Consider the following 71,926-nt stretch of genomic DNA (forward strand, 5'->3'; position numbering starts at 1 on the left):
CCAAAGGAGCTGGGGACCTCTTGAGGGCAATGACCACTCAAGACAGTGGTATTTTGAAGACAATGCCTCTGGGGTGGTCTTCTATATACATTTCCCTTGAGCTTGGTGTTGATGTTTGTGGGTTTTTTTATGTTGTTTTGGTTCTTCTGTTGGACGATTTGTAAGGATATAAGCATACGAAATTGCTTAGTAATGTTTTGTGTGCACCACTGTTGAAGGCAGTAGAAGCTGCTGTCTGTCCTCAACCAAAATGGTTGAAACAGTAAAGGCCTCAAGGAGAACCAATTTTCTAGGGATATCTGTGGTTGGTTAGAGCAGAAAGGCTCTGTCAGTTTTGACAGATGGAAGGGGTGTGGTGTGAACATGCATGTTACCAGGCAGCAGAGGATGAGCATGCTTGGAGAAGCTGTACTGCACAGACCAGCTACCTGCTGCACTTGCCTGGCAGCCCACAGCCCTGCGAGCTCAGATGCTGTTATTCCCAGTGCTATTAGAAATATGTGGTCGTTTTACTAAGGCTGCACCTTTGTTGTCACTTTGCTCTAAGAAATGCTTGTCCTGCTGTCCATCCCACTCCTGTTTTCCCAGTCCCAGCCCAGTCATTGTGACAGCACCAGTATGGACAATGTGGAGCAATTGAGTGATTCACTGTATCCAAAACTGGATTTTTTGTGGCCAGTTTAGTTTGTAGCTTTATCAGGTCCTTGATCTAGTCCCTGAGGCAGTTGTGGCAGTGTTGGTACAGGCCCAAAGGGTGAACAGAAGTCTCTATGAGGGGTGGGGCTGGAAGGCTTTGGTACATTTAGCTGACCGTGACACTGAACCCTGGGGCTCCAGGTTAGCTCTTTGTTTGTTGTGCAGTTGCCCCATCATTCTTTTCTCCTCCCACTTTGGTTGAACCACTGTGAGTTATTATGAAAGTTGCCCTGCATCTTCGTTGCAAGCCTTTTGGGTGAACAGCAGCAGCTTTGCACTTGTGATTTTTACTTCTGTTCCTCCTAACCATATTCTAATTTGGAGTTTCTCATCTTTCTGTTTAACAGGAAAGATGCCTGCTCTAAAAATATAGAATATGGCTCCAGATCCCTGTTCTGAGAACAGCTGGTCACGTTCAAAATGAATGCCTAAAAGAAAATAGCAAATTTGAAAAGAAATGTGAATTTCTGCTTTCTGGCAAGCGAGAGGCCGGCCTGAGGTAAACCAGCCAATTCCTGGATGACTCCAGCACCGGCGCCAGTGCTTTTGCCTTCCTTCTTTCACTGCAGAGCTGGTGCTAAGGTTTCAGCTTCGTGTAAACCGTTCCCCAAATGGTTAGCTCTGGAAATAACAGCCCAGTTCCAACGATGACACAGGTGACATTTTCAAAATCAAAAAACTGGGACAGTTCTGGAGTGACATTTTTAGGGTCTCAAAATATCCCTGCAAAAGACGAACGTATACTTAAAAAAAAACATGCTGATGTCACTGCTGCCAGTGTCGGCTTCAACAGCCATACATACATCCTTCCCCCAGTGCAAGGTTTTTTCCAGTTGCTTTAATTTGAAGTAAATTGTGTCATGAAACACCAAAAGTGCTGCTAACGTTCATTCTGCTCTCATCTGAATCATGAGGCTGAACCAATTTAACTTAAATGAGTTCAGTAGAATCATAGAAATGTTAGGGTTGGAAGGGACCTCAAGGATCATCTAGTTCCAACCCCCCTGCCATAGGCAGGGACACCTCATACTAGATCAGGCTGCCCAGAGCCATCCAGCTTGGCCTTGAAAACCTCCAGGGATGGGGCTTCCACCACCTCCCTGGGCAACCTGTTCCAGAGTCTCACCATCCTCATGGGGAAGAATTTCTTCCTAACATCCAATCTGAATCTACCCACTTCTAGTTTTGCTCCATTCCCCCTAGTCCTATCACTACCTGACAGCCTAAAAAGTCCCTCACCAGCTTTCTTGTAGGCCTCCTTCAGATACTGGAAGCCCACAATAAGGTCTCCTTGGAGCCTTCTCTTCAGACTGAACAACCCTAACTCTCTCAGTCTGTCTTCACAGGAGAGGAGCTCCAGCCCTCTGATCATCCTTGTGGCCCTTCTCTGGACACATTCCAGCATCTCCAGATCCTTCCTGTAACAGGGGCTCCAGAACTGGATGCAGTACTCCAGGTGTGGTGTCACCAGAGTGGATTAGAGGGGGAGAATCACCTCCCTTGTCCAGCTGGCTATGCTTCTCTTGATGCAGCCCAGGATGTGATTGGCTTTCTGGGCTGCAAGCGTACACTGGTGGCACATGTTGAGCTTCTCATCCGCCAGCACCCCCAAGTCCTTTTCTTCAGGGCTGCTCTCAAGCCAGTCACTTGCCCAGCCTGTATCGATGCCTGTATTGGTAAACCAGTGGTATAAGGATGTGTTGCTCAGGGAAGGCCTCCTTGTTCTCTACAACTACCTGAAAGAAGGTTGGGGTGAGGTGGGTGTTGGTCTTTTCTCCCTAGTAACAACTGATGGAATGAGAGGAAATGGCCTCAGGTTGCACCAATTGGATATTAGAAGAAACTTCTTCACTGAAAGGGTTCTGGAGTGTGAGGAACGAACTCACTGCTGAAATTTATAACCAGTTTATTATAAAATAAAGGCAACACAGCGCTGGGCGCATAGCGAGTTTGCTAGAGGCACACCCTAACAACACGAGTTGAACTTATCTAGACGGCAAACATACATATTAATAAATTAAAACGTACATATTCATATATTCCCCAGCACACTCCCACCCCTCTCCATCAGGACTGAGACAAAACCCGCACTTTTAACCTGGCCAGTCTTTAGGCCTGTTGGCGCCTCCCAATGCCCCACACAATACAGACCATCACCAAGCAATCAGCCCAACAACCGAACCCCACGGTCCCCAGTAATTCCCCTTGCGAAAGCCAAATATTAAAAACAATTTCTCACATGGAGCAAGCTCCCCCAGGATAGGTGGAGAAATATGTGGTGCTGAGGGACATGGTTTAGCATCAGATTTGGCAGGGTTAGAGAGTGGTTGGACTAAAGTGTCTTAACGGTCTTTTCCAAGCCAAACAAGTCTCTGATTCTATGTGAGGTCTCTGGGATTTTTTGAAGTTGCTATCTTTCAGCCCATGCATTTGATTTGATAAGGCTGAATTAATGAGGCAAGAATTATAAAAATATAGTTTTCTTTATTTTTCCCAAAACTCCACCCCAAAATTAGGTATCGCACTTATTTGATTATTTACCGGTTCTATTCAGTCGTGAATTCTACCAGGATGCTCATGGGCAACTTTAGTACAATTTAGAGAATTCAGAAAATGGAAAAAGCTAAGCCACAAAATAGCTTCACCCCACTTATAATCAGAGGCAAGCCAGGAACCTTAGGGAAAGCCGATGAGAACACCAGGTTGTACTCAGGAGGATGGAGCAGTAATTTGGCGACAGCCCCAAGGTCTCTCCTCGGTGGCAGGCTCCAGGAACTGCAGTTTTTATAATCCAATTTGTAGATAATGCAGCACGATCCAAGGGAAAGGACCCACCAGAATCAAAGTGTCTGTAGACACAGCTGCCACAAGGCAAACTCATGAGAAGCAGCACTGCAACAAAGATGTAGGTTTCATGGCAGGCAGGGTCGTTCCACAGCAAGCAGGGAGCAGGACCTTGAGCAGGCAGGGTGTGGGAAGAAGCCAGATCCAACGGAAGGAACCTTTGCCCCGGTGGGAAGAATGGGCACTAATTACCTGTCCCCAGGCAAAGGGGAAGGCAATTTCTCACCTTGGAAGGCCATTTTGTGCCTTTGTCTTTCCCCAGTCAAACGTGCACTGATGGAGATGGGGGAAAAGGGATTTGGAACACACCGTAACAACGTTTGGTCAGTGTACAGCAGCTGGCTTCATGTCAGGTTTTAAATATCATGCAAATGCTTGGGCCCAAGACTGCCTGGGTATGAAACCACACAATGGTCAAGACGCCCTGAGTGTGTGAGCACTCATCATGTTGTGATGGGAGCCATGCCGGGGGCTGCCTTGTCCAGGCTGCACTTGCATCTTTGTTCTCTGCAAACACATAGTAGCTTCTACTCCTTGGTGGAAAGTCTTGATCATGTGCTTTGCAGCTAGGAAGAAATTCACTGTTTTCCAGCTTAGATTGAAAGTGGAACAGCTGCAGTGCTGCCAGAAGCTCCTGGGCTGACACAGAGTCACAATTCCCACTGATTAGGCGTGGAGCTTTCCTGTCTGTCATCAAAACAGAGTAAATCCTGGAGGTTGTGAGGCAGACAGTGTTTGGGACAACATGTTGGAGAGAAGATCTCTTTGCTAATGAAGTACAGGACTGCAAGGTGCTCTGTCAGCAGGGATAATTGAATCCTTTCTGAAAAGGATGGGTTTGCCTCACTGTGCAGATAACCCCTGGGCTCAGGGGTTTTGATGTGAATTTCCCAGTGTGGCATGAGGAGTGTGGGGAGGACGGCAGCCAGCTTCACCACCCTGCCAATGTTTTCTTCTTCCTTCCTTGGTGGGGCTGAACACACAGCAGTGCCGGGGTGTGAGCACGTGAGGAGGAGCCCATGCTGCTGAGCAGTGTGCTGGGAGGAGCTGCAGGGCCCCAGGCAAACTCAAAGGTACCTAGCTCCTTTGTCCAGACCCCTTAGCTTAAGGACAGCTGCTTAAAGTGCTTCACAGTGTGAAGTGTACACAGCAAAAGGTGACGGGTACACAGAAGTAAATTGTAGGTGTTTTGAACAATACCAGCTCTACCCCTCTTAACAAAATGGCTTTTCTGCTGATGGGTATTTCCTTCACTGTTTGTCAAACAGTAGGTTCATGGCTTAGTCAGGGACAAAGTTATTAAGGACATAAAACGCCATCTGGATGATGCTAATAAACATAAAACCTAACCTTCAGATACACTGCTGCAGTGACCAGACTGTGCCAGACCAGATTACCCTTTGTTTGTGTTAAAATTTGAGCCCTCTACTAACCCCCTTGACTGCCCAACCTCATATATTTTACTCTGAGAACCTAAAATGTGGTTATTGCAGTGAGACAACCAAGTGACCTGTCCCTGGCATCTTACTGGAACACTGTCTTAAAAGGGCTGATTTCCTCCTAGAGTTTCTTTTTTTGGTTCCTAAACAGTTGGTGGTTGGTTTTAAACTTTTATTTAGGATTTCTGCTTCTCAGTTTAGTTGGCAGTTCATGTGCCGAGGGGAAAAAAAGTAAAATTAAAACCCTCTTGCAAGCTGAAAACACCCAAACCTGTCCTATAAATGCATTTTGGACACAGAAGGAAATGATGGGATTTTCCATTCAAAATCTGTACTGTAGGAATGACCTAGTTATTGCTTCACTCCCTTTATATCCTGCGAGGTATATTGCTGTAAGGAAGAGGCAAGGCTTGTGCAGGCCTAACTCTAAGCTCTCTAAAGGATGATTGTCCTCTGCAGGAAGGGTTTTATTTTCTTTATACACCAGAACAACCTATGCATCAGTATAGGCTGGGGACTGACCTGATGGAGTGCAGTGAAGGGGAAAAGGACCTGGGAGTCCTAGTGGATGGAAGGTTGACCATGAGCCAGTAATGTGCTGTTGTGGCCAACAAGGCCAATGCCACCCTGGGGTGGATTAGAAAGGCTGTGGTTAGTAGGTTAGTAGGTCCTCTACTCTGCCCTGGTGAGGCTGCATCTGGAAAATTGTGTCCAGTTCTGGGTCCCTCAGTTCAAGAAGGACTTCAGGGAACTCCTTGAAAGAGTTCAGCACAGCCCCACAACTATCACGAAGTGGAACATCTTCCTTATGAGGAGAGTCTGAGGGAGCTGGGGCTCTTTAGCTTGGAGAGGGGTGACCTCATTCATGTTTATAAAGATGTGAAGGACAGTGTCAGGAGGATGGAGGAAACAGCCTCAAGTTGCATCAGGAGAAGTTTAGGTTGCTTATTAGAAGAAACTTCTTGACTGAAAGGGTTCTCAGACTGGAACAGGCTCCTTATGGAGGTGGTTGAATCCCCATCCATGGAGGTGTTTAAAAGAGGCAGAGATGTGGTGCTGAGGGACATGGTTTAGCACCAGCCTTGGCAGACTTACATAATGGTTGGACTTGATGATCTTCAAGGTCTTTTCTAACAGGAATGATGCTAAGATTCTATGACTTGCACCAGAGCTTGCATTTGGATACTGCAAACCCTGCACCAGCCCATCAGGATCTCACCCCTCTTGGCAGCAGGTAAATAAATATCTGCCTCTCCACCCGCCCAGGCTGAACTGAGCAGACCTCTAGACAAATGCAGCTTCATGTGTTATTCAGTGCTATGAGACTGTGGGGAAGATGCACACATTAAGGTGTCCAAATCTGATGCCAGAACTAGTCAGATGCTTCCCAAATGAGCATGCACATGTGTGAGAATGGAAATGTAACACTTAAAAAGGACAGAAAGTGAAGTTTGCTGTTTAATCAGACACTTCTCCATGCTGTCAGGCTGATCTGCAGCTTTGTGTACTGCATGTTAAATCAGGCAGGACAATTGTAAGGTGTATACAAGCCCAGCCTAAGCTTCTGACGCAAACCAGCAGCAGAGTGCTTAAACAGGTTTGCCACTGTCGCTTGGTCCTTGTCAAACAGTGTCATTTTTGGAAAGGAAAATAAAGAGTGGGAGAGTTTTAAGCAGGCAGGGTGAGGGAAAGTTGATGCTCTAGTGCAGGGTTTCCACCTGGGTATATGTTCTTGGCTCCTTTCCACCGCTCAGCGTGAGCTGGGCTCTTTGGTGCCATGCCACAGCTTGGGACAGGGCCTCCCATCCCAGTGCAGTGTGGAGAGCACTTGGTTTCTCACCTCCATACCCCACTTCTCTGTGCCCAACAGTCTGAATTTGGGATGTGGGAAATGTTTTTTTGCCTATTTCTGGTCAGAAATAGGAGGTGTAAATGAAATGAAAATAGTCAGTAGCAGGTGCTCAACTAAACCAGTTTCTACTTGTGAACTTTTAATACTGGTAAGCTATTTGGTGAAAACCTCCGTTTGTCTGAAGACATTATGGATGTGTGACTCTCTAACAAAAGTACCATTTCTGGTTTTCATCCCATGTACGCCTTGGCTTAGATCTTACATTCTTTTTCAGGAATATATTGCCTCTAGTTGTCTCCATGTGTAGTGGCTTTAGCTTCAGGTGGAAGAAAGTAGCAGTTTTTGCAAACAAAACCAGAACAAAACAAAAATTCCATCCTTGTGAAAATTGGTTGCAGTTGAATAATTCATAGAGTAATATTCAGAACAAGAAGCATTAGAATGGAACTTAACTAAATATTCATAGTTTGGGAATATCCATGTTTACTTGCTAATGCTTTTTTTTGCAGAATATGAGCCCAAATCTAGGAAATCTGTGCTATTATTCATTACAATTAAATGGGCTTTGGTTCTCAGAGGCTCCTGCTAAAATCTGCACTCTGTTGAACAAGTCTGTACTAGATTATTTAGTGTCTGCTATTAATAAATATTTCATTGTGGTGGTGGGAAAATATTTCTTTGGATTTGTGTTGCAAGCCCAGTTTTTGCATCCTGAAGAATATTTATGGCCCTTTTTCCCTGGGATAGGACTTTTGTGCTCAGGCAGCTGCTAGTCTGGTTTAGGGTCTTGTATTTGGGTTAGTTGATTGGGTAGTAGGCTGGAGAAGGCAAATGGAAGATGGGCTAAGGAGCCCAGGTCATTCATGGGAAGTTGTTCCCTCCTTCAGATGGGGCTCCTGATATTAAACCAGGATGTCAAAGAGTCTGTCTTTCCAGTCAATGGTCTTCTTTTTTAAGGCCAGTGGAAAACAAGTGAGTTTTCCAAAAGCCAGTCTTCAATGGAAATGTTCCTCTGCCAGAGTAATCACTTCCTTCCACCAGAACGAGACTCTATTGTGTGTCAGAAGTGAGGCAAAGGAGGAAACCTGGCCAAAATGTCTTTGTTTCACCATACAGCCTTGGCAAACCAAAGACTTTTCTGACAAAACCATTTTTTTTCCCTTTTTACTTCTTCCCCCTCTCTTTTTTTTTTTTATCCTCCAGAGGAATATTAAAAGGGCATGACGGGAGACTTTGGAAAAGAAGGGGCACACAGCTTCTTTGGCTGTAAGACCAGAGGACTCTCTGTCCTGCAGGACTTGCTGACTTTCTGTTTTCTTGGTTGATGAATCCAGTGGGCCTCAGCAGTCCTGCAGACCCAGGGATTCTTCCTGTGCCTCCAGCATCAGTGCACATCCTGAGGTATTGTGCATGGTTTTCTCTGGTCTAGGCTCCTCAGGAAGGTTCCTCTGACTGCAGTCCCCTCTGTTGATATCTTTATATAGGGGCTGTGCACTGGATGGTGTTAATGTAACGTGGGACAGATTCATCTCTGGATCATCTCATCAAAACTGTCAGATATTTTATCTTATCCTCCATAAGAGCCAGAGCAAGCCCACCCTGGTCAGCTGGCTGAGATTTTCCACCTTCTTTGGCTGTCCTTAGAGTCACTGATTTTCAGGTGGAGTTTGTTTGGGTGTTTTAGAAAGCTCAGTGATAGTCAGGGGGCAGCTGCCAGGTAGCAGTGCTCAGGGCATTGTGAAAGTGTGTGTGCAAGTTCTGCACATCCTATGCCTGCCTGGAGGGCTGGAGGTGAGTCAGCTCCTTGCTGTGAGCCCCGTGACCAGGCACTATTACAACTCTGACAGAAGATACGGAGGAGGAAAGCACAGATGCAGGGAAACAAAATGCCTCCTCCTGCTTCTCACAGCAGAGCTGGCCAAAGCAACATCGCCTCTTGCTTCCTGGTCCTTTCTCTGCCTTGGGCTGTGTTGCTTCTTCAGTGGTAGAGCCTCCAGCACAGACTGAGACTTGTATTTTTCTGTGCACATCGTGCAGTGTGTATCTCTGTGGCAGAGGTCTGCATTGAGGGGTTACAGGCACTTCAGTCAGTGCAGGGTCTGTGGAAGTGATGGTGCTAGTCAACGCCATCTACCCCGTTGCTTTTTGGGCAATAGCGGAGTGGGAGTTTTCTGACATCCAAGTCTTAAAAGCTCCTTAGGAATTAAAGAAGTGACAGTTGACAGTGTTTTCTGATTCCTCATTACTTCAGACTACTGATTCCATTTTGTAGCTGAAGAAGTTGACTTTTTGTGTTGACTGACCCATGTGCAAATGTCCTTTCATTATTTACATTCATTAAGGAGCAATTCCCGCTCCTGCCCTACTGCCTCCCCTTTGCCCATCACGTAGTGACCCTGGTGTCCTCACAGCCAAATCACACACCCTGAACTGTTTCTAATAATTTGTGTGTGGTGTGGCTGGCTGGTCTGCCTGGCTGGACTGCCTGGCTGGCTGGCAGAAGTTTCCAAGGCTATTAAAAATAAAAAAAAATAGTGTTGGCTCCTGTCAATGAGAGCAGGGAAGATTTTTCAAGGTCAAATCCTGCAGCAAATGGCTTGCTTTCACAAATGTGAGAGACTGGTGAGGACCCTATTCACGTGATAAATATTTATGATTGGGGAGGAGAAATTCAAGAGTGAGCGAAATCTTCTGACGTTAACTATCGTGGGAATTTTGGGGGGAGAAGGACAGCAATGAAATTAGGGGGGGAAAGCTTCAGCAATTTTAATCACTTCAATAGCATTTTCTCAGCAATTTGCTTTTCATTTGGGAAAAATCCTTTTCTACTGGAAATGGTGAATTGGAGGGGAATTTTTTTCCTTCCAAGCCTGAGTTCCTTATATTAAGTTTGTAAATCCAAAGTGAGACTCTCTCAGTGCAAAGTAACTCTTGCACTAATGGATTTGTTGGCATCCCTCAAAGCTGAGGGACTGGAGTTTGCCAGTGTATGGATCTGCTTTCCTTCATTCCAAGCTTCTCAGCTGACTTGCACTTACACTGTGTGGAAGTCATATATGTTTTCTTGGAGTAAGCTGAGATTTTTACCCAAGGGAGGAGGAATAAATTCTTATTCCTTTTTTTCTTTTCTTTTTTTTTTTTTTTTCCTTTCTTCATGTAGAAGCCTAGGGAGATGGAGACCACTCTGTTTAAACTTGAACATGTTTCTTTGCTGACAGCATTATTGGTACAGTTTTAAGACTGACATCTTAATTGTAAACAAGTTTTTTTTCCAGAGGATTCAAGTCTTGGGGATGGACAGCCTTAAGAGGCTGGAGACAGAGCAATGCTAGATAAATGTGTCTCATCCCATTGGACTGCTGAATATCTTATATTTTGCAGCACAAACTTGTTTCTCTCACTGAGCAGCTTCTTGCTTGTTGCTGGCTCCTCTGTCTCTGCATCTGACCTTGCATGTTGCCTGACTAATCTTGTTTGGGCTAAGGTACAGCAGGGGTAGAGATAGCTGGCTGGCTATACATAGCCCTCTGGACCTTTTGTGTCCAGAGCCGGGGGAGAGAGCTGAATTGCTGTACAAGGGGAGTATTGTGCTGTTGTTGAACTGTTCATTTTTCTAAATACATTTTTGTATATGTTTATTGCTTTTATACTTTTATATTCAGTCTACTTTTGTAAACATCATTTTATTTTGTTTCCAAAATACTGAGTGTGGTGAATTTGCTCCTTGGGGTAAAGTCCCAAATTATTGGAGGGTCCAATCCTAACCCATAACAATTTTCTTGGTTTAAGGGATGAAGTTCAGTGAATAAATATCCCTTACCCATTATTGGAGGGTTGAAACCCTGTGTATCCTAGAAGATAGTGGCCAGATCTTCTCCTTATGAGCTGGACATTTCTAGGAAAGTCTGGAAGCACAAGTCAGCATGATTCCTCTGCAGTCTGTGTTAGCTGTGGCATTCTCACTTGTCTTTTTCCCCATTAAAACTGTTTCTGCTCTTTCTAGTGGGTCCTTGTGTAACTTGGACCTTTCCTTAAGAAATGAAACTCAATAAAATTTTAAAATCTGACTGTTTGGAAGATTTGAGTAGAAAATATTGTCCCCCTCACAGAGACATTCCCCTGGGGATGCTGAAGCATCCACTCAGCCATGCCTGACGGAAACAGATGGGGAAATTTCATATTCCCAAATAGTAACATTTTCATGCTAGCTCAGTTTGACTTTATGCTCTATTTGTGCATAACCCAAACACACTCCTGCATGGACTCAGGTTGTTATTCTGGCTACATCCTCCAAGCTACCCCTTTTGTGATGCTTTCTGTGGGGTTTAGCATTTACAACAGTGAGCACAGGTATTTGGACTCCTGGAGCTTGTTTTCCACAGACCTGAAAGCTGGACCAGAGTAGAAGACAGCAAAATGCCCAGGACAAGAGACCACTTGTGTTCAGCCTCACCCCTTCCAGTTTTTTAACCCTGTCATGTAAAACCAAAGCTTTCTGAGTGGTGCTCTCAAAATAGGAGAAAATCTCCTATGCTGAGCATTCAGAGGGTTCATCTGTGCATGGAGCTCCAGGGTGCCACTGCTGATGACTTCCATCCCAGGGAAAACATAAACCACAGCTTATTTGTGTCTGAACTGCAGCAAATAATTCACCTTGCCAAAAACCTAAAGGAGAAATTATATCTTCTACTTACTTTATTTAATGATTTGTAAACAAATCAGCTGCTTTGCTGGTAATAATAGCTTCAAACCTGAGAAGCTCAGGATAAAAGGTTTGAAATAGGACCTGCAGTCTATCCTGGTGGCAGTTACAGCTCCTCACCTCTTGACACTGACTGAGAAAACTTCATAAGCCTTGGTGTGAGTCCTCTGAGTTTTATAGGTTACAATTCATGTTTGGCAACACTGAGGTAGGTGCAGTTCAGCTTTGAGTGGAGAGATCTGTGCAGTGGCAAGGTCGATGATGTTAATTTGCATTATCATTCACTTATTGCCATTTACTTGATCAATGCTTGCTCCCTGCATCCTGGGTGGAAGAGGCACAGGAAGAACCTGCCAGTGAGAGGTAAATGCCAAGGGAGACAATGAGGAGAGGTGTGCTGATGCACTGCTCTTTTACTCTGCTCTGCTCCCAAGAGGGCCTCATTGCTGTCTACAACTACCTGAAAGGACATTGTAGAGAGGCTGGTGCTAGTCTCTTCTCACAGACAATTAGTGATAGAACAAGAGGGAATGGCCTCAAGCTGCACCAGGGTAAGTTTAGACTGGACAGTAGGAAAAAAATTTTCATGGAAAGAGTGGTCAAGCATTGAAATGTGCTGCCCAGGGAGGTGGTTGAGTTACCAACTCTGGATGTGTTTAAGGGTTGTTTAGATGTAGTGCTTGGGGATATGGTTTAAGGGTGAACCTTGTAGAGCAGGGTTATCAGTTGGACTTGGTGATCCTGAGGGTCACCTGAATGTTTCTGTGATTCTGTGAGGAGATGGCTTCAGATGTGTCACCTTCTCCTGGCTTCTTGTAGCCCACCAGCACAAGAGGAGGAAGTGCATGGTGCAGCATTTCCCAAAGAAATAAAAGAAGACTCAGGGGAATGGTTTGTGAATCAGACACACATTCTCAAATTGTGATAATTAGTTATTTCTCAGGAATATATTTTTAAAACTTTTTAAACTTTTATAGAGATTTTCTTTCTTCTTTTAGGTCTGAGGAGAGGCACACTCAAAGATGGCAAAAATTTCACAGTGCTATTTTCTAGCTGTTCAGTAGGGGAAATCACAGCTATAAATCAGTGTGCTGCAATTGCTCTTGAAGTGGCTCTTTTTCTCATTCTCTCATTTATTGCAGAAAAAAATAAGTCAGAAAAATAACTTTAACTGAAATAGGTTAGTATTCCCTACAAACAGCAGCCATGCTGCATGCTCCACTGCATGTTTGCACTGCCAGACAATGGTAAGGACATGGGTGAAGTGGGACCACAGGCTGCCTGGACTAGGGGCAGCTGGCAGCACCCCGCTGAGCTGTGCACTTCAGGACTCTCCCTGTGGAAATGCTCCCGGTTGTGTGCACAAGGCCCAAACACCAAGCAGGGCAAAGGAATAGGAGGGGAACTGCATTGCACCACACAGACCTGACTGCCTTGAGTCACTGGCTTGATACAGACCTGCCAGCACCTTCCTACTGCTCCCAGCATCATCTCAGCTTTGCTTTCAGCTCTTCAGGGCATGTCCCAAATGGGCAGCAGGGGATGGGAGTACCTCCCATCTGCCTGTGGTGGAGCTCTCATTGAAGCTACAGGATACTGCACTGAGGGCTTTGTTTCAGTGCTTAGGGACCCATGTAATCTAGCATCAACTGAGTTTGTTCCGAGATAGGTGGAAAGCCTCTTTCAGTCCTACTCTCAGAACAGTTTTCCTGTAGCTCTGTTTCAGCTTGATGTAAGCCCTAGAGATGAAGCCTTCAGCCTGAGGGCAAAGTCTGCTCTTGGGTTGGCAGTGCTGCAGGAAGGTGTCACAGCCACACCACAGCCCAGTCATCCTGGTGTCACCTACCTTCAGGTCCACGGTTAGAAAGGCTTTGTGCCTTTCACAGCTCACATTGGTTGGGTGATTATTTGCATGTGAGGTGATTAACCTGGCAGTGCTGGGGGCTGCCTGACATCAAGCAGAACCAACATGTGGGATGCTCGTGATGCTTAGCTGAGCTCACAGTTCACAGAAGTTAAAAGCTCTCACTTTGCAAAGGACATTTTCCTAGTAATTTGTGTATGACACTGAAATAAAAATAACCTTTTCCATTTTCTATTCCTTCTGAGGGAAACTGTGCTAATAATTAAGCTGTGTGCCAGGACATTTAAGGAAGAGCAGATACTGAGCTGAATTCTAAACAAAAGTGTAACGAAAGCAAAACTGTGTTTTCTCTCTAATTTTCTCAGATGTTAGGGCCTATTTATGATCTCCCTCATGCCTCAGAAACCTCTCTGAAATCAACACATATGTGCTGTCATGCAACCTGGTTAAATTTAGCAGGGGATGAATTTTCATTTAGGACAAGTTTTTGCTCAAAGCTGATATTGTTTCAGTTTGAGGAGCTCTGGGTGTAGTTGTTACTAGCCTCCTGCCTGGAGGGCCGCAGGATCACCTGAAGAATGTGTTCTGTTGATGCTCTGTATGCACTGGCACAGGGGGCTCCTGCTGCCCCATAGCTGTTCCATCAGGGGCCAGAACTTCAGCTGGGGTGTCCAGGCTGACCCCTCCCCAGAGGTGATGTAGCTGTGCCAGTTTGCACCAGCTCAGCATATGAGCCTGCCTGCAACAGGATCAGTAAGTTGAACTGAGAAGTTACTAATTCTACTTCTAAGTGGTCAGACCATAGGGTGTTAAGATGGCCATGGTGTGGCTGGGAGCAGCAGGCTTTTCAGGCTAACCTCCCCACCACTGTGGGAGTCCCTGTTCCCTAGAGAACAGGAGAAGTTCAGTGTCTCCTCTTGCAAGGTCTGTAAGTTCAATAGCCTTGAACCTTCCTCTTCAGGGCTCAAGAAGAGCTAAGTGAGCGTTGCTGAACATAGGCGCATGGCTGCTCTCACCTCTAGCATTGATGCTGCAGCTCTGGATCTCTTCTCTGTGCCAACAGCTTTTCCTTGCTGCCAATTCCTCTGCTGCATGCCTTCAATTCTGAGATCTTTTTCTAAAGAGACCAGCCAAAGGGGCAGACATGAGGGAATAGTTACAGGGCTGTACTGGTGCCCAGACCAAAGCCCCCAGCCTGTTGTTTCTCTTGTTTTGCATGAGGCAGTACTGATTTCACAGCTTTCCTCTTTGTTGGAAAACAGTAGTTAATAAGCTGGCTGTTAGCTGGGCAGCCCTAGCAGCACCACCTCCTGATGAGTATTGCTGTTTGGGGGTGTGTGGATGCATACACACGCTGGAGAGCACAGAAATAGCTGGGAACAGCTGGAATGTAATTTAATAAATGAAAATAGAAAATGCAGGGCTGACTAGTGAGGTGAGTTATTGGCTCTTTCATCACCAAGATCATAAGCCACATCCAATCCAGACCAGAGAAAGAAGAAAAACAACCCTTTTGATTAAATGTAAAGGAAATCTGAGTACCCAGGGGTCAGTTCTGTCTCACAGTTGCCATGCAGGGGCTGCTGGAGGTCCAGGCTCTGTTGCCAGCTGCTGGTGACACATCAGGGACCTGTGGCAATAGACTAACAACTGGACCCCACCTGTCCCAGGACACTCTATTAGAAACCAAAATCTGAGAAAACCTTCTTGAGAACTTTTCCTCACTCTAACTTATTTAGCAGTAGCTCCAGGAAACTGGGGGTTAGGGTGGGAGGGACTTGTGGGGGTTTTGGGGTTTGGTTGTTTTTTCAGAATCTGAAGTGTCAGCAGACTCCTAACCAAGGGGATTGGTTTTTTGTAAGTTTGAACTGAAATGGAGGTGGCAGTTTGGACATACAAAGGAATTTTTTTAAGGAAGGGCATTTTCATTGTTTGCCATCACTGCTTTCCCCTCGGAGAGGATGGTGTTACCACGTGTGAGAACCACTTGGTCTCGGAATCTTGCAGCTGTTTTATCTGCTTGTTCTTGCTGTGAACTAGTGTGTTTGATTAAAGTTTTTAAGCTGTGTGCTTACTGTTGGAGCTCTTCTGTTTGAAGTGTTAGGAGTCCAAAAACTTCATTGGCTGCTTTAAATCTTCTGTACTTAAACTCTGCAAGGGAGTTATTTTGGTTGGCCATTTCTCAAGCGCCAGCAATGTGCTTGGTGATGTGTGAAATGCTAATATCAGGAAACTTTCTTTCTCAAATAATTTACACTGGAGAAGGAACAGATTCAGCCAGACAGGGTGAAGCCCCCAGGCCCCTGCCACAAAGTCAACTAGAGATGTTTTCTTCCTCCTTAACCCAGGGTAGGTTTTTATTTTGTATTAAGCCACGTTGGGAGGAGTGAGCTTCCAAAACATCAGGCTTGTGTTTGAATGTCTCTGTGGAGGGAAGGGAGAGCATCTCACAGGCAACTGAGTGTCTGGCTCAGGGCAGCCTGGGGGCTCAGAGGGCCAAAGCCTGGATAGCCCTTGCACAGCATTGCCCTTGTGCTGGGTGGGTGCTGAGCACAGGCCCTGCAGCGAGGCAGCGTTTGCGCTAACTCTGCAGTGGCGTCTGCAGCTACTCACAGCACAGATGACAGGTTAGATCTACTTCAAGTGTCCCAGAAGTCCCTGGACTTGTCATTTCTCCAAGTTTAAAGATATACTTGAGAATTCTAAAAATATTGGCGTCTTCCCACAAAAAAAAAAAAAAAAAAAAAAAAAAAAAAAAAAAAAAAAAAAGGCAATAAACTGAAAACTTTGAAGATGTGTTAAGGGCACTTGCCCTGACCATGCCTAGAATGAAGGGAGTGTCCACTGCAGGAGTACATCTCCTTCCTATTTGAACCCACTCAAATCACACTTAGAACTTCCCCTGACAGACACTGCCTCTATAAATAAGTCCCCGTCACCTCCCCCGGGTACAATAACACAGTAACTAGAGGTGTCAAACATACGGCCCATAGGCCAGATCAGCCCACATATGTACTCAGAACTGACAGAATCTAATCTTTCAGCTGAAAAGATGAAGTCTCTAGACCTCAGAGTTTAAATAAAAAAAATAAAGGCTTCGGCAAGGAGTTGAAACCAAGGAGCTCAGTAACATCTGCTTGACTCTGTAGGCAGCCAGGCACAGGGATGGAGGACAGGAGTTTGTTGTTGCTTTCAGCAGGATGTCAGTGCTTTGGGAGGCTTATCAAGCCTCACATTTTTTTCTCTGAGAGCCCATAGTTCAATTTAACACCCTGAAGAAAACATTAATATTCATTTAGGGCTGGTTAATGGCTTGTTATGTATCTTTTGCCAATGCAATTACAGAAAAGAGTTTCCCTCTGTGCTGTTTAGTCCTCTTTTTTTTTTTTTTTTTTGCACTAGCATGAATCTGCAGCCACTGTCATAGTCCACTTCTGGCTTGATTTTGCTGTGCTACACTGGCCAGGATCGCTGGGCTCTGTGCCTCCCTGGTCACTCCAACAGCCATTCTTGCTACCTGTTTCATCCTGACTGAACATGGGTGACACTAAAAGTTTGCCAGACTCCTGGTGATGTCTCCTGGGCTTGAACAGGGCTGTTACTGCTGCCATGGCAGACTGCTTTTCTCAAGGCCAGCTACTGCTGGTGACTCATGTCCAGTACCCTCAGGTCCTTCTCATTCTCTCTCATTCTCAGCTGGTGAGCTTTCAGGGCACAGCAGCTCCCACTCCTTACAGCTTACAGTCAGGCATGTTATGCTATTGAGTCCCACCCCATTTCTATTACTCTGTCATCCAGCTCTTCCAGTTCTTCTTCTCTGGACCAGAACTATCCCTTCTGTGCACCAACTTTTTCTCTACTCTTTTTGTGTTGCTCCATCCATCTAAACCATTAAAAAGAACAAGAACACTTATTAGTAAAGGAATGTTTAGGATATTTTTGCACCACGGTTTTAAATACAAGGGGGTTTGACTTATTTCATTGTGTAATAACCCCCCACCCCCAACAACAGTGGAAAATAGGATAGTTTTCTCTTGCAAAATAATTTGGGGGTTGTTGTTTTGAAGGATTGCTGTTCTGACCTGGAAAACTTTGGATATTTTGGTAAAATGCAATGGGTGTCCCAGATAAGTTGGGACAAATCCCTTTACCTGAGGCCTGAGATGCCACTGAGATGTCCACTGCTTCAAAGCACACTCACCTGAAGTGGCAGCAGTACCAAAAAGACAGAGTATTAAGTTGTACTTCTGGCCCGAATCCAGACTGTGTTTCTAAGTCACAGGGAATTTGGTTAAGTATAAATAATGCAGTCCTCTTGAGAATGGTTTTGGCTTTGGGTGATTCAGGGCTTTACCTCTAATGTTGTGAAAGCACTATGATATCTTCTCATGCATGAGATATATGTTAGACTGTAAAAATTGATAGTCTTTTTCTTGACCAGGTCTCAAAGCCAGTTAAAGGGACTCCTGTATTCTTTCCTTTATGTACAAAATAGTTTTAGCTGGTGACTGCTCTCAGTTCCATCATGCTATGCTCCATCAGCTATTGTGAAGGGCTTTTGTGGCATTTGAGCACTTCTTCTGTGCTTTATGTAAGCAGAATCTTCCCAGGCACAGCCATTTAGGGCACATACAACCTTTTTGGCCATAAACCAGGACAATCCTATTGAGGTGAAACTGGAAACCATCACACCTACACTGAAAACAGTGTCACAAAGTATTGCCAGGAAAGTGAAGGTTGAGGATCTTGCTGTTCATTCTCATTGAGGGGACAGAGGCAGTCAGCATTGCCTCACTCAAAGCCTCACTGGGGGAGAAATCATCAGGACAGATCTGTTTACAACCACAATACTCAAGCGGGGTTCTTTAAGTCAGGTTATTCCTACAATGAGGCTTTTGCATGAGGCGTAGGGCACAGGCCAATATACCATCAGGGCTGGGAAAACCAAAATTACTTTCTTTTAGACCCTTGAAGGTTTCTGATATCTCCATTTGGTTTGGATTTTTCCAATCTCCAACATGATGCTGTAGCTGAGTAGAGCATATGGTCCTAATAGATATTCAGTCCAGATGTTAGCTGTCTAATATGTATCCTGAACGGCTGTGCTGAGCAGCGTATAAGAAAAACTGGTGGAGCAGTTAAATAAGGAACATGCACATTCCAGTATTCTCACCAGTTTACCAAAGTTAAGAGTTCCAGATTGCAATACCTCCGGTTCTGTCACTTTGAATTTCTGGGAAATGTTAAGAGCATGAAGCTTGTTGTACATGCTAAAAGCAGCGAGGGACTGGCCCACCTGAAACCCGAGCAGGAACGTGGAGCTGGGGCTTGCAGCATGCCCTGGCTGTGTGGGCAGTGAGCACTGCCCTCTGCTCCATGCTGGGTGTGGGAAGCGCTCAGGTGGATGTGGTTTACTGGTGCAACTTATGGGTTTAAGAACCACAGAGTCTGGTCCTCCAGGAGGAACAGATAGCCCAGGAGGTGGGCGCCAGAAAAGTGTGATCTTTGCTATTCCATTCCCATAATTCTGCATCTACTGCCCTGTGTAAAGGGGCATAACTGCACTTGCTGCCCTTTCCTCTCTCTGCTCCCTTCCTGGTACAGGCTCCCTTTTCTCTGGTTTGGGGGACAGATGGGCCCTTGAGCCAGCAAGCTAAATTTTACTGCATCATTTGGGCCTGGGCAGTGGGGCATAGAGGGCATTGGAGGCCTTGGAGGCTTTGAGGCCTAGCTGAGGGGAAGGTTTTGGAAGGTGATGGCCTAGGGAAGTTTTGGAGAAGCCAAGACTGGAGAGCTGGGCTGAATATCTTCTTGCATGGTTTTGTACTGTTTATATTTGGTTGTGAGTAGTACTTCCATTTAAACTTCCAATTCTTTCCAGTCCTGTGTGGAATGTTTTCTTTCACTCCTTTGGGAAGGGGAAAAGAGCATCTGTCTCGCTCCCTATAAACCCAAGACACAACTAAAGGATGCTCTTGGAAGGGGGGGGTTAGCTTAAGAGAAAACTTCCCCCTGCACCTTCTGAGCTCAGGGACTGGTTTCCACTAAACCTGAGCACCAGTTATGAGCGGTAATGATTCAAATTGTGGCAGACTACACAAAACTGGTGATGGACCAAGAGGAAGGGCGTTAACCCTGCTGCTGTGTGAAGGGCTGCTCTCTGAGCAGCAGCCTGAGTGCCCCTCACTAGTGGGAAGAGCTCACATACTGCTCGGCACAAGAAAATCCCACCACAAATTACAAAGCCAAGGAAGCCTTCATGTTTTCCCTGCTGCTCGGAGAGCTATTTATATTTCAGTGTTTGACACAGCACGTAAGCTGAGAACAGGCCTGCTTTTCTTCTCCTGTACTGTGTCCTCTTCGTGCTGAGGTGATGCTGGGGCTTCTGGGGAGTCCCATGCTGCTGGTTACTGGTGTAAGTGAGCAGGGCTTGTGCATGGCTGAGTACAGCCAGACTGGTTCACAGCCACGCAAAGTAGTCTGAGACATCTGGCATGTCCTTTATTCCCTTTTCTTTGGCTAGAGCTGAAGAATGATAAATCTGTGTGATGCTTAACTGTTCTTTAATTCTCTGGGTTAGCTTTCAATTCAAGAATAGGGACAGGACTACATCTACTGGGTTGCTTAAGAGGGTCAAAACCTCAACCCTTCTCCTTATCCTTTCTATTGGTCGGGGAGATACACTCCCTGTAACAGCCCCTCATAAACTGTGACCAGATGAGGGTCCTGACCTTACTCCATGAGTGCTCTCAGCCCCAGCGTTGTTCTGATTTCTGTAGAAGTGGGACTTCCTGTCAGAAGACAAAGCAAATTGCTTTAACTTCTTTAAAGTTTTAACCTGCAAGTTTTAACCTAGCAAGGAAATTAGCAGCCTCAAACATGTGTGCAGGTACACACAAACACTCTTATTACTCAAGGAAACCTGAAAGTAGTTTCAGAGCTACAAGTTTATTGACTGGGAAGTCAATAAAAAGGATTAGCTTTTAAGATTAACAGTAAAACTTGATTGCTGCATTCAGCAGCTAACCTAATAATTTCAGGAACAGAGACTCTGGGAGCTGTAGATCACAGACAAAAACTTGGTGAGCATCTTTGAAAAGGAATGTGTTTTTTCACCCATGGATGGAAATAATTTAAGCCACATAAAGCAGTCTAGATATGCTCTGCTATGTGTGGTTTTTCTCCTTGTCAATTAGAGAAAAGAAGGCTTTGACCTTTTTAGGAACAAAAGGAGAGGGTTGTTTTGTTTTGTTTTTATGAGAAGTACTCTTCAGTGGTTAAGTACAAGTGTCTCATTGTGTTAATTTTCAAGGTCTGTGCTTATTAATGTTCAATTGTTGATTAAAGGCATTGTCTGCAATTAATGCCTGCCACTGATGTTTACCAGTGATGGTGATACTCCATCAGAAAAGGTAACACTGTCAGTAAGTTACAGCCTTGAGAAATAAACAGAGGCTAAGTGCCACACAGGGGCCAGTGACCACACACATGCTGTTGGGTACCTGGGCTCTTGCATCTCATTCCTGTGCTTGCTCACAGAGCTGCTTTTCTGCTTCAGCCACCTCTTCCTACCTGCAATGGGCAGCCCTGTCTTTTCACCTCACTTCAGCAGTGTCTCTGCGCTCTCTTATTTGACTCATGTTATTTCATAGAATCATAGAATGGTCCAGTACAAAAGGGATCTTCAAAGGTCATTTAGTCAGACCTCCCCAACCGGATCAGGTTGCCCAGGGCCTTGTCGAGCCTCATCTGCAATATCTCCAGGGAAGGGGCCTCAACCACCTCCCTGGGCATCCTGTTCCACCGTTCCACCACACTCATAGAATCATAGAATCATATCGGTATCATATCATATCATATCATATCATATCATATCATAATCTTTCTTAAATTGAGGGGTCCAAAACTGGACACTGTACTCAAGGTGTGGCCTAACCAGTGCTGAGTACAGAATGACCTCCCCATTCCTGCTGGCCACACTATTTCTGATGCAGGCCAGGATGCCATTGGCCTTCTTAGCCACCTAGGCACACTGCTGGCTTATATTCAGTCAGCTGTCAACCAGTACCCCCAGGTCCCTTTCTGCCTGGCTGCTGTCCAGCCACGCTGACCCCAGTCTGTAGCACTGCACAAGGTTGTTGTGCCCAAAGTGCAGCACCTGGCACTTGGACTTGTTAAATGCCATCATGTTGGCCTCTGCCCATCTGTCCAGCCTGTTGAGGTCCCTCTGGAGAGCCCTTCCACCCTCTAACAGACCAACACCTGCCCCCAGCTTGGTGTCATCTGCAAACTTACTGATGATGGACTCAATCCCCTCATCTAGATCATCAATAAAGATATTGAATAGGATTGGGCCCAACACTGATCCGTTGGAGACACCACTAGTGACTGGCTGCCTGCTGGCAGTGGCACCATTCACTTCCACTCTCTGGGCTCGGCCCTCCAGCCAGTTCCTGACTCATCACAGAGTGCTGTTGTCCAAGCCATGGGCTGACAGCTTGGCCAGGAGTTTGCTGTGGGGGATGGTGTCAAAAGCCTTCCTGAAGTCCAGGTAGACTACATCCACAGTCTTCTCCACATCCAGTAAAGAAACTTACAGTGTTCTGGGTTCAGTCAGGTCTCTAGTTTATTGGTGAGAAGAAGCTTTTTGGAGGCCTCATCTGCAGCTCAGCTCTTTCAGTGATAGGGCCCTTGTTCACTTCAGTAGAGATGCTGGATGAGATCTTTTGCTCCATTATCTCTGGCGTCTACTGCATAGGGAGCACAGCTTGCAGGCATTCCAGAGCTTCTGAATTTGCCCAGCATCTGCATTCCAGATAACCAAGATGCTTACTTCTGAAAAAAAACAAAATCCCACACCCAAAAACCCCCCAACCCAGTTGCCTATAAACTATCCTGGAAGTTTACAGCACATCAAAGTTCAGAAGAATGAGTAACTACTTCATTCTGCTTCCAGTCTTTTGTGCACAGTTCTAGGTTATCCTTTCTATTTTAGGAAAAACCTGTAAACATGATTTGGGGTGACATAAAACAACCTTGCTGACAGTGTGATGGAGATAGTCTGCCCCTCCAGAAAAAAATCCTGGTGACTATTTAAGTATTAGGCTTCATCTCATTAATGAAAAATGTGTCTCACACAGCATTTGGATTTTTCTTTTTTTTTTTTTTTTTTGTGTGGGAAAATACAGTGCAGATTTTTGAAGTTGGAAAAAAAAAAGTCTGGCAAATTACAAATTAGGATAATAATTCATGGGTGTAATAAAATATCAGACTTTTATTGCACTATTGAGAAGGGCATTAAAAAGCATCTGGGAACTTGAGGTTTGGAAAGATGGGCTTTGAAAGACATGGTGGGTTAAATATTAATGTGGAAAATATGACATCTGGAAATGCCTGGAAAGATGCTAATAAGGCTTGATTCAGCAAAGGATCCAGCATTCCTTTGGGGTGCTGAGTGCCTCCAGGAGCTCCTGCTGACAAAGGGAACTGAGGGACCACAGCACCTCCTGGAAGTCTGTGGTGCCTAAGAAAGCTGGGCCATAAATGAGCATCCTTAGGGGATTTGGTGTCAGCTGGGCCAGCTGAGTGGGACATGGTGAAGTGAGAGGCACCCACCCAGCTGTGATGCCCCAAGTGCAGCATCTCCCCTGGCCAGGAGCAAATGGCAGAGCTGTGTATCTTCCAGCACCCCTGGTCCAGTCCCTTCCACTGCCAGACTGGACGCAGCACCACCCCTGCTATCTCCAATAAGCTGCAGGAACAGCAGTCAGTAAACTGCTGTCTCTCAGTGTAGTGGCAGTGTGAGACATTTGCTTCTGGGGTCAGCAGGGCTAGAGAAGGAGACCCTCACATTCTCCCCATGTCCTCTAACTGTGGCTGGCAGCCAGTTAGCCTCCTGTAAAGTTTTGTTCTCTTTTTTAGCTTCATTCTAGTAGGGTTTTTTTTCAGTCTGCTATTTGTTTAGATGCAATGGTCTCGGGGGAACTGAAGTCTTCACTCATCAGCCTTTTATTGTTTGTGCTGAGGAAACCAGTCCTTGTTAGCAGTGGAAACCTCCAGAGGCGTGTGTTTTTCGTGCTGTTTTTCAACACAAGAGCCAGGCTGTGTGACTTACTGTCCTTTTCAGGAGGCTGGGAGTGCCAGGGAGACTGGTGAACTAGGACAAGCTGCTTTCCTCCTTCAGCCACCTCTGCCTACCTGCAATAGGCAGCCCTGTCTTCTCACCTCACTCCAGCAGCAGATTGCCAACTCTGCTCTTGAAACACCTTGAGTTTATTTACATTATCACTTTTAGTACCTTTCTCTCTATATCTTCCTCCCAACACACTCTGTCCGTGGTCTTCAGATTGCTGGAGAAGCTACTATGCAACGTGGTCCTTCCATGTGGCAGCAGAGCCATGATGGTGCACAGGGATGATGGGTCCTCAGACTCTGCTGGCCACCAAGGAGCTGTCAAGAAGTGTGGTGCCAGCCATGGCTAGGAGCGTCAAGAAGAGAAGGCTCAGGGGAGACCTTATTGCTTCCTACAACTTAGCCAGGTAGGGGTTAGTCTGTTCTCCCAGGCAACTGGTGACAGAATGAGAGGATACAGTCTCAAGCTGTGTCAGGGGAGGTTTAGGCTGGATGTTAGGAAGAAATTCTTCACAGAAAGAGTGATTGGCCATTGGAATGGGCTGCCCAGGGAGGTAGTGGAGTCACCATCACTGAAAGTGTTTAAAATAAGACTAGATGAGGCCCTTAGTGCCATGGTTTAGTTGATTAGATGGTGTTGGGTGATAGGTTGGACTTTGATGATCTGGAAGGTCTTTTCCAACCTGGTTAATTCTGTATTCTCCTAAGAAATGTGGTGCCAGCCATGGCTCGGCCGTTCGGGGCTGCCAGCGCTGTCGGCGCAAGGTGCTGGGAAAGCCTGGGTGGTACCGTGGGCCTCTGCTAGCACTTGTCACAGAGTGGAGCTGCGAGGGGGCTGCGTGTTGTGTTTCCTGAGACAGAATAAATATGGCTCAGCTTTCTGGCATTGATTTTTGACAAAGGCTTCAAGACGCTGCAGCTGTGCCGAGCTTCCTTGGCCCTTCCCCCGCTTTATTACAATGCATCTTGTTCTGAAATACTCAATTCAGCTATAAACAATCTCCTCTATCAACAACATGCTTTTGCACTTTTTGAAATGGTGCTTTGAGGCAGATAAATGAAACTAAGTATGGCAGCTTGCCAGTAAAAATCCTGCAAACTGTATCATCACAGGGGCACCGATGAAGGCAGCACGTTATTTTATTTACTGTGGAAACTGAAAATCCATTTCTGCCCATACAATAGCTGTTTATTTCATCTTTGCTTGATGTTTGTTCTAATCTTTCCTGACACTTCTAGATAGTAATGGTTCACAAGCTGTTCAGATCAGTGCTCCATCAGCCAGCACTTCCTTCTGGTTTTAGAAGTCCGGCACCCTCTTCACTAGTATGTGCCCTCCAGCCCACAGTGAGGGAATCTGGCCAAGGTTTGAACGCAGGCAAAGTACTGGGGAGGTCCTACAGATCCTTATGTCCATCCCCTGGGTTAAGTGAGCACATTCACCTCCACCAAGCAAGACGTACACAGAAGCCTGTGCTGTGAATGCATTGAAGTGGGCTGACCAGGACAAAGCTGCTGCTCAGGTTTTGAGTTTTCCTTTGGAGATGCTCAGCCCATCAGATGTTTACATTGCCAGCTCTCTAAATCATATCACACATCCCATACTAGATAAAACTCATTCCGAAATGCAGAAGAATGCAGCGGCAGGTGACCAGTGCACTTCTGCTAAGGCCTCCTGGATTCATCTGGCCCCGGTGACTTCTTCATTTGAGTGGTATGTCTTCTGATGATGTGGTGCGTCCTCACAGCATGATGTGTCCTTCTGGTGTTATGTGTCCTTGACAACAGGATGTGTGCTTTGATGCTGCAATGTGGCCTCATGGCATGATGATTTTTCAAGGTCCCTTCCAACCCCTAAGGTTCTGTGATTCTGTGATGTGTCCTTGACAGCATGACAGCATCTTACCCAGTTCCTGCCCTAGTGGAGCAGCTCCTCTGGCACCACTCATCACAGTGGCTTGGAGATGGGAGCAAAACCAGGCTGGGGAAGAATGTTAAAGCCATTTCAAAAATCTCTGGAGAGAAAATGAGTAATATTCTGTTTTCCTGAATGGCTTCACTGAAATCTAGGGGAAATAATTACAGTTGAAAGAACTCAGGTTTTGTTGTTCTTTATCATATGGGTTTGCGTGCTTTTTTATGAACATACTTTCTCCTCCTTCTCTCTGGCCTCTCCTTTCTTACCCCTTATCCAATACCCCACCACAGAAAGGTGTGGGGACAGTGGAAGAGAAAGAAAAAAATACCACAAAGAAAAAGACCATTCCCAAATTTCCTGATCCAGATCCAGTGAGAACAGTTTTTTGTTAACTTTCAGATCTTAATGATGGCATTTTATGAACAAAAATTGGCTGAAAGTTATTGTAAGCAGCTGTGTTTAACTCCAGTTTGGTTACCTAGTTGTTTCTGAGGAATCCCATTTCATCCTTTGACTCAGCCAGAGGGCCCACCACATTTGTGTTGCTGTGGGGGGTTCTCCTCTTTCCTTATCCATGATAGCCTGTCATGGTCATGAAGAGCCTGTCAGTACTGCCTTTTTGGCCATCTCAGGCTGAACTTGTCCCTTTCATAAAATAATCCAGAATACAGTCTCTTCCTCTGGCAGAAGAGGGAAGGCTGAAGATGATTTCAGAAGAATTACACTGGTTGGAGAGAAGAGTTCCTTTATGTCTGTGAGTCTGGCTCTGCTTTTACCTGCTGCTTCTAAGTTCTGAGCAGAAATTGGTAATGTGATCTTCCTTTCAAGACTAACCTGCAAGGATTGCTGAGCACTTCCAAATGGGTGTCAGGCAGAGAGGTGGGTGTTGTGCTTTGTTCTGCCAAATTGAGGATGTACCCGAGAGCCTGCATTTTGGTCTGGTTTATCTTACCTTGAGTCTGTTCCAAACAAACTCAAACTGACAACTGCACACACACGCCGCACATCTGAGACCCGCAGGCGTACCTGCAAATCAGCCTAGGGGACTGAAATGCACATTTTTGATTATTTTTACTGCTAACATGTCCAAATGCCTTGCTTAGCCTTGCAGTGCTCACCCACAAATAGCAGCCACACTCCATACTGGTAGCCCACTCTTATTTTTCTCACATGAAACATTTCTTAATCTGTTCTCAGTCCATCATGCTTTGGAGCCAAAAGAAATTGTCCCTTCCTTTCTGCACAAATCATAGAAACATTTTGGTTGGAAAAGACCTCCAAGACCATCCAGTCCTACCATCAACCCAACACCTCCATGGCCATTAAACCATGTCCTCAAGTGCCATGGTCACACCTTTATTGAATACCTCCAGGTATAAGGACTCCACCACCTCCCCGGGCAGCCTCCCCTCAATGCCTGACCACTCCTGCAGCAAAGAACTCTTTCCTAATCTCCAATCCAAATCTCCCCTGGCACAACACCAGGCCATTTCCTCTCATTCTATCACATGATACTAGAGAGAGGAGACCAAGCCCCACCTCCCTCTAACCTCCCTTCAGAGAACTGCAGGGAGCAATGAGGTGTCCCCGCAGCCTTCCTCTCTCCAGGCCAAACAACCCCAGTTCCCTCAGCTACCCCTCACCAGCCATGCCCTCCAGACTCCTTCACCAGCTTTGCTGCCCTTCTCTGGACACGCTCAAGCAACACAATATCCTTCTTGGATATTGAGGGGCCTAAAACTGAACCAAATATTCAAGGTGCAGCCTTGAATTGTGCTTTATTTTATGAAGTATTGATGGGTTTGTTCTTTTTGCATGAAGGCAAAGCAACCCAAGAGCTGCAGTTGTGCATTATGAAAGATTTATGGAAAATAAAGTTATTTTAAAAATCTCCTCCTTCCATCACCATCTCTTTCCCACCATATCTGCCCCTTTTCCACCTCATGGGCCCCATTTCCACCCCCCCACCCCCCCTTTTTCCCCTCAAATCCCAGAGAACCTGTGCTCTGTTGTGGTCTCCTCCCACCTCAGGTGTGGCTACTTTGCCCTCTCTGCCCACTTCCTTTTTTAATCCCCCTCAGGAAAGACAGCAGCCCCAAGCTGAGTCCATCTGGGCTGAGGGATTCTCTTCTCATCACTGGTGAGTCCCCATGGTGCACACCGGGTGATGGTGGTGGGGATGATAAAGGCCGGGGGGCCTGGTGGCCCCCCGGTTAGGTAGGAAGAGTGTTGATGGCCCCTCCAATATCATCTATGGGTGCTGGCTGGGCCTCCTTACTGGGGCTGAGCTCCTCTGTGTGGTATCTTGGCTGATTGAGTGTCTTACCCCTGGCTCTGGGATGGGTGCAAAAATGGTAATGCTCTCTTTCTAGTTTTACAGAAAAAAAATGATGCTAAGAAGTTGCAGCCATGGCATTCCTGTACAATGTTATGCTGTAGGAAGAAAGGCAGCAGAGGTGCCTGAGCCCTCTTCATAATGTTTGCCTTCAGTGTTTTTACATTGGAGAACTATTAAGCTCCTATTGAGAATTCAGTTTATGCCAACACACAGAATCACAGAATTGTCAGCGTTGAAAGGGACCTCAAGGATCATTCAGTTCCAACCCCCCTGCCATGGGCAGGGACACCTCACACTAGATCAGGTTGCTCACAGCCACATCCAGCCTGGCCTTAAAACTCTCCAGAGATGAGGCTTCTACCACCTCCCTGGGCAACCTGTGCCAGTGCTTCTTCCTAACATCCAATCTGAATCTACCCATTTCTATTTTTGTTCCATTCCCAGTTCAAGAGAGACAGGGAACTCTTGGAGACAGCCCAGTGGAGGCTACAAAGATGCTGAGGGGACTGGGACATCTCTGTAAGGAGGAAATGCTGAGAGATCTGGGGCTGGGTGTGTCGCTTTAAACCAGTGCATCTTTCCCAGATACACACAGCCTTAGCCCTTGGAAATCTGCACTGCTTGAAAGCCAGGGTGAGCAGGACTCCTGTCTGCAGCCTTTGCCTGACAGCCTGGGGCCTGGTTGTTGCATGAGGTTATCTGGAGCGGCCGATAACTTTGACTGCTGCAGAGCTGGGGTAAAGCTATTGTGCACACAGCTGTTGTGACAGCAAAGAGAAAGTAATGGCATGAAAGTGTCTTGGAGTGTACAGCTTCTTTCACTTCAGAAAGTGATGGAAGCCATGACAGGCAGACATCAGCCTGGAAAGAGTCCTCATCCTCTGAGCAGCTCCCGCCCAGATGAGGTTCATGCTGCTTTGGCACAGGAATAGTTGTTTCCAACTTTTGTGATGCACAAGTGAGTTCAGAGCTGGGAGGAAGCAGCCAGGAAGGGATAGGAAAAAAGTACTAAGGAAATCCCACTACAAATGCCCCTGGGCTAGGAATGCCCTTGCTTGTTTTCTTACTAAAAAGCAAATGCTTTAGAAGATGTTTCTTCTGGCCTCACATATCAAACATAACCACATTTTATCCTCTCAAGTACTGACAGGATTACCAGCTCCTTCCAGAGGCTCAGGGAGCTTCCATTGCAGTCCTTAAAGGGGCACAGAGATAGCAAAAAAGCCTTGGACATTGCAGGGTGACAGTGTGAGCAGCAAGCTGACATCATGCCTGCTCTTGCAGAGCACCCTGTATCCTTTTGGGTCAGACCTGGCCCACGGCTGCTGCTCATCTCTCTGTGTTCAAACATGCAGCAAACCACTGTCAGAAATTCCCATTGTGGAACATCCCTTTGATCCTGCTCCCTCTCTTTTCTGTTTGCTTTTCCTAGGGCTTGCAGCTTGCCCCTGGTGCCCCTTACTAAGCAGCACTAACTCTAGCAGACTGCATATCCTGTGTCTCTCAGTTCCTTCTCACTTCCTGTGAGAAGTGTTGTTATGTTGCATGTTATGGTGCAGCCATCCCAATGTAGGCAGAAGAACCCTTTTGGCATCTCCCTTCACCTCCTTAGAAGGCATTTAAGCCCTTACTGGTACCCGTTCTGCCCTGAAACCTGTTGGTGCTGATCTACAAAGGAGGTGAGGCCGTGGTGCAGGCAGGGAGGAGAGGCAGAGCAGCCATACACAGCATGTGCTCCACCAAAGCCTCTCTCCTCTCAGCCAGCCCAGGGGAAGCACAGAGGCCATGTCTGCCCTGCCCCATGTCCACAGCATTGCCCTTGGGCAGTGCAGGGCTCCTCAGTGCTCCAACCAGCCAGGAGGTGCCTGCTCACTCTGTCTGCTCCTTAGATGAGACATTGCCCTGTAACAAAAAGAAAAGGAAAGGGTTAAAAAAAAAAAAGAAGGAGGAAAAAAAAAAAGGGGGAGGGGGGAGGATGCAGCACGGGGCAGGCTTTACAGATGCCACAGAAGCTTGGGACCAGAGCTGCAGGTTCACTGCATAGGCATGTTCTTAGAAGAGGTATCACCCATCAACAGGATGACATAAGGAATGTGCTCTGGCTGCCCTTGGACCCAAAAGAGGACATTTGCCATCCCTTTGAGAGAATGCCAGGTCCTAGATAATACAAATCAAGGACCCAGGAAAACATTTTGATTGGGGAAAGCAAGGTAAATTTAGCCCTGCTGGCCCCCATCTCTCCAAAGATTGCCTGGTCCTTCAAGCTGCAGTGGGAATTCGCTGCTAAATGAAAACAAAAGAAGTGGGATTTTCCACGCAACAGAATCCAAATGTAACTGCTGGGGGAGAAAGCAGGTGGAGAGATTAGACATGCCCACTGCTGACAGAAAACATGTTTGTGCCTAACACGTTGGAGAAATTGTTCAGGAGCAGTTCAGCCATGTGAAAATGCGACCCTTGCGATACTGCCAAGGTCAGGGAAACTTGAGGAGATGCGCTGAGCAAATGCTGGTCCTGCAAGGAAAAGCCATCTAGAGGCAGCCTGGTGTCCCCTTGCTGAGGCAGTTCTTCAGGGTGCCATAGGGGCAGAGGCAAGGAGAGGAGCTCCTGCTGCTTTTTGCTTTCTGCTCACAAGGAAAGCTCCTGTATCAAGATCCAAACCTGCTCAAGCCCACCTTGAGCTGTTGGCTCTACAATTGCTTCCAATGTGAGTCTAAAAAAATTATCACACTGGTCCAGAAAGGTTCAAGAAAACTGTGGGAGTGACTTAAGTCTCCTATGGATTCCTCTTCCTGTGCTGTCTTCTTTTCTTTTTGCTCTGTCCTGAAAATAATGGGCTTTAATAACCTATTTGCTTTCTTCCTGTCAGGGCCAGCTTGGGTAAGAGGGGGAACACAAGTTTTCCTACCTGCAGCCATGTCCCTGTCTGAAAAGTCTTTCTGCAAACCCCTAAGAGGTACACAAGCAGTTTGGGGCAACCCTGGGGTACACCAGAGGAAGAGGACAGATGATTTGACAGAAGAATGACAGCCATGCAGGTAGGAACATTGTTCCTCTATTGCCATTCTCTAAAAGCTTAGTATGAAAGACCAGTTCCAGCTCTGCTACAAGATGTGGTCTGAAGGGAAATAACAGCCAGATTCTCTTCCCAGGTGGCTAAAACTTGCTGTAGGTTAGACCCCTGTCATGCCCAGGCTGAGTGAGCTGTGCACAAACTGGCAACTGGCCTCAAGCCTCTAGCAGGGAAGCATGGAAGTGGCAAATCATTTTGGGTTGGTGGAGCCAGTTCTCACAGTGCCAGACTGGCACTCCAGCGCTGTCTTGGTAGCATCTGAGAAGATGTTTGCTGGGAGAGCAGCTCTGAAGGTTATCTGAAGCTCTGTGAAAGAAGGAAGGCGGGGGGGGGGGGGGGGGGGGGGGGGGGGGGGGGGGGGAAGATGGACTGGCAAAAAGTTAATTAAAACTCTTCTGATTATGAGGTGGAATTTAATACTTTAAAAAATGCAGTGTGACACAGTGCAGCACTGCAGCTGAATTAATCATGAATGAGGACAGTAATTTTTAATTTTTGTGTGCACGAGAGAAACGCTCAACAGATTTGACAGCTAGAGCAGGGCAGCAGCATCGCATGGCACGATGTGAAGTAGTTTTTCCCAGTGGTTTTTGAGAGGGAGCTAAACAGATGTGCTCAAATATTTACAAGTGCACAATATTCACATGCTTTTCAAATGCTGACCCTGCTGATTCGCAGAAGTCTGCTTCAATCTGGAGACCAGCTTCTGCTGTGACACGGGCTATTTATCATAGGTAACACAGCAGCACCACCACCAGCTCCCAGCCCACTGGTATGCACCCTTCTATCCTCCTCTGCTGACACTGTCATGCCACCTCGGCAGCTCACCTGTGCCACCAGTTTGTCCCACCGCAGGGCTAGCAGCAGACTGGGCCCTGCTGGCTCTGCCCCAGTTAGGAGAGGTTTCTGTGCCACACTGCGCTAAAGAGAACCAAGTTTGGGTTTGGCCACAGCAATGAAAAGCACAAGTAGTTCAGCTGAAGTGACAGGAGGGTGAAGCTGTTCTGTGGAGGTCTAATAGAAGTGTAGCCAGCAGATTGAGGGAGGTGATTCTCCCCTTCTACTCTATTCTGGTGAGACCCCACGTGGAATACTGCATCCAGTTCTGGAGCCCCTATTACAGGAAGGATCTGGACGTGCTGGAACGTGTCCAGAGAAGGGCCATGAGGGTGATCAGAGGGCTGGAGCACCTCTTCAACGAGGACAGACTGAGGGAGTTGGGCTGTTCAGTCTGGAGAAGAGAAGGCTCCAAAGAGACCTTATTGTGGGCTTCTAGTATCTGAAGAGGGGGGATGGAACAAAACTAGAAATGGATAGATTCAGATTGAATGTTAGGAAGAAGTTCTTCCCCATGAGGGTGGTGAGACACTGGAACAAGTTGCCCAGGGAGGTGGTGGAAGCCCCATCCCTGAGGTTTTTAAGGCCAGGCTGGATGTGGCTGTGAGCAGCCTGCTCTAGTGTGAGGTGTCCCTGCTCATGACAGGCGAGTTGAAACTAGATGATCCTTGAGGTCACTTCCAGCCCTGACAATTCTATGATTCTGTTGTTCTAGTATGACATGTTTACACTGTGTAATTCAGCAAGGTGTGCCATCAGTTACCTGCATCAAAGTGGCCACCCAGAGACCCAGTGCATTTGGCCTCATCCCTCACTTAGCTATCTGCTGTCATGCTTCAGTTACAAGCCAAGAATGCCAGCTAACATTGTCCATGCCACCAGCAGTGCAGGGTGTTTTGCTGCCTTACTTTCCTCAAAAGAAGCCCAAAGAAAACTCAGGTCTGTTCAGCAGAAGCTGTAACTGTGAAGGATTCAGGTAAGCCAGATGGCAGTGACAGTGATTGATGGTGCAGATACCAGGGGGCTGTGCCTCAGTGTCCTAAGTGGGAGAGCTGAGCTGCACCACACTGTGCTGAAACACTGGCTATTGCAATGGCTGCTTTACACTGTTCAATTGGCTGTGTAATTGCTTTCACAAATTAAACAAAAACAATGGTGAAAATATGTAAAATGTCACCTGGGCTGAATTGTGGTGCAGATCCCAGGTGCAAATGGAGTTGGCAGCCTCCCCTCACTCCTTATCTGCTTGGTTTCAGCCCCAACACCTCTGCTCACAAGGCTGGGTTGGTGTTGCAGGCCAGGCCTTGAATGTGACGCTGTTGCTGCTGGGTGAGAAGCCCTGCTCCTTTGGCTCAAACTGGGCTTATTGCCTTGTATACTCTTTGGTTTGCTGTGCTTGCTCCCCTGGGTTTCTTTACTTGGAAAGGGAACATCACAATGCTGCCCTAGCCTCTTGATCTCACATTTCTTTTCCAAGTCAGCAGGTCCTATTCATGCTGACCTCTCCTCTACAGGCTCAGTGGCACAAATAGCAGTGAGTCAGACAAGATGGACAGCATGCTCAGCTCTTTTCTCTCCTTCTCTTGTGCTCCTCAGGCAGAAGTTAGGGAAAATGAGGCAGCTGGGTCTCAGGCTGCACCTACAATCCAATTTCTTTCCACTGCACATTTGTGGGGGGTGCATTCTGCTCCATTTTCTTTCTCTCCTTTCCCAGCCTTGTTATGTTACTGCGTGGCCTGTGTTTAAGAGCAGTGTGGAACTGCTGCATCTGTAGAAGTTCATTGGGAGACACTGCTATGGACTTGCAGGCAGACATTGGAGCTGTTGTGATGCATCTCAGGGGTTTTCAGGAAGAGGTTAGTTCATCCACTCTCAAGTTGGGGGACTGGTAAACTCTGCACTCTGAGTTCTCTTGGTAAGTATGATTGTCCTTATGCTGCCTTTATTGATGGGTGTGAAGACCTCTAGCCAGCGTTAACCACCACCTGGTCCTGGAGCCCCAGAATGGCTTGGGTTTCTCTTCTTTAAACGATTGGTTTGGAGACCCTTTCTAAAGTACTCTCAAGAGCCAGCAGGTTGCTAGTTGCTGTGTATCCTGCAAAGGATGGGCAGTTGTGAGTTAGCTGTCATGGGTTTGGCTGGCAGGGGCAATGTACTGAGATCTCTGTCTTCGTCCTGAGGAGCAGAGTAACCCAGACAGCCGTTGTCCAGACTTCATTCTCAGTGCAGCTTTGGGAGTTTTGGTACCAGCAAGAATCTGGAGTGCCACAGCTGGAGTCCCATCAGGCAATCACAGAGCTACTGTGCCTTCTCTTAGGCAGGCTGGAGGAGCCCATGTTGCTCATCAGGTAGGTCTAGTGGTGCTTTTTAATACTTTTTAATAGTTTACAAAATTATGATAAGCTCTGCAAGGCCATTTAAAATGGATAATCTTCAAGTGGTACTAAGGATTAAAATGGGTCTGCCTTGTGTGCCTTAATGGGCCCCTCACAGGCTGTTCAACGTTATCAAAAGGTGATTTTAAGAGTTTATAATAAATATGTTCCTTTGGGGAAGATTAGGAAACAGGATGGGATTTGCCATCCTTCTGCTACCTCCAAATTGCTGTGCTCTAGCTGAATTAATTACAGTGGGTCTGTCTTGAACTCCAGAGTACCAGCTCACTTCTGATCTATCATTCAGTAAAGAGGTTTGTCCTTAGGGGGAAATATTTGCTCCAAGTGCCTGGGCTGTGTAGTGTTTGATCAGCCTAGGAGAAATTAGTCAAACAAGATTCTAGCTTCATGAGCACTTAGGTGCATGTTTAACCTTACATTCCTGAAGAGTCCTTTAGATGTCAAAGTGCAACAAAATAAAGTGTGCCTACAGAAACCTTATGGGGACCAGGGGCTGTGAGAACTATTTATGCTCAAACCAGAAGCGAGCGACTTATTCAGAAAGTCTTCCTTGAGCAAGCTGTGCTTATCCTCTTTTAGTGTCCAACTCCATGTCTCTGTTAGGAACTCAGCCTTTTCCAATGCCACTACCAAGTGTTGTGCCTAGAATGACCAGAAGTTTTGAGTGTAAGAGCAAAACTGGAGAAAATTACTGAAAGTCCCCTCCCCACACTGTTCTGTGTTAACAAGGTCCATGTCCTTGGGCAACCAAGTTGTCAGAGTGGTACAAATCCCTCAATAATAATCTTCCTTGTGAACCTTCTGAGGTTTCTCTGTATGCCTAAGTTCCATGGTGCATCAGTTAAAGGATTTAAAGTACAACTATGAAGCCTTCTCATTTATAAAATGTTGAAGGGCTAAACAATTTCTCGTGGAGACCAGCAGAAAACTTCTCTTAGGGCTTGCCACCAGTGCTCTGCATCTGGGGTTAAACTCTGACTCCAGAAATTGAAGTGGGCAAATGGTCCTATTGCTTTCTGCATTTCACACCCTTTTTAGGCATCTTGGTGGATCAGCCTGACATCCTGCCAATGAAAACTCTAACACAGATGTTTTATTTTGAGCACATGAATAATCCTGCAGCAGTATTTGAGGGCCAGGACTTCTAAGATCCAAGAACAAGTTGGGAAACTCACTTGAAGTATGTACTGCTTTTACTCTTACCCTACAGGGCAGTGATTTTCACATATTTTTGCCTGCTGGACCACACTGGGTGCTGGAAGCCTGTGTGGAATCTGGAACATTTATGGTGCAAACATCGTTTCAGCGTTCTCCTACGCAAGAGATGATGAAACCTCCTAAAATGAGAGTCTATGTAAATAAGTGGTATGCATCAGCTCAGCAAACAGATGAGGGAATGTTGTTTTTAGAAGCTCCAGATGATGGCCATGATCCTGTAATGTGATTGTGAGCAGAGACATCCATCCATCTGCAGTCCAACTAATTCATCCTCTGCAGATTACTGCAGTTAGACTAGGGTCTAATTCTGTATATCTACCTAAACTTGCTGTGATTCAGAACTGAGCAAAACCAAAAAGGCTGAACCTGTCACCCAGAAAGAGGTGAGAAGGCATTGGAAGACCGGGCCCTCTGCCATCCATGCTGAGACTATGCTTCTGACTGCATGGCAATAGCCTTGTATTTCAGTGTGCAAAATCCCTGGCTTGTTGGCAGCCTCTGCACATACAGGTTGTCACAAAGCCCCTCAGTCTGAGAGGTGGCCCTTGGGACAAGGGACTCCATACCCTCCTGACCACTGAGGGATCACCTTGGGAGTCCCTCAGTTATTTTCTTTGCTGAGAACATGGCAAGCAGCAGGGAGACTGCCAAGCCAGATGCCACAGTCACAGAAAAGGAAATGCCCTACTCCTGGGTGCTAAACCTCCTCCCAAACCTAGGTCACAAACCATTAGAGCCGCTGCTCTGAGCTGGCTATTAACAAGCCTCCGCTTTTGCAGAGGCAGCTCATGTAGCTGTATGTAATTATATAAAAGCATATTAAAAAAGCAAGTGGAAGGAGAGGATTCTGCCCCTCTGCTCTGCTGAGACCCCACCTGCAGTGCTGGGTCCAGCTCTGGAGTCCTCAGCACAGGAGAGACATGAACCTGTTGGAGCAAGTGCAGATAATCTGAAGGCTGGAACTCCTCTGCAGTGAGGACAGGCTGAGAGAGTTGGGCTTGTTCAGGCTGTAGAAGAGAGAGCTCCAGGGGGAGTTTCTTGTGGCCTTTGAATATATAAAGAGGGTTTTTAAGGAAGATGGAGGGAGACTTTTTACCAGGGCCTGCAGGGACAGGTCAAAGTCAAGAGGTAATGGCTTTAAACTGAAAGCAGATAAGTTTGGTTTGGGTGTAAGGTAGATATTTCCTATAATAAAGGTGGTGGGATGCTGGAACTGGTTGCTCAGAGAAGCTGTAGATGCCCCATCATTGAAAGTGTTCAAAGTTAAGGATGGGACTTTGAGCTCCATGAGAGATGTTTCTGACAATGGCAAGGAGGTTGGGCAAGGGATCTTTAAAGTTCCCTTCCAGACCCTCCATAAATTGCAGTGTCTTCCTTTGTATACTTAGGAAGGTTTAATTTAAATCTTGATGTCTAACTCTCCTGGAGCATTCCTGACTAGAGTAATTAATGTGTAGTTCACTCTGAAACCATATCAGCAAATAGACATCAATGCAGATAGCCTTTTGTTGCTTCAGCAGTGAGGTTAAACAGCTTGTGCTTTTACCTGCATAGTACAAAAGGTATAAAACTATTGGCTGGATATATCAATCCAGGAAGCCCTGATGTAATGTAACAATGAAAGGGCTTTTCCCAAAGAAGGGAAATGTGTACTCTGCTCAGTACCTCTTGCTGACTCTCTGTTCTGAGTGAACAAACATACAGCTGAATTAAGCTAGCCAGGTGTGATCCAGGAACTAACTGGCAGCACATCTTTGTGTCTGCTAGTGTCAATGCTAGCTCACAAAAGTGGTCCACCAGCAGCTCTGCTTGCTATGTTTTCTCAAGAATCAACAGAAATGTACCACAAGCATAGGAAAAGCACCTGGTGTAAATATCTTCAGGGTGAAGCACTGTGGACATACAATGAGGGACATACAATGAGGGATCACATCAAGAATGCTCTTTCAGGACTCGGTCACTACAGGTGAAATGGGAGCAGAAGGGGAAATATTCCATGAAGCAGACAATGTTAAAGACAACTTTCAAAGTCTAATCAATGCAGAAGGCCTTGTGATCTGAAGGAAAACTCTTGGAAGATCTCACCTGAAATAATCTGCTCCTTGAAACATGGGAGCCACACTCTCTCTGCCTGTGGCTGCTCAAGTGTCCAGCAGTTCAGGCAAGGAGCATTGAAATATTTGTCCTCTTCATCTATGTCCCAAGTTTAGGTTAATCTCTGGTCTGGAAGAACATGAAACACAGTTAAACTGAGCTTGGTTTAGGCTGCAGATGACAGCAAGACTCCAAAATGCACACCTGGATTTGAATAAGTCAACTTAATCTTGGTGTGAATCATAATAAGGAAAAAGAGGAGGGCTGACAAAAGATACCTAAAGATAATAGAAGTGGGGTGATAGGTACCAGTGTCTGAGCAGTCTTTCACAGGACTCAGCTCTCACAGAACAGAAGAAAACTCAAGCAACTTCATGGTTAATTACTGTAATAGGATACTGATGGTTGCCACTGGCTGAGAAAGAATTCACACATTTTGGATCCTCTAATTCACTGTGATCCTTTAGCCCTTAAGCTTTGAAGCAGTGCTGAGTTTGGCAGGGCAAGGACAAAACCCCATTCCTGTTCTAAGCATGCTACTTTAGCTACTAGCTTTTCATTCAGGGAAGGGATTTGCGGACAGCAAAATTATTTTCTTAGAAAAACCCAAAATGAGAAGATGACAAAATGCTGTTGTGAATGTTCACACAGCTCCAGGAGCAATCAACCATGATTATTCAGATGGGTTCTGCAGGAATGGATAGAGCTGAAAATCTTCAAATTTGGCAAGAATGAGGTTCTCAGTAAGGATTAACACTTGCAGTTGCTCTGGAGGAAAACTAGTATCATTAGCCAGAGTCATGCTCATTTGGAATTGACCATGTGCAGTAGAACATCTTGCCTGTATGGATGCAATTAGGAGATGCACAGTGAATAGCTGCCCTGCAGTAACTGTAACATATGCTCCAGCACTTCGAGACGTGATGACTGAAGTTGGTGGCAAAATCCTGATGTTTTCAACAAGGCCTCAGTGTTAGTCGTGTAAAAACTGATACATGTGCAAGCAGCTGGGGATCTCTGTCTTCCCTGGAAAAAAAATAATGTGAGAAATGGAAGAGGAATCCATGCTAAAGAACTGACTGAAAGGCTGGAGAGGCTAGAAGGGTAAAGCCTGGGCTTGTGGCATTCAAGAGACAGAACGACATTGCTGCCCAGTCTGTGACTTGCTATTTGCCTTCTGGCAGGTGCTTTTATATCTCTTACAATTTGCCCAGTACATTGCAATAAGAACTAAAGGCATTGGGATATTCCTGTTAGGTCTCCAGAAGCATCCATATAACATGCTGAACATTTCAGTCACACAGCCATATTGCACTGTACTCCCTGGAAGAAGAAAGGCTTGGTCACTGCACTGGACAGTTACAGCATCTTGACCTCAGGGACTGAATCTCACTCAGTGGCATCCAGGCCTGTTTGACACAGAACAGTAAGAAACTGCACTCCCACAAGCAAGCCATCTGAGGAGAAGCAAGCTTAGTCCCAGCACCAATTGTGGATCTGAAGCCTCCTTAGGTCTGTGGTGCCAAAATCCTGGGCTAAACACTGCAAATGGCATGTGGTTCATAGAATAATAGAATTGTTAGGGTTGGAAGGGACCTCAAGGATCATCTAGTTCCAACACCCCTGCCATGGGCAGGGACACCACACACTAGATCAGGTTGCACACAGCCACATCCAGCCTGGCCTTAAAAACCTCCAGGGATGGGGGCTTCTACCACCTCCCTGGGCAACCTGTTCCAGTGTCTCACCACTCTCATGGTGAAGTTGTTCTTCCTCACATCAAATCTGAGCCTACCTAGTCCTATCACTGCCTGACACCCTAAGAAGTCCCTCACCAGCTTTCTTGTAGGTCCTCTTCAGATACCAGAAGCCCACAATAAGGTCTCTTTGGAGCCTTCTCTTCTCCAGACTGAACAGCCCAACTCCCTCAGTCTGTACTCGTTGAAGAGGTGCTCCAGCCCTCTGATCACCCTCGTGGCCCTTCTCTGGACATGTTCTAGCACGTCCAGATCCTTCCTGTAATAGGGGCTCCAGCACTGGATGCAGTACTCCATGTGGGGTCTCACCAGAGGGGAGTAGAATGACTAGTGTCTGAATAATCATGGTTGGTTGCTCCTGGAGTTGTGTGAACATTCCCTAGTGACTTGCCCTGACTGCTGGCTCCAAGCAACCTCTGCTCGAACTGCATGTGATTCCCCATTTGAACTGGCTGATGTGAGCACATCTTTCATCACGACAAGCCCAGCAGGTGACACACAGGCTCATCTGGCACTCCCGTTTGTGACCAGCTCTGCAGATAGCAAGGCTGTGCTGGAGCTTTAGATGGAGCAAGCAAGTTCAGGCAAGAGAAGGACTTTCCTTTTTTTTTTTTTTCATTTTAACCCAGCCAGATCTTGTTTATGTGAGGTTTCTATGAGTTCGGGAGTTTTTACTCCACTGCTCTGTGCTCTACTGCTGGTTTTTGGAATCAAGAGAGGAAGTAACAAATTAACACAAGGGAAAATGTTCCTGCAGCAACACCATGGTGGGGAAGAGTGTCATGAACCACTGGAAATCCACCCAGAAACATCCTCTGATCTTCCAAGATTTTTTTCATCTTCTCTCCAGATCCCAGAGGTCTGTAATGCAGCAACTTCTGGATAGGTCTGCACAACTTTTTTTGACTGGCTTCCTTTTCATAAGTCTAGGAATTGGAACATTTACCTCCTCACTCTGCATGTGGGGTCTCCTGCTTTTAGCAAACCCTGAGGAGCTGGAGTCATGGTGGAGCCATAGACTGGACACCAGCCAAGCCTTGCACTCAGAACAGTCACATGCTGTAGACAGGAGCTCTGCAAACCATGAAGGCTGCTGCTCCCCCAGCTCTTCCCTTTTCCTGCATCAATGCCATCCTCAACCTCTTGAGAGCAGGTCTGCCTGCAGCTCTTGAACTCTGCTATTAACTCCAGGACCAAACTGTCAGTTCTGGAGCCAGAGCTGGATTCTCCAGAGCCATAGTTTGAACATCTGCATTTGGAAGACCCAGGTTACACTGTTCAAAAGCAGGTCAGGTCCTGTTCCACCACAGCACCAAACAGGCAATTCAAGTGTGAGTCCACAACCCTGGCTATGAATTTCTGTGTGTCACACAAATTGAAACACCCTCTCCTTCTCCTTCTCTTCTTCCTCACCCCAGGGAAGGTTGTGGAAAGCACTGGCTGGCTTTTCCTCCATGCAGCAGTTGTTAAAAGATTGCTGCAAGGTCATGGACAACATTCCAGCTCATTGAAACCATAGATAAACAGGCTTCCTTCCCAAAGAGCACATGGAGACAGCTGTGCAGCATTATAGTGCACTGCAAATGCTTTCTTGGCTCTTCACAGACAGTTGTTCTTTGATAATTCAAATACAGCAGTCCCAGAAACACCTATCTACCTGCTCTGAGCCATGCTGCTTGGAGAGGAAGCTGAGGCAGAGGAAAGGCCAGACCTGCTGCTTTGCATCCCACATTTATTAGCATGCTTTGGGGAATTAAGTGGGGTGTGTGGAAATTAGGTGGTTTAGTGAGCAGACTTCTGAGGCAGGCAACATGTCAACATTTCTTCTGGGGTTTTGCAGTAACATCCTTTCCACTTTCCTTGCTTCAGAAATGTAGGTAGGGCTCAGCCTTGTGGGGTTTGGGGCAGTGTGGACCTGTGCCGCAAAACACAGCCACAGGCTGGGGTGCAGGAAGGGTTAGTGAGGAGCATGGTAATAACAGGGGCAGAGATGAGAGCAAGACAGTGCCACAGGGTTCCCCCACATTGTGAAAAACCCTACCTGCTTGCATGGAGGGAGAGAGGAGAAAGGGATATCACCTGGCCTGGGAACAGACAGCATCCATCTGGAGGTGGACTGGGAGGTGTGGGTGCTCTGCCAAGAGAGCAGGCAGCTCTGCATCTCTCCTGTCCTGTGGTCATAAACACACAGACAAGGAAGGGCTCATTGGTGAGGCCGCACCTTGAATCCTGGGTTCACTTTTGTCCCCAGGAGGGTCATTGAGGTGCTGACACATGTCCAGAGAAGGTCAATGAAGATGGTGAAGGGTCTGGAGAACAGGTCTGGTGGGGTGCAGCTGAGGGAACTGGGATTCTTTAGTCTGGAGAAGAGGAGGCTGAGGGAAGACCTTCCCACTCCCTACAACTACCTGAAAGGAGGTTGTAGTGAGGTGGGGGTTGGTCTTTTTGCCTTAGTATCAGGTGATGGAATGAGAGGAAAAGGCCTGCAATTGTGCCAGGGGAGGTTTAAGTTGGAAATTACAAAAAATTTCTTTCCAGAAAGAGTGGTCAGGCATTGGAACAGGCTGCCCAGGGAGGTAGTGGAGTCACTATCCCTGGTGTTCAAGAAACCTGTGGACATGGCACTTTGGGACATGGTTTAATGGCCATGGTGGTGTTAGGTTGGTGGTTAGACTTGATCATCTTGGAGGCCTTTTCCAACCAAAATACTTCTATGATTCTATAAGGCAGCCCATCCAGCACATGCCTGCTGAGGGAGCAGCCCACCAGGCTCTGCAGGAAATACCCAGAAACAGCTGTGTTCTAGTACTGTCCTTGTCCTTCCTTTAGCTGTAAAGCCACCCAGGACAATGTTTGTTTGTCATCCTAGGCATGCATGTGTGCACAGAGTGCTGACTTGCTGCTTAGAAGCCCCTGCATCAGGCAAGCTTCCTGCAGCCAAATGAAAGCTATTAGCTTGTTGCATGAACAGTCAGGGTGACTGACAGTTGTTGAAAATGCTTTAGAGCTGACAAAGCCCTCAGAAAGAAATAACTCTGTTCTTCCCAACTGAAGGCAGCCCTCCATCCCCCAAGCAGGCTTCTGGTAAGGAACTGTTTACACAGATTTAATCAGCTGTGTCACTGGGGCACAGCAAAAGCAGCAATGTGACCTGCCAAGGGTTAGCACCAGATTGCAATTTACAACCAAGGCACCAAGAGTCACTGAAGTGCACAGCTCCTGCCCCAATTACTAATTAATCAGACCCAAAGAGGTCTCCATAAAAGGCATGGCAGTCAGCTGCCAGCCTGCTGCATTCAGAGGGCTTCTCTTCTTCTGTTACGTAGGAAAGGTGACCTGGGAAGCTTTGCATCCTGCAGCTAGGAGCTGGTCACAGGAGGAAGTAAACTTCTGACATTTTGGGGGTCATTTTTGTGGGTGGTTTTTTCCTCTGCCTTCTGAAGAAGGATGCAGTAAAGCTTTGTTCAACAGGCAGCATAAGATGCTGGGATGAGTTGGATTGCTTGCTTTCTTGAAAGAGTGTGAATATTCATAGGCTTTTGGTTGGTTTGGTTATTTATTTGTTTGAGGACTATTTTTAATTTGCTTAAAAGCATGAACAAAGTGGCAGTAGCTGTAGTGGCTGCTGGTGGTGAGACGGTGGTACAATGTCTCAGAGAGGGCAAACCACAGCCCTGTTTGTTGCCATGTACTGCAGGGAGCCAGGTTCTGCTCTCCTGACTGGGTGTGGATCATCTTCTGCAGCCAGGAGCTTGTCCCTGTGGAAAGAGCTATGCAGCAGGACACCAGCAGTGACCTGCTGGCAATCCAGGTAGCAGATCCCAGCTGGCAGCACGCCCCAGGCTGTCTGCTGCCATGTGTGTGCGGGGAGCAGATCTTGATGCTGATGTGCAGGCATGGTGTTGGTGGTGTCAGGGGGCTTAGCTGGGGTGACCCCTGGGCTGGAAGGTCCTGGTGAGCCCATCATATGGATGCTGATGGCCCTTGGTCTTTAACACAGCACTGGCTGACTTGGCCATGACTTGTGGCGTGCTAAGTTGTCTTCAAGAGCACTGCAGCAGCAGCTGCTGAGCTTCTCCAGAAGGGGCAAGGAGGCTTTGCCAGTGACCATGGCATCTCTGGGGTTGGGGCTGAGCAAGGCCTGTCCCCCATGGAGGGGGATCACAGGGCACAAAGCACAGGCTTGGCATTGTCTGCTTGGTGAACTCTCGACGGGTTCACAGCACTTGAGGCTTTAAAAGCTGCCCTGTGGGTACCCAGCTGGGCTGGAGATAAGCTGTGCTGCTCCCAGGGCTGAGGGAGATGCCCAGCTGCACCCTCTCCAGCAATCTCTAGCTCCTCTCTAGGGCTTGGAGAGTTTGTCCCTGCCTTAGGCTTCACTAGATTAGTGTCTGTTGGGTTCAGAGGGCTCTGAAAAACACCTCAAAGAATACTTCCACCATTCTTCAATGCATCTTTTAATTATTTCAAGGCTAAAGGGATAGTTCTGACATTAAAAAAAAAAAAAAAGGAAATATGAAAGTAGAAACTAGATCCTCCCATTGGATGTTTTTGCTTGCTTCATCTCATTACTTTCATGGTCAGGCCAGTCCTTCTGGATTCTGATAGTCCAAAATAGAAACCCACAGGTTTTAATATAAACATAATACATGCTTGAAGATGAAACCACAAGATAATGTGAAAACAGGAAGTCCAGTGTGTCATTAAAGTGGGTTATTTAAGTATAAATAGTCTGTTTTCTGGTTTTGAAGAGTTCTGTCTGTATTTTAGGAGATGATACAGATTTATTTTTTGAGAGCTAGCAATAAGAGGGTAAAAACCATGCTGATGGTATTTTCCTAGTCACTGTCAAATGCAGGAGTGTGCACAGGGAGGAAAGGGAAAGCCTTCCCTCTTCTCACCCCTCGGCAACATAGCGGGGAACAGAACTGCACATCTGTAAATAAATGCATCATTAGATTCTCATCAATTTGTAAGCTTCACTTGATGTATGGCTAAAATAATCCCACAAGGGTAACTCAAGAAGTGTTTGCTCTCAAGTATACACAGTGCAGGCCACCAGAAACACTATTCCAGTTCAGCAGGTTTGGAGTTTTTGCTAGGTTGTTGGCTATTGATTGTTTTTTTCTTTTCTTGCAACACTGAAGAATTATTTTAGATGCATTGCTACCAATATATTCATTAGCTGAGGATCTCTGGACGTATTAAAAGAACACAGTAAAACAACTAATGATGCACTTGAGCAGTAACAGGTTGTCATTAGAGCAGCATCTGCTCTCATCAGAGTTAATTATTCAGTTGCTTTGTTTTCCAAGTAGGTGTCTGGTAGAATTTAGCAGAATCTTAATTAAAACACATTTTCAAACTCCATGGATGCTCATCTCATCTAAAGAAATCAAGACAATTTCCACCATAAACATCAAGCTTCAGTTGAGCCATCAAACAGCAGAAGGATCTCAGCCAAGGCAAGTTTTAGGCATTAACCATTACAGTACCAGTGGGATGCAGATTGCTGTGAACTGGTGCCCCAGTGAAATCCCCCAGTAAACTGTTCTGTGTATGTATCAATAACCAGCACAGGGTTAAGTAAGGAGAATACCTGTAGTGTGCAATTACTTTTGCTGTATAACCCCCTCAGGTGTGTTAATTCTGCTGGGCAGTGTGTGTGCTCCCCAAATTCATGAGGCACAGACCTGTCTTTCTGTCCACTCGCGCTGGTCTGGCTACCACCACCACCCAAGGCAGGTTCCCCATGCTGATCTCACAGGAGATGCTGATCATTTTGAAACTGTATTTCCTTGCTCTCTCTTCTGCAGTGTTGGAAAAAGATGGTTTCCCTCTTCTAAAGCCCTTTGCCTTGGAAAGCCAAATGGAAGTGTCCTGCCTCTGGACCTAAAAAGATGAAGCGATTACCACAAGGCTGCACTGACTGCCAGGATCTTACTGCTAATAACCCACAGGCATTCTCATCACATCTGGTAACACCAACATGCTCCCAGTGAGGATGCTTGCAAGGAGGGAGTGAGGAACTGAACAAATCCATGGCCTGTGTGTTCCTACTCAGCTAAAAAAAACTCACTGTGAAGGAAACAAGCCTCTGAGGTAAACAAGCTTGGGTTCAACCTGCCTCACTTTAATGTTGTTAACTACAGTTGCTTTCTGGGGTCTTCTCTTCATTAGATTTCAGCAAGTGCTTACCAAAAAAGTTCAGTCTGTGAGTAAAAGCCTTTATTTCCCCATGGCCAGCACAGCATATGAGAACTTGATTCCTGGGCTTGAATTTGTTTGCTGCATCATATTGGCTTGTGCTTGGAGCTGGTCAGGAATTTTCTAACATAAAAATGCTGTTCACTAAAAGAAAATGTTTCATGGCAATTACTGGATATTATAAGCAGGCTGAGACAACTGGATTCAGTCCTTGGGCTGGAAGTGTTCTGTTATTTTGTGTTGAAACTGTTTTTATAAAAACACATTTATTAGTAATCTTATAAACAGCTTTTGGAAACCTAGAGCTGAAGGGGAAAAAATAAACAAAAACAAACAAGAAAATTGCCATGAGATGTTTCAGGTCTGCCACAATGCAGTATCTATTTCAGTCCTTTTTTTACAGTGCATTTCAGAGCTGCTTGGGTTGGGGATGTTTGTGGAGTGGAGCTGTACTTGGAAAAGTTTTGGTTTGTATTTTCTTTGCTAATCCCTTTGAGGTGTGGTTCTAATGTGGTTCTAATAGAGAGTGCCTGGGAGGGAGAAATGGAGATCTCTTACTCAGTGATTGTATTTTAATGGCTTGTACAATTTTTTAATGTATTTTTTGTAGAGTTGAATGAGCAAACCCTCTGCAGAGCAGAGATAATGCCAGGCTCCGCAGTGTTGGAGGACCTCTGACTTGGTTGATGGAAACACTTTCTGATTTGGGCTCTTGAAGAGAAAACAAGCCTCTGAAGAACACCAAGGTACTTCTTTATATGTTTTCTCTTCCTTTTCCTCCTTCTGGCTGCTGCTTCTCACCTCAGAGTTACAGTAAGGGGTTGCCCTCTGAAGTTAAATTGGGGCTGGGAGGAAGCTCTTCAGGAGCTGTGTCCCTCCTCCTGTCTTCCCTCTTTCCACCAGAAGTGACTCAAGATGAAACCACCAGGTTTCCCTTCCTGCTTGGACAACGTGTCTGCTCTCACACTCAAGCAATAGTGTAGTGCTGGAGCACAGGTGTCCTGGCCATCTCAGGGTGTCCTGAGGGCTTTGAGGGACACATGCTCGTTTTTCATTCCAGGCTGGAGCAGTTGGAGTTACCCTTGCTGGCATGCTGGCTTTATGGGCAGCAGTGCTCCAAGTGAGAATGAGCTGATAGATGCCACACTACCACTATCTCCCACACCATCAGCTTTTCTCAAGTGTGACACCAGAATTGTTCTGGAATTTGGCTCAGGCTGCACACCTGGGAGATGAGCACACGTGGGAGATGCCCTGATAACTCACCTGGGGTTTTATGCCTCAGGAACAGCCTAGGCTCCCCAAACTCTGGCCTTTAGGAGCCACAGTGCAGGTCTGCATGCTCCTCCTGGCTAGCAGGTAGAGCAGGCAGGTGCAACAACAAACAGTGGGCTGATACTAGTGGCATTGCTATGCCACAGCACTGATAGATGACATGGAGCACTGCCACGTTTGAGCTGTGGGCTCCTGCTTCAGTGGGCATTGAGCAGCCGTATGGGGCTGCAGCTGCCAGGTGGCTGCTGCTGTGATAGCCTCTGTCTGGAGAGCTTTGCCTCTGTGCTTCCTTTTAAAGCTTTTTTGCCTAGAAAGGGACATATTTAGGGACCCCTCAGTGTTGGAGGATGCTTGTGCATAGCCTCTTAGAGCTTTCAAATCTGTCAGAGGCTGCCAAGATGTGCTGCATGGTGGGAATGGCAGCACCTGGGCCATGGTCCCTGCTGTGGGACATGGTGATCTGTCCTCAGAGTAGGTGGTGGTTTGGGGGGGAAGGACTTGCTGGTGGTCCTGTTCCTGTCACCAGAGCATTCATTTTGGTCTCTCCTATTTCCTTACTGATCATCTCCTATTTCCTTACTGAGTGGGGCCCTCTGGTTTCTCATGGAGAGTGGCTCCTGGCCAGAGGAAACAAGCATGTCTGCATGAGCACCTTGTAATGAAAGACAAATGTGGCAAGCTGGTGGCACCTGGGCCAGGGCAGAGGAGAGGCAGGTCCTGCCTCACCAACCTGATCTCCTTCTATGATGAGGTAACCCACCTGGTGGATGTGGAGAAGACTGTGGATGTAGTCTACCTGGACTTCAGCAAGGCCTTTGACACCATCTCCCACAGCAAACTCCTGGCCAAGCTGTCAGCCCATGGCTTGGACAGCAGCACTCTGTGCTGGGTTAGGAACTGGCTGGAGGGCCAAGCCCAGAGAGTGGTGGTGAATGGTGCCACTGCCAGCAGGCAGCCAGTCAACTAGTGGTGTCCCTAGGGATCAGTGCTGGGCCCAATCCTATTCAATATCTTTATTGATGATCTACATGAGGGGATTGAGTCCACCATTAGTAAGTTTGCAGACGACATCAAGCTGAGGGCAGCTGTGGGTCTGTTAGAGGGTAGGAGGGCTCTCCAGAGGGATTTTGACACGGTGGACATATGGGCAGAGGCCAACATGATGGCATTTAACAAGTCCAAGTGCCAGGTGCTGCACTTTGGTCACAACAACCCCAGGCAGTGGTACAGGCTGGGGTCAGAGTGGCTGGAGAGCAGCCAGGCAGAAAGGGACCTGGGAGTAGTCCTTGATAGCTGACTGAACCTGAGCCAGCAGTGTGCCCAGGTGGCCAAGAAGGCCAATGGCATCCTGGCCTGCATCAGAAATAGTGTGGCCAGCAGGAGCAGGGAAGTCATTGTGCCCCTGTACTCAGCACTGGTTAGGCCACACCTTGAGTACTGTGTCCAGTTCTGGGTCCCTCAATTTAAGAAGGATATTGAGATGCTGGAACATGTCCAGAGAAGGGCAATGAGGCTGGGGAGAAGTCTCAAGCACATGCCCTATGTTTAGCCTTGTGGTAGGTTGAGAGAGGGCCTAGCTCTCCCTCCCCCACAGAGTAAGAAACCACAGCTAAACTCAGTCGGAGAAGCAAAGCTATATTTACAAGCATATATATAATGCAGGTTATATATAACACAATTTATACAGTATTTACAAAATATATACAGAAATATACAGCAAAGAAAAATAACACAACAAAATTCCCTCCTCGAGGAGGGTTTCCCTCCCTGTAACCTCCTCTCTCCACCTCCCTTTTTACCCAAAAAGGGGTTAGAGAGAGAAAGAAGGGCAGTTATTAAGGAAAAGAGATGTTAATAGGCTTCAAAAGCACATGCAGGAATTAGTTTTGCTTATCTCAAGGTCATTCTGGCTAGTTTGCTGAGAAGCAGGCAGGCAGAAAAGGCAGAACAGGCTGGAATGGCAGAACAGGCTGAAACCCCGAAAAATTCTAACTGCCCTAAAACTTAAAGTTGCATTCTGCCCATCTACCAATGACATTCGTTTAGAATATCAGAGTGTTTTCATTCTGGTACCACAACATTCAGCCAGAGTGTTCCCAATACTGTCTCTTTCTTAAAGGCACAGCCTCAAATGGTCACAGTCCACCCCTTTCTAAACAATTTCATTGGCTGTTTGTACTGTCCATCCAATCTAAAACAATATTTACAGTTTGTCAGCAAAGTTCATAGTCCATTCCAGCTATACTCAGATGTAGATTCAGAAGTCCAAGAAAATCAAGAAAACAAGAAAATGGAAAAGAGTTTGTTTCTCCGCAGACGAAGTGAAGGGAAGGGAAACAGGGACTCTCAGTTGACTCAGGGCTCTCAGGGTTCTCAGGGTTCGTGCACCGTAGGTTCCTCATGGATTCTTCCTTTGGGTGCGATGTAGCTGTACAACAGTCTGAAATTAAACTCTTTCAGCTAAAGTTAAATCTCTTTGTGGAATACACTGAATTTCACCATTCTCTTGCATTACCCAATAAGTGTGACCCGGACCTTCTGCTGAAACCACCCCTCGGACAGGTTTAGCCTCTCCTGAGGGCGAAAATACCCAAACAGTTTTACCTAACAGATTCTTTTCTCTAACAACAGGAACTCTATCACCTTCTACTTTCTGCAGCATGTCTGAATGTGCCGGTCCAGCTCGGTTCACTGAACCTCTACTATTCACCAGCCAGGTTGCTTGTGCTAAATGTTTCTCCCAGTTTTTCAAAGATCCACCTCCCATGACTTTGAGAGTGGTCTTCAACAAACCGTTGTAGCATTCAATCTTCCCTGCAGCTGGTGCATAGTAGGGAATATGGAATATCCACTCAATGCCGTGCTCTTTGGCCCAGTTCTTTACAAGGTTGTTCTTGAAGTGAGTTCCGTTGTCGGACTCAATCCTCGCTGGAGTTCCGTGTCTCCACAGGATCTGTCTCTCCAGACCCAGAATGGTGTTGCGTGCAGTTGCATGTGGAACTGCATAAGTTTCCAGCCATCCAGTGTTTGCCTCTACCATAGTAAGCACGTACTGCTTACCAGAACGAGAACGTGGTAGAGTGATGTAGTCAATCTGCCAAGCTTCACCATACCATCTGTCACCATACCACAAGGGCTTAATTCGCTTTGCCTGGTTAATAGCAGCACAAATGTCACAGTCATGGATGACTTGTGTGATAGCATCCATGGAAATGTCTATGGATCTGTCTCAAGCCCACTGGTATGTTGCATCTCTGCCTTGATGTCCTGATGAATCGTGAGCCCACCAAGCTAAGAATATCTCGCCTCGGTGTTTCCAGTCGAGATCAAGATCAGAGTCCATGTCTACTTGAGAAACTCTTGCAGCTAAATCTGCCTGATGGTTGTGCTGCTGTTCCTCAGTAGCTTTGCTCTTAGGAATGTGAGCATCAATGTGTCTCACCTTCACTGGAATTCTCGATCAGCAATGTCTTGCCACAGTTCAGCTGCCCAAATGGGTTTTCCTTTCCTCTGCCAGCCATTCTTTTCCCAGTTCTTTAGCCAACCCCATAGAGCATTGGCTACCATCCATGAGTCGGTGTAGAGACAAAACTTTGGCCATCTCTCGCGTTCAGCTACGTCAAGAGCTAGCTGGACAGCTTTTACCTCTGCAAACTGACTGGATTCTCCTTCTCCATCCTTCGCCTCTGCAACTCGGCGTGTTGGACTCCACACTGCAGACTTCCACCTTCGCTTGTTCCCGACGAGACGACAGGAACCGTCTGTGAACAAAGCATATTTCTTTTCATCCTCAGAAAGGTCATTGTAAGGAGGAGCTTCCTCAGCACGAGTTACTCTCTCCTCTGGAGGTTTAGTACAGTTGGTATCTTCAGGCCAACTTGAGATCACCTCCACCAGACCAGGTCTTTCAAGATTTCCCATTCGAGCTCTCTGTGTTATCAGAGCCATTCACTTAGACCAGGTGGAATCTGTAGCATGATGTGGTGTGGAACCCTTGCCTTTGAACATCCAATTCAAAACTGGCAATCTGGGAGCTAAGAGAAGTTGTGATTCAGTTCCAATTACTTCAGAAGCTGCTTTCACTCCTTCATAGGCAGCTAGAATTTCTTTCTCTGTTGGAGTGTAATTAGCCTCTGAACCTCCGTAACCTCGACTCCAGAAGCCAAGAGGTCGTCCACGTGTCTCACCTGGAGCTTTTTGCCACAAGCACCAGGTTGGACCATTGTCACTTGCAGCCGTGTACAAAGTGTTCTTAATGTCTGGACCATCTCGGACAGGTCCCAGACCCACTGCTTGAACTACCTCTTGTTTTATCTGGTCAAAGGCTGCTTGTTGTTCAGGTCCCCAGTGGAAACTGTTCCTCTTTCAAGTCACATCATACAGAGGTTTCACAATCTGACTGTATCCAGGAATGTTCAGTCTCCAAAAATCCCACTATCCCCAAGAAATGTAGAGTTTCTTGCTTGCTCGTGGGATTTGCCATGGTAGAGATTCTATTTACCACATCCTCTGGAATGTGTCGGCATCCATCCTGCCACTGCACTCGCAGAAACTGGATCTCTGTGGTAGGACCTTTCACCTTGTCTCTCTTGATGGTGAAACCTGCATTCAGAAGAATGTCAATGATTTTGTTACCTTTCTCGAAGACTTCCTCAGCAGTTTTTAGCCCATATCATCGATGAACTAGATGTGTTCTGGAGCACCACCTTCCTCCATCATGGATCACCGCATGACAGATGCTTGAGCTGTGGATCCAGCCCATGGGCAATCTGTTGAAAGTGTACTGGATTCCTCTCCAGGTGAAAGCAAACTGAGGCCTGCATTCCTCTACTATGGGAATAGAGAAAAATGCATTAGCAACGTCTATGGTAGCATACCATTTGGCCTCTTTGGATTCCAGCTCATACTGGAGTTCCATCATGTCTGGTACTGCTGCACTCATAGGCGGAGTTACTTCATTCAGAGCTCGGTAGTCCACTGTCAGACGCCAGTCTCCATTCGGCTTTCGCACAGGCCACACTGGACTGTTGAAAGGTGAATGAGTTTTGCTGATGACTTTCTGACTCTCCAAATGACGAATCAGATTCTGAATGGGCAACAAAGAGTCACGGTTGGTTCTGTATTGTCTGTGATGCACAGTCTGAGAAGCAACCGGCAACTTAATGTCCTGAATCTTGTGTTGTCCCACAACTGCAGATTCATCAGAAAGCTCAGGTCTAGCAGACAGCTTCAGCTTTTGTCCATCAGTTTCTACAGAAGCTACTCCAAAAGCCCATTTGTAACCTCTAGGGTCTTTGAAACGCCCTTCTCTCAGAAAATCAATTCCCAAAATACAAGGTGCTTCCTCCACTGTTTACCAGTTAAACTTATATTAACCTCCACCTTACTCTTGAGATCCACCAGTGACTCCCAGAATAGTTATAGACTCTGATCCCTGATAATTTGATGGCAATATGGTGCACTGAGCTCCTGTGTCAACCGAGGCCCTGTACTTCCGAAATTGTGAAGTGCCAGGCCACTGGATGTACACATCCCAATAGATTCTATTATCTCTATTACCCCTCTCCTCCCCCTGGTGGGAGGCAGGGCACCCCTAGTTATGGGGAACATGTCCACAGGTGCAACGAGCACACTGTGCAGTGTTAGAACTGGAGCCACTGTTGGAGCTGTCATCGTTGTCCTGGGGAACTGTAGAAGTAACAGCTACCCTTCTGGTATTGCTACCTCGGGTTCTGCCACTTTGCAGTTCCCTCAGTCTCCTGAAAAGATTAGAAGTTGGTTGACCATCCCATCTGTTCATGTTCTCACCAAACTGATCACGCAGAGTTATCCAAATAGTCCTACGTGATTGCCTTGGTGGTCTGTTTTGGTTTGGCCTGTTTTGGAATGACCTCCTTGGAGGATGTCTGTTCCTCACACATGAAACTTGTATCCACCTGGAAGAAGAATTGGAATTATCTCTTTGTGCCAATTGGGATATGGTATTTTTTAATTCATCCTTCAGCTCTTTCATGCAATTCTCCAGTTTTCCAGACAGAGTTTCAATGGCTGAAACCAAAGAAACACGTGTCATGCTATCATCCAATTGTCTCATTTGATCAGTGAATTGGCCACAATTCTGCTTGCCAGAATATTTGCATAATTGAAAGGAGCAAGCTTGATGAGCTTTTTAGCAAGACCAGTTCCTACAGGAATTTCATCAGGATTCAGAGTTTCATGTTCACCATAGAGTATCTCTCTAACAGAAAATTCTCTCAGATGCTTAATTCCCTCATCTATGGTAGTCCAGGGCTTAGGATTCAATGGAAGGTCATCTTGGGAAGGGTATCTCATGAGAACTGCCATTAAAAGGCGTATCCACAGATTAACCTTACCGAGAGCCTTGCCTAGATGTCTATCTATTCCATTATCCTTCGAGAGAGTTCCTAGCTGAGCTGCTGACTTGTCTCCAGCCATTAGAGCTGGAGCACCTGTATCATAACATCTACCAAGCCAAGCTAGAACTGGCTCCTTATCTGCTCTGATGTAATCCTTACGCACATTTCTCAGCTCTTCGCGGGGCGAAGAACATTCAGAAATATCTTCTTCTTCTTCCTTTGCCTCCTCTTCCTCAACTTGTGGTCCAAATAACCTTTCTGTCACTCTCTCAAGGATGCCTTTAAGCTGAGACGCACCACCACTAGCTGCTGTCTACCAAGAGCTGCATCTCGATCCTCTGATGATCTCTAGAACTCAGCTGTATTTTTAAGACAAATTTTCTCTCCCTCCCCAGCAGAAGTACCTTGCTGTCCTCCCCCATCAGCTCCTGGATCAGCTTTGGCCTTTCCACTCCTTGTTATTAAAACTGCTACTTGCTTAACTGGAGCTGTGTTTGAATTTACAGCTGCCTTATCAGAACCTGATAGGCTTTGAGACAGATTAGCTGCTCTGAAGGACACTTCCACTCCTGCCATGGAAGAAAGAGGAAATGACTTTGCCTCGTTAATGGTGGCAGTTAATGACGTGGGAGCCGCCATGTTTGGAGCTGTTGCAGCCCCTGGCTGCTTGGCAGAATCAGCAACAGTGCCGTTCAAAGCTGCCTTTCCAATAGACTTTTTAGCTTTATCTTTAACTGATACAGATTCTCCACTGTCCTCATCACTAGAAGTCTCTGGAACAGAGCCAGAGTGGTGCTTCTTTGTTTTTGATCTACGCTTTATAATGAAACATGCCTTAGAAACTTTTTTCTCCCGGTACAGTGCTACTAACAAATACACATTAATTATCACTGATAGCAGGATTACACACATTGAGAAAATCAGCTTTGGATCCCAGCCATCACTTAAAATTACTTTTTCACCTACTGGAATCTTAAACTCCCTTATCTCAATTGGGAGAGTGCTTGAGGTCGCATTTCTGTATCTTCTAAGCTAAAAGAATGCCAGGCACCGATCATATAGAAGCTGAATCTTGTACTTAAACCATAAATATAATTTTTGCATTATATATTTACCTATTTGATCGATAATCCAACCCAGACAATATTTGTAGATCAGAACCCCAAAAACTGAGAAGAACAGATGGTCTAAAAGCCAAAACACCTTCATATTTGCTCGTCCGAGAAGCGGAGGCTCAGGGGTGACCTTATTGCTCTCTACAACTACCTGAAAGGAGGTTGTAGCCAGGTGGGGGGGTCTCTTCTCCCAGGCAACCAGCACCAGAACAAGGGGACACAGTCTCAAGCTGCTCCAGGGGAAGTTTAGGTTGGAGGTGAGGAGAAATTCATCACAGAGAGTAATTGGCCATTGGAATGTGCTGCTCAGGGAGGTAGTGGAGTCACCATCCCTAGAGGTGTTAAAAAAAAAGATTGGATGTGGAACATGAAGCCAAGGTTTAGTTGTTATGAAGTGTTAGATGTTAGGTAATAGGTTGGACATGATATCTCTCAGGTCTTTTCCAGCCTGGTTGATTATGTGATTGTATGAGAGGGGCACTGTTCCTGCTGCTGCATTGTGGTCAGAGTGAATTGGCCACGCTGTAGGTCTTAAACTTACTTTGGGAGTGACTATAGATTTACTCACTGCTGAATGCCACCATCAGAAAAAAAATCACCTTATGCCATCCAGACTAATAAGAGCTGACCTTGAACAGCCACTCAGCCCAGTTTCATACACACACATTTAACCCAGTTGACACACTGGATGGATGGGATCCTGGATGCCATCCAGAGGGACAGTTTGAGACATATTTTGAGAAGTAGACCTGTGCCAACCTCATGAAGCTCAAAAAGCCCAAATACAAGGTCCTATACCTGGGTCAGGGTAATACCAAGCACAAATACAGGCTAGACAAGGAGTGGCTTAAGAGCAGTCTTGAGGAGAAGGACTTGGGGGTGTCAGTTGATTTAAAGCTCAACATGAGCCAGCAGTGGTCACTGAGAGCAGCTGTGTCCTGGGCTACAGCAGAATAAGGAGTATCAGGATGTGGGAGGTGATTCTGCACCTCTACTCTGTGCTGGTGAGACCCCACCTGGAGTACTGTGTCCAATTCTGGGGCCCCCAGTACAAGAAGGACATGGAACTGTAGGAGCAGGTCTGGAGGAGGCTACAAAGGTGATCAGGGGGCTGGAGCACTTTCCCTGTGGGGACAGGCTGAGAGAGTTGGAGCTGTTCAGCCTGAAGAAGAGGAGGCTCCAGGGTGATTTTGTAGCAGCCTTCTGGCACACGAGGGAGGCTACAAGAAATCTGGGAAGGGACTTTTTACAAGAGTTTGTAGTGATAGGATGAGGAGCAATGGCTTTGAGCTCAAAGAAGGTAGATTTATACTGGATGAGGGTGGCAAAACACTGGAACAGGTTGCCCAGGGAGTTCATGGATGCTCTCTCTGGAAGTGTTCAGGGACAGGGTGGATGAGGCCTTAAGCAAGCTGGTCTAGTGGAAAGTGTCCCTGGCCATGGAAGAGGGGTTGGATGTAAATGATCTTTAAGGTCCCTTCCACCCAAACCATTCCAGGATTCTGTGGTAAGTCTACCTGCACACATGCTTATGCTTAAGCACACAACTCAAAACCAGCATTGTGTGGAACTCCGCATCCCAGGGCTGCACTGCTGAGCCATGTGGGCTGGGGCTGTTGAAGGACCAGAAAGGTTGAGACATGCCACCCTGGCAGGGCACCCAGCCTGCCCGGTGTGAGCTGTGGGTGAGAGCCCTGCCTTTTTGCTGTGAAGACTTCTATGCCTGCAGAAGTGTTGTTTTTTTTCCACCCCAAGCGAGATCAGATGGGTTGTAATAGTGAAGTAGTCAGAGAGGGGGGTGCGTGGCAAGCCCTGAGCTGTAAGTGGGGAGCTAGAGCGATGCAAAGAGCTCATTCCCAGAGCTCACACTTTCAACTCCGTGATATGAGCTGATCAAATTTGTTAAATTCTTTGACAGTTTAAAAAAAAAAAAAAAGGACTTTATTTAGGTACTGGAGTTTTTATTAAAACCTTTATAGTCTATTTTGTTTCTCTCAGAACTTGATTGAGTGTGTCAAAGACCAAGTTTCTGTCTCCTTTTCCTCCTTCCTTTCCCAGGATTAGGCTGTTGCTCTGCCATGGTGCTCCTGCATGTTGACAGAGGACTGGCCAAGCACTCAGCAAGCATTCAGGAATCTTCATACACACAGACACACAGAGCAGGCTTGGGGCACCCACCACTGCTGGGCCCTGACTCTCTGTTGTGCTACCCCAGCCAGCACAGGGTGTGCTCAAGAGGGGTGGCTGCAGGGCCTGAGCTCAGCCCTCCGAGGTGCCTGTTTGTGGAAGTCCAGCATTGCCAGGGCACCAGGCTCCCAGTTAGCCTCTGGGTAAGCTTGTTCTTTTGTGTTGGTTACAGCTGGAGAGGAGCAAGGCTGACCTGTGGAAGAGAAAGGCTGACCCACCATACCCAGCTCTGATGAGGTGCAGCGAGGACTCCCTGGCTGCCTCCCTGCCTACTGAATGAAGCATCTCAGAGACTGCTGCTTGATGGCCTCAGGAAGCAGAGGTGAGAGCAAGTGATTTAATGTTAAGATGAGGGAAGTGGGAAGCTACTCACCCACTTGGGTGTAAAATCTGTTTCCAAACCCAAAATGCTTGCTGTGCTCTGAAGTGCTTGGTGGCTGTCAGGATCTGACCCAGTTCTCCATTCAGCCAGGCCAGCTGGTTCTGGGAAACTCCACCTCTTTTCAAGGCAAATACAGCACCAGCTCAATTAATCAGGCTCCATACAGTGCAAGCACTGAAAGCCAAAAAGTCCTCTGTGACATTCATCTCGGTCTTCATTCCTGGGGAAAAAAAAACCCCACCACAGAGGCGCACAAACCCCTCCTAATGAATATCAGACGGTGTGAGCAAGTGGCTCTGAAGCAAAGTTTTTTCTGCTCCTAAACTGTACTTCAAGTCATTACAAGCTTTGCTTGCCAACCTTACAGTAGCTGAAGCAGTATGTACAGCCTGTGATACGCAGACTGGAGTAAAACCTTCTTCATGACATTTTGTTGTATGGGAAAGCTTGAGATTTTGGAAGACGCTCGGATAACACAATATGGAAAGCATGCTATCTTAACATTTCCTACGCCGACTTGGAATGCCTTCTGTTTGGAGAAGATCCACTGGCAAGGGAGGGAAGGTCTGAACAGTCAATTTAGGTTTTTTTCCTTTTTATTTTTTTTTCTTTTAAATGTATTCTGTATGCATATACTGTGGTTATTTTGAGATTTTTGCCTTCTGGAATGATTACTGTCTGATACCAGATAGAAAAGTCATTATGCATAAAACATAGGTGTACAACAAGTTCGGTGGCTTGGCGGAGCTGGAGATGGAACCAGTTAAGTTTCATTAAGAGGTGTGGACCTTGTTTGTCTTTAACACCTGATTCCACACCCTCAAAGCTGTTACATTAAAGGCAGCTGCAGAGGCTGGTTTAGATCTCCAAAGAAAGTACCTAGACACTCTAAGAAAGGAGCAACAGGTAGTTGCTGTCCCTGGATCATATCATATCCTTGTGTCTCAGTTCCTTCTGTGGTTATGTCCTTCCATGTCCAGCCTAGATGCACTTGCCATAGTTTTGGGGGGAAGTTGGAGTCATAACCTCCTCGTAGGTTAGACCAACATCAGTCCTGGCTGGGCTGGACCCACAGTTCTGGCAGCATAACTTGGCCCAAGGGGAAGGGCAATGCCACCCATCCCTGTTTGAGTGTGCAGGGCCACCTCATTGTCTTCTTGTACAGCTGTGTTGTGAAACAGGTTCTTCCAAACGGCTTACAGCTCTCAGGGGAGTGTGGGCAGGAGGGATGTTATCAAAACTTATAAGAGTACTTTGTCCATCATACCTGTATTAGCTGAATGTCTCAAGGTGGTTGTGAGTGGTGGGATGATTGATGTGGTTGATGGGAAAAATTGGCTAACTAGTCTGCATTGATGGAGAAGGAGGAAAGACATGCAGGAGGAATGGCAGCAGTCATGCTGTGTGGAGTAGTAATAGCAGAAAGGGCAACGATGGCTGTAAGGGAGGAGCCACAGTGGCTGGATGAACCTGCTCATCTACAGCCTTGAAAGAACGAGCCATGGAGCAGGAAAGTGGATGCTCCCCCAACTAAGGGCACCTCATTGCAGCCCATGGTGCCTGTCTGCACAGAGCAAAGACATAATAATAATCACAATATAATTCCTTCCTGTACCCCCTTGAAGGAAATGCAACAGAGAGAATGTAGTTGCTAAATTCGGCAGAGAACACCCTGCATACCCAAAGCTTCTGCTTTCTGCTCTTGCTGCCCTGCTCAGGGCACAGCTTTGAGGTGGAGCAGGACCTGCTGAACATGTGCCCACCCTCAGGACCTGCTGCAGGGGAAGACAGGGAGCCTGGCTAGCCCTTCATCACGCTGTAAATGGGGCTTGGGTGATGGACTGGGTGCAGCAAGGCCGGCACAGGGCTTTATCCAATACCCGGCTCTGATGCTGCTGAGCTGTAGCTGCAGCAGCCTGATCCAGCTCTCTGGGCAACACATCAAAAACGTGGGATGCTCAGCTCTGCTGCAGCTTCATGCAGCCCTTAGTCACAGCCTGCGTAGGAAGTGGAGGCAGAGAGCTGCTGGCATGGCCTCCTTTCCGCTGGAAGCACAGCTGGCACTGCCCTTTGGCTGCTGTTGTCGCTGGTCAAAAAGGCATTTGCTTACCATGCTGTCATTATCTGCTGTCTGTTATTGCATTGTTGGGGACATCTGTGTGACAGGTCACCCCCTCGTGCTGGGAAGCGCCCATCATGGGTGGGGAAATTGTTGATGAACTCCTGGCTCACACCCAGCTGTTTGTGAGCAGTATGAGGCTATGACCTAGCAAGAGCAGCAACTTTTCCTCCTCTCCTCTCTCCTCTTGGAGGATGCAGCTGTGCAGGTGCCAAAGTATCTGCTGATGCCTGCTCAACTCTGGGCTCTCCTGTATGCTGTGCACTATGAAGCCAGTAACCTCCATACTGTGTGCAGGCAGGTAGAGAAAGGCAATCCAAAAAGAGCACGTGAGCAGAAGGGGTGAAAAGAGAGCCACTTGATTATTTAATTCTTGGGGTGGCGGGGAGGCTGGAATTGCTGCAAGAGAGAACAACTTAGGAATCCTTTTTTGTTTGGTTGCTGGAGTGTTTTTTTTGCCCTGGCACTCTTTCCCATGGCTTGATTGTCTTGTGTGCATCCTCATGAAAGCTTTTCTTGTGGAGTATTTCAGTGTTGCTTTCCCATGTAGGGTCTGCAGCATCTAACAGTGTGGGTAATCTCACATTACAGCCTTGCTCTTCAGCAGGGACAGCAGCTCAAGTCTCTACAGATTTTCTGGACATTCATAGGAATTTGGTACAACTGAGATTCCTCTGCAGCACTAGATACTGCTGAAATCAGCCATTACATTGCAGTAGTACCAGAGAAGACTGGGAAGTAAACAGTGCAGTTGTGTAAATCTTGCCTCCTTAAGAAACTGGGCTGGGGAAAGAAAAAAAAAAATAATCTGTTAACAACATGCTGTTGAGTATGGAGGTTGTTTCATCTCCCTCAGCCCCAGCAGGGCTTGCTCACACAGTGCTTTGAGTGGCCTCATTCTTTTATTAGGCTCTGATCCTTCAAGCACTGTCCTAATCATAGAATCATAGAACCATAGAATGGTTTGGGTTGGAAGGGACCTTAAAGATCATCTGGTTCCAACCCCATGCCATGGGCAGGGACACCTTATACTAAACCAGGTTCCTCAACCCTGTCCAACCTGGCCTCGAACACCTCCAGGGAGAGGGTATCCAGAACCTCCCTGGGCAGCCTGTTCAAGTGTTTCACCACCTTCACTGTAAAGAATTTACTCCTAATATCCAGTCTAAATCCACTCTCTTCCTTTAGTAAGTGCCTTGGAAGCTGCAGGGCTCTTGCAGGGCAAAAATGAAGTGCATGGGTAGAGCTGGTGAGGCCAGTACATGGTGGAGGGACACAGCCTGCACTCCTGAATCTGGATGAGGCTTCCCAAAGTGCTACTGCTGGGTGGCTGAGCATGTCAAAATGCTCTTTCCAGCCGCAGGTGCTGCCGACTTGGCCCAGGCAAAGGCTGCAGCACAGGACACCCTTCTGCAAGGTGGCACAATGTGTCCGTCATGGGTGGCAAGGGCAGGGTCCCATTGCAGAGGATGCTGGGAGTGCTGCTGGTGCCAGTGTCCTGGGGCTGGCTGAGGTTTCTGCTGGCTCTCAGGCCAGGGGACGTTGTGCTCGTGCCCAGAATGATGTGCCAGGAAGGAAATCTTTGGGAACTGTCGCCTTGGTGTGAGCTGATGTGGAAAATGAGGGACCCATGGCACGTGTTGAACACCAGCTTTGCTTGTGAAGGGGGGAACTCAAAGTTTAGCAGAACATTCCTCATCCCAGGAAAACACTTTGCTTCAGAATGTTCTCTCAGGAAGGTCTCAGATACTTTAAGTGCTGGCCTGTGAAATCCAACAAAACCCTGTCTCTTGAGCCTCCACTGCTCATTACCTTGGGCTTCAAAGAATGTGTTAGGTTGGAAGGGACTTTTAAAGGTCATCTAGTCCATCCCCCCCTTCAGTAGGCAGGCTTGCTCAGAGCCCCTTGAATGTCTTCTGGGATGGAGCCTCCACCACTTCTCTGGGCAACCTGTTCCAGCCTTACACCACCTAATGTCTGTGCTCCCAGCAGGACCTGAGAAGCCTGAGCCACTTTAGTGCCAGACAGGCTCGACCTGTGAAATCCAAGGAAACCCTGTCTCCTGAGCCTCCTCTGCTGCTCCTCTCCTCTGCATGGGCATGGCCAAGTGCTGCTGGCAGTCGTGGTGGCTGCTCAGTGCCGAGCGCTGCCGCCAGCCAGAAACAGGCAGGCAAAGAGCCACGCCAAGGAAAAGGGAAACATCTTCCTCCGTATTTAATCAATACCAACAGACGTATTAACAACCACATGCCAACACGTGCAATTATTTGTAACCCACCAGTAAACACGCTCCTTAGGCCAAATCTGGTGGTCTCCTGCAGAGGCAAGGAGGCAGGAGTATGTATGGGAGAGCACCATCCCCCCTGGGCACATGGATGGGCTGGGCCCAGGGTGCTGCCAGCACAAGGAGTGCTGGAGCTCCACGGGCAAGATGCCTTCCCAGGCTGCTGCACCTGGGTGACAAGGGCCCAAATGTTCCTGCAGTGACCACCACTTCTGCTCTGGGCCTCAAATGCTTTTGTCTTTGTGCAAACTTTGCACAAAAAGCTAGAGCTTCATCTTAGACAGCTGCTTGTGGCTGGTGATGCTGCAGCTTCATGTTATGTAGTACTATGGGCTAGAAGATAAAGTGGTGTCTAACCCATGCTCAGGCCCTGTTACAGGCTCTGGCAGTAGTAGGACAGCTTGTGCTAGGAATGGTGTGAGCCAGTGGTTTGTATCCAGCCATGCACAGGCATAGAAAGGGGGAAGCACTCCTGGAGATGGTCCAGGGAAGACCTGCAGGAAGGCTGCTGCTGGTAGGTGATTGAAAGCACAGCTGGGACTTCAGGTTGTGCAGGCTGGGGTGGTAGTACTGTTGTGGTAATGGTTTAAGAATGAAGTGAATCTCAGTCCCCCTTATCCATGTGAACTGCATCTCTAGCAAGTGAAGTGCAGGACAAAGCCAGTGCTAAGCTTCTCATTTCTCCTCTGCAATTGGCTGCAGTGAGGGGATGTCTGAGAAGAGGCAAAACCAAACCTGGGGGATTCTCTACTGGCTAAAGCCCCCTGGGTGAATGTGCTGCCAATGAGAGTGCACAGGCAGGAAGCAGTGGCAACACAACCAGTTTAGGTGTGGATTGGTAAGAGAGATGCTGCCTCCCTTTTCCTGGGGATACCCTGCCTGGGGGACACCAGAGCTGGGGCACAGACTGCCTTCCCTGTTTCCACTCTGGGTGTCAGCTCAAAGACCATTCTTTCGCTGCAATATTTACAAATCTATCTGCCTCTGAAATCTGCCCAAGTTTCTCAGTGAGACAGGGATAGCATTACAGAGCTGCCTGCACACATGTTATACATTGCCCCAGCAATAATTCCTTCCTCCACTTATGCCGTGTGTTTAGTGCATTCTTTCAGTATGATAATCATAAACATGCTTTACCAAAAAAAGGACTAACAAGGTCAAAACAAAACATAGAAGCTGGCCAGATAGTGGGAAGAGGCTGCTGCAGCCCCTGAAGATGGGACTGCTGCATCCTGACAGTAGGCAGTGAGAGCAGAACGCTGTGGGCATAGGGAGGTGACAGCAGCCAGCCCTGCTCCCTCCCTGCTGGGCAAACCATTGGGACTGGTATGGGCAAAGGGGAAAGGAAGGCTAAAACAGGACAGAAATAATAGGAAGCAGGTTGAAATTTTTTCCCCCTATTTATATATCTACCCACAGAGGCAGGAGAAAGCTCTGTGATATGCTCAGCTGTTGGCAGCTGCCTGCCCTGTGCTCAGAGTGAGGGATCTACCATGGGGATGCAGCCAGGCTTGTCCTTCTCAGCATCTCTGGGTTTCTCAAGTGAGGAGCCCAAGTTTCTTACCAAAGCAGTCTTGCTGTTCTCAGGCTCACAACCTGATTTCCCACAGCTTGCACATGAAGAAGAGATTGGCCTGTCATAGAGTGGGTTGCTCAGTTTTATCATTGATTTGAGGGCTGCAGCTGTGCCAATGATAAAATAAGCTTGGGTTTCTGTGGTCACCCTTTGGCTTGTCCTGAGCAGCAAACTGCTTCTCAGGCTGTCCCAAGCACAAAGCAATCACTGCTCCCTTCCCTCCATCCTGTCTGCTTGGGGACAAGCACTCTGGGAGCACTCACTGCTGCCAGACAGGTGGGGTGCAGATGATTGTCTCAGATTGCTCTGCTTCCCTTGCTGGCATTAGACAGCACCAGGCTTTGCTCCAGATTTTTCCTCTGGTGCCCATGTGGCACCCTGGCTTGCAGTGTTGCTGGGACCATCTTGGGCAACATCTTCCATGGCTTTCCTTAGCCAGGCCTGATGAATGAGGGTCTTTTAGAGGTAAGAGCATCAAAAGCCATCAGCCTGGCAAGAGTCATTAACCGGGGAGGTCTGGGCAGGAATTAGTAGTGGGTGAAGCATTTTTCCCTGCACCCACAGCCTGACTTCTCAGGAGCCTTTAGTTTTCCTAGGGAAGCAGATGCTTGATCATCCTGATGGCAGCATCTGCCCATCATCCCACACATGTTACCTGCTTGCTAGTCAGCAGAAGAGGCATTTACCAGAGGTGAAATGCATCAGAGATGGCTTTTACCAGAAGAGCTTGCCTGGATTCCTGGCTAGGGTGCTAACTGCCTGTATTCCTTCCAGCTGCCCCACACGCCCCCCTTAATGAGGTTACCCTGCTCTGCTACTGCAGCCAATCTCATTATGAGGCTATGGGGCAGCCATGGGTGCCCATGAGATCTGTTGACATGCAGGGTGGCATTTCTGGAGCATGGGGATGGCTGTGATACTCCTCCTTTGCTACCTCTCAGCTGTGCCAGCTCTGGCCCTGCAGCCTCTGCCCTACTGATGGGCGCTATGTTCCACCATGCTGCCAGGGCCAGGCCTGCTGGGTCTGGGGAGAAAACCCAGCCTTTCCAGCACATGGCACTGCTGAGTACCTCCCTAGACTCTTTTTTTTGTCCCCTTTAAAGGCATCAGAGACATGTTTGGGAAAGGGAAGCACCTTTCTGCTTCCTTCTTCTCCTGACACACAGGCAGGGACACTGTTTCTGCTTGTTTTGCACCCCCAGGACTATTTGATGACAGTACTTGAGGCAGGCTGCGCAGGGCCTGCTTCCTGGGGCTGCTGCAGCAGAGCGCGGTGTGGAGAAGCAGACAAAGTGGGGTCGCACAGGGGACCAAAGAGGAGGAGGAGGAGGCTTGGGTTTAAAGCCTGAAGTGCCATGACTTGGCTGGGAGCAGGCATGGAGGCAGCACTATGTGTGCCTCTCTGTCTGCAGGCGTCGTCGAGGCACCGAGCGGCAGCACATTATCGGGTGTGTGAATACATATTTACTACGGGAGGCCCAGAAGGGCTTTTCAACAACTTTCCCTGCATGTGTTGCTAACAAGTCACTCCGCAGATTTTACCAAGTGAGCAGAATCGCAAATGTTTCTCTTTACAATGAGGAGTAATCAGAGAAGGTCTAAATGGCAAGCAGCGATCCAATATATACATTTGTCACAGATCTAATGTAAAGTCAGCTCAGCCTCTTTGATGTCACATAAACATGTCATTTTGAAGCAGCTCAGCTCTGCTGGCACTCCGTCAGCCAGCGCACAACACGCAGCGCCAATTACGCTCCGCCGCTGTTTATCGTTTCCCTCCTCCCCAGTGCCCGGTCCTTGCCCACGCAGCGGTTGGCAGTGTTTAGTCTCTGGTGGGGATGGTATTCCACAGCCCTCAGCCCTGGGCCAGATCCTCTCTTTTGCTCTTTAACCCACTGCATTAATTACTGTTTGGGTTCGAAAACAATGGCAACAAAATGCTAACACCCCACTCCCCACCACCCCCCTCCACCCCCCCCCCCAAAAAGAACCCTTCTGTGTTTCAAACCTATGTAATATTTAGCCTAAAAAAAAAGACACAAACAACTACTCAGATACTCTGTGGAGAGATGTGCTGGGAGTGGGAGCTCTGTTTGAAGAGGGAGGGGAGGACACATCCCCATCTCCTCAAGTGTTCTTGTCATTTATCTGGCTTTCTTCTCCCATGAGGGAAGCCAGGCATTTTGGGAGGGGCTGCAGGTCCCATAGCTGGCCCTGGCCATGGCACAGGGAGAGCACACCCCACAGGGTCCCATTGCAACCAGGCCAATTCATGGAGCTCATAACTCAGCCTTTGGATCCTAGTGTTCATGCTGTAAAATATGTTACTGGTGAAGAGGAGAATGAGGTACAATCTGCTGTGTGTTAGCAAATGCATCCTTTGTAAGGTCCTGCACCTAGGCTGGGGCAATCCTAGATATCAATGCAGGTTGGGGGATGATGAGACTGAGAGCAGCCCTGCAGAAAAGGACCTGGGTATGCTGGTGGATGAGAAGCTGGACATGAGCCAACAATGTGCACTTGCAGCCCAGGATAATCACATCCTTGGCTGCATCAAATGAAGTGTGGCCTGCAGGTCATGAGAAGTGATTCTGCCACTCTGCTCTGGTGAGACATCACCTGGAATACTGTGTCCGGCTCTGGAGCCTTCAACACAGGAAGGACATGGACCTGCTGAAGTGGTTCCTGAGGAGGGCTACAAAGATGATCATGTGGCTGGAACACCTCTCCTGCAATGAGGTTGGGAGAGTTGGGGTTGTTCTGCCAGGAGAAGAGAAGGCTCTGGGGAGTCTTTATAGCTACATTTCAATATCTGAAGGGGACCTACAGGAATACTGGGGAAGGACTGTTTAGAAGGGAGCAATAGGATGAGGAACAATGCTTGAAACTGGAGTAATGCAGATTTAGCAGGACATGGGGAATAAGTTCTTTACAATAAGGGTGGTGAAACACTGGAACAGGTTGCCCAGAGATGTGGTTAAGCCCCCATCCGTGGACATATTGAAGGTCAAACTTGATGGAGCCCTGAGCAACCTCATCTAGCTGGAGGTGTCCCTGTTTACTGCAGGGAAGTTGGATGAGATGACCTTTGAGGGTTCCTTCCAACCCTATGCAATTTGTGAATCCATAGATACATGTGTGTGACGTGGCTGATGTGACTCCACAGAGTTTGGGAGATGGGATACTGTAAACATGGTGTTTGAATTGCTAGTGCTACCAGCTGCTGAGCTCACGAGAAATAATAGTTACTCCATTTGCTTCCCTGCAAGCAGTTAAAAAGTAATGAGTCCTTTTATGCTTTCTTTACATAATAGGCTCCAGCCAGAAAACTGGATGTTTCCTCCTCAATAAAATAAGAAAGAAGTTCCCAATATTAAAGGAACAAAGATGAAATTGAGCAAGTCTGATGTTATTGTGGTTAACAGTCAATAAGGAAAACCAGAGTTTTGTCCTACTGACTTAAAGAAACATGAGGCTGTAAATATCTAACTGTGTTCTATTTTAGTGTTGTGTGCTTGGGGGTGGTTTATTTTCTTTAAATTTAATTAATGAAAATAAGTTCTGCTGTCAGTTTGCTTCCCCCTCTTCTTTTCTCAAAGCATCAACTTATGAGGGCTTCATCTTCCTAAACATCTACAAAGCTTAATGAGAGCAGTAATTTTTCACATAAAAAAAAAAAAAAATTCTGAGGGTGCTGTGTAGTGAAGTTAGGATTTCAGCACCCATGGAAACCCAGTCAGAGAAGAGGATTGAAATGTCTGAGGTTTGTGCTGCTGTGTGCAGGGCGTTGGCAGTGGGAGGGATGGCATGGCCACAGTCACTGCTGATGGGATAATTCCTTCTGAGCACACTTAAGAAACCTGAGCCATCAGAAAATATGGCCACTGTCTGCTGAAGAAGTGTTTTTGAGGAGTTTACTCACTCAGAGTGTATTCAGTATCACTAAGGTTGGAAGAGACCTCAAAGATCATCGAGTCCAACCTGTCACCACAGACCTCATGACAAGAGTAGGGAGGACACTACTGCCCACTAGCAGGCTTGAACTCATGACTTTCCCATTAAGGGTCTTATGTGCTACCAACTAAGCCACATTTTACTCACTTTTTTGATCACCCATCTGAAGACACTCTATGACATATGCTCCTTTTGGGTAGGAGAACTCAGCAATCCTCCTCCAGAACACAAGAACCAGCTCCCAGGAAATTTCATGTCTAGGCAAGGCTAGGTCCAGGCACAGAAGCTGGAGCCCAGGGCTACAAATTCAGCATGGCAGAAGTAATGTGTTAGGAAGAATGATACATCTAAATAATTCTGAGAAGGTTACAGACAAAACTGAACACAAACACCAACTGCTAAGTTGGTCTGCAGGTGATAGTGGTCATCAAATACAGCTGCACTGGAAAGTCCGTGTTCAAAGGATGGATCCTGCATGCCCCAACAAAGACTTTGGCAGCAGGATTTAGAGGAAACTGTTTCCCTTCCTCTGAGCCCAAACTGTTCCCAATGAATAATTTGTCCAGTTCTAATACAGGATTAACATCTGAAGGTGGATACTACTGTCAACTGTAAGCATTGCCAGATTTCCACAACCCTACTCTGCAAGTTGTCTGGTTTAAAAGGGAACCCACATGTGCTCGCCATCGGAAGTGTGGCAGTGTCTGTGACCTGGCAGCCCTCACCAGAGTCCTCACCCCATGGCTACTTTTTCCTTGCAGCCTTCCCAAACTGCCCTTTGCTGCCCAACAAACCTCTCAGACTATGTCTGCTTTGCTCTAAGGCTTACTTAAAGGATGGAGCTTATGTCAAGCCACATTTTCTCACAAGTGTTTGTCACAGGTAGGAGAAATAGGGTGACTATGTGCTGCTGTGGATCTGCACCCTGATGTGGTGGGGCTGACCCAAAGGCAGCCGCCAATTCCTTCCTGCATACTGCTAATGAGGACTCTTGGCTGCCTACTGAAAGCCTCTCAAGGATCTATCCACCTAAACTCTGGACAGGTTTTGGGTCATCTGCAGACACTTGGTTTGTGATTTAAGCTTTCATTGCGAGTTTAGCACTTCTTTCCCTCCCCCTTTTGTGTATTTCATTTAACAGAATCTTTCTTCCTCACTTTCTGAATTTTTACCATCTGCTGGCATTAATGACAATGCTGAATGGTGCTGAAAGAGGCCTCAGCCTCTCTGGAGATGAGATGTGTGAGCTGCTACCTGGCAGGGCAGTCACACAGCAGCTGCCTTATCCAGGCCTGTACATCCACTAACCAGAGGTGATACAGGGAATCTGATGCTCTTGGGAGCAAGGTCCTATACTCCAGGCACCATTCTGACAAGAGATAAGGCACAGCACTGTTCTGGGCTGATAGAGGATCTGAATGGTGCAGCACTGGCAGCCAGCTATCCCTGCATACCTAGTAGATGGGTCGGGATGAAGGAGTTCACCTGGATCACCCTGGGTCACCTGTACTGCTGACAGAAGAGAGTCTTGTCTTTTCCTTTATCTTTGGACTTGTTTTAAAGAGGCAAGTGGCATCATCCTTCCCAACAAGAGCTTTAGATGGGTGAAAGGTAGACAGCCTGAGGTTGCAGCACCGCTTCCTGATCACTGTCTTGCCACAGAGCCCCAAGCCGTCTCCCTATCTGTGTGCAGAACCAGGCCATTGCCATCTCTGCATGCAGGACCAAGCCATCACCATTTCTGCATAGAATCATAGCATCAGAGAATCGTTTGGGTTGGAAGGCACCTTAAACATCATCTAGTTTCAACCCCATACTTTGCCATGGGCAGGGACACCTTTCACTAGACCAGGCTGCCCAAAGCCCTGTCCAGCCTGGCCTTGAACTCCTCCAGAGAGGGGGCATTCACAGCTTCCCTGGGCAACCTGTTTGCAGTGTCTCACTACCCTCACTGTAATGAATCTCTTCCTAATATTCCCCCCTCTTCCAGCTTAAAGCCATTCCTCTTCATTCTATCTATATCTCTACAAGCTCTTGTAAAAAGTCCCTCTCTAGCTGTCTTGTAAGTCCACTTCATGTACTGGAAGGTTATATGTGGGATGGAGGGACCCACCAGCAGCTCCAGCCCATGTGCACCCAGACTGCCCCTCACCTGGTTCCCAGCACTTCTTTGGGGGCAGACATCAGCCAGGGCTGTGGGGTCTTTGTGCTGTGTTGCAATGATTCTCTTTGCAGTGTGCAGCACATGGAAGCATATGGCTCTGTGTCTGGTTTGTTTGTTTGTTTTAGGGTGGGGTTTTTTGTTTCTTTCTATTTTAGTTCACTGTCACAAATAATTATCCCATGACTTGCCATTTCAGTTATGCATTGTCTCTGTTCCTGTTTGACTTGGGGGCAGCTGTTGAACTCTCCAGATTTAGGGCTCAAATCTGCTCATCATTATGTGTGAGCACAACACAGCCCATCTTGTTGAATCAGCAACAAGGTGGGCACGTGTGGGGGCTTGGGACATGTGCTGGGACACAGCTTGCATCCCACACCAGGAGATGAGACCAGCCCCTGGCAGCCCTGAGTGCGGGTCCCTGCAGGATCCAGCAAGGCCTGAGCACAGCAAAAGATGACCTACCTGAGGTAGGTAGGCTGCAAAAATCAGTTTGGAGTTTAAATTTTTATCTTCTCAACAAAGCCAGATGTAAATCTTTCTTAATTTAGCTCTTTTGTCCCTTGTGTTCTCAAAGTTGTTCCTCAAAGCTTCGATACCAGCTTGCTGAAAAGCAGTTCCCCCTCACACCACCTGTACAACTGGAGATGTCCTTGAATGTGGGAAGGTGCTGCTCAAGAAATGCCTTGAATCCAGCAGCCTAGGGCTCAAATACAAATGCCTTGCAATAAAATGCCAAGAGTGGACTGTAAGGAGTGTCAAGTTGATGGCTGATAAATTAGGTGCTGCAGCCCCAGCTCAGAAAACTGAATCAATGTGTGTCGAGGTCCATCACTTCTTATCAAACAAGTGCTCGTATTTCCATCCCTTATATCCCCAAAAGTAGCTGTAAACACTCTCCTGGAGATGGATGGATGACTTGTGCCCAGAGGGGAACATTTGTTTGGCTTTTACCTATGTTTTCCTCTTAGGAGGCACATCCTGTGGGAAGATAGGGAAGCAAACAACTCAACAATATCTCGCCTGAGCTCTGCAGACATTTATGAGACATACAGCTGTTTCTCTTTTTAATTTGGAGGAATACAGGCCTCACAAACAGGGTGGTTGGTTGTTCCTGCAAATAAAAGCCCACAGCTCAAAGGCAAAATATTTTGAAGACAATGTACAATAAGAGCCTTTTTTTTAAAAAAAAAAAAAAAGCCATGTAAAAGCTGTTTTATGAAATTAAGCTGGAAATATCGTAAGTGGGAAATGACCACAGAATAAATAGGAACCTTTTAGAAAGACAGCAAACATGTGTTATTTATTTTCCTAGTAAATGGAAGTGGCAGATTCAATCAGCAAGAAACATCAGATAGTTATGACCATTTTAATCACATAAAAAAAAAAAAAAGTTCATAAGTTTTGTTTATGGTACATTTATTAACATTTTTTTAGTTTAGTGTTGGGGAGAGGGCAAATGACTCTACGGGTAAACCGGAGATAAGATGGCATGGTTTCTTCTAGCAGAGGCAGCAAGGGGGTGAGAGGTAGAACAGAGAAATGTCTGTGCCGTTACCTTTTGCACTCCGTGTGCACATCTGGAAAGCATTACAGCCTGTTGCATCAGAAATATTTTCAAGCTATCAAACAGTTCCAAAGCATGCACTGTACCCCACGAAGAGAGACAGCCTTCATGCCTGCCACTCCGGCAGCTTTCTTGTCAACACGCCAAGGAAACCCAATTTTCCATGGCGTCTATCTCTGCTTGTATTTGCGTTCAAGCTTTAAAGTCACGTTCAAAAATGTTAATGCTAGATGGTAATTTTAGAGATGGGCCAAAGCAAGGGTTATAAAATAGCCAGCTGAGACAAAATGCCTACATAATGACAAGCTGTTGGTATGCCATCAGAGGAAGGTGGAAGGAGGGGCCCAGACACGTGGCTTGTGTCTTGGCACGGGGGTGTGTGGGAGTGCCCGTGCTGACCAACGCCAGTACAGGGTCTGTTCATCTTTCCCACAGTTTTGAAAGGTGTGCATCTCGAGTTGAAACCCACCACGCTGATTCCTGCATTGTAAAGAAAGTAGTCATAAGCAGGCATGTTGAATTGTAGAATCACAGAATCATTAAGGTTGGAAAAGACCTCTAAGATTACTAAGTCCAACCTTCCACCCAGCACCGTCATGCTCACAAGACCATGTCCCAGAGTGCCACATCTACTGATTTTCTGAACACATCCAGAGGTGGTAACTCCACCACTTCTCTGGGCAACCTGTTCCAATGCCTCAGCAGAGATCTTGATCTTTCAAGATCTTGAGTTTCTTGAACTTCTTCTTCTTGATCTTTTCTTTAACTTGTTGTTGTAGCTGATGTGTGTCACTTTGTCAACCCTTTCTAGACCCCAGCACATTGTCCTTTCTCAGTGCGTGTTTATGGTCTGGGGCAGCTGGGCAACTCCAATCACTCAGAAAGGCTGATTCCTCTTGTGAAATGTTCTATGACACAAAGATGGAAGACTTCTATTTGCGAGATACAGAAGGAAAAGGTACAAGCAACATAAACACTTCAAGGGTGTGTTAACTGTGTGTGGAACAGAGTGGTTTGCTTTTGTAGATCACCTATGTGGTGTTGGTGTCATCTTGCTTTGGGTGGTAATGTTGTAAGTCATACTACAGCTGAAAACGGAACACTTGGGATGAAATGTGTGCAGTGCAACCTCCCATGCTAAAGAAAAGGAAGTGACGCTGCAAGCATGAGTGTAATTTTTATCCTTGTTCTGCTCTCTTCTCTCTGGTCAAACACAGGGGGTTTCCTTAGAGACAGCAGTAGATACAGAGTAGGCTTATAACCTTGGGGTATCAGCTGTATTGACTTCTGAAGAGCAGTAGACCCAAAGACAGGTAGCAGACAAAAGCTCAGGGAAGTCTTTATCTGTGGGAGGAGAGAGGAGTCAGCAGTGGGACAGCAGAGAAGAAATAACCCTCAGGAAATGTGGGTGGAAACATTCTTGGAGCCAAGGAACAGTGATGTTCCTTGGGTACCTTGCGCAGACAGGCATCACAAGCTTTGTCTCCCTGCTCTTTTCCATCTCAGTTGCTTTCAACTGAAGAATAAAAACTTGTTAGATCCACTCTGAGGGACAGGCAAAGA

Source organism: Dryobates pubescens, chromosome 2, assembly GCF_014839835.1.
Source record: "Dryobates pubescens isolate bDryPub1 chromosome 2, bDryPub1.pri, whole genome shotgun sequence".
NCBI lineage: Eukaryota > Metazoa > Chordata > Aves > Piciformes > Picidae > Dryobates > Dryobates pubescens.